This window comes from Lissotriton vulgaris, chromosome 1_1 (assembly GCF_964263255.1).
Source record: "Lissotriton vulgaris chromosome 1_1, aLisVul1.2, whole genome shotgun sequence".
Taxonomy (NCBI): Eukaryota; Metazoa; Chordata; class Amphibia; order Caudata; family Salamandridae; genus Lissotriton; species Lissotriton vulgaris.
Window position 1 is genome coordinate 1,249,164,673 of NC_141685.1, and position 72,089 is coordinate 1,249,236,761.

Below are 72,089 nucleotides of genomic sequence, written 5' to 3' on the forward strand. Positions count from 1 at the left end.
ATCAGCTTCCCCCAGGGGCAAGAGGAGGACACAGGAGGAGGAGGAGGGTGCTGTTGACGATGCAGGCCAGGACCGGGCAGGCGAGGGCTCCTTTGCTGGCCCCAGTAAGTTTTAATTTTAATATAGAGTACTTATTTTTTCCTAGCGTTCCTCATTCGATTTTTTCAAAATCGTCTTGGATCTTCTTGTAGACAGGATCTAAATTCTTATCCTGCCTCGACTATGACTCCGTGTGGTATTACTAGTTTATTCTTATTAGTCTGTCTGTGTAGCTAACTAAGATTGCACATTTGGCATTTCCATTGGACTCCCATTCTAGTCAGCAATAGCTCTATGCACTGAGTGCAGTCCTCTGGGATTGTCCATAATGTCTTTTCAAGTATTCTAAATGTTTATGCTTTGACCATTGCCAACAATAAAAAGGTGAATGACCACCAAGAAAGAATAAGATACTACTTTACTTTTGGTTTGGATAGGAGGACAATCCATTCTACTACTGTTGCAGGGACAAATCTGCACAAACAGAACTATGGACACTAAATAATGCATCGCTTCTTAGCTTATCAATTATAATAGGTGCTGTAACTGTTAGACTTTCCACATACCTCAGTGATAACAGACTTTGTAGTTGAACCCCCAATCTCCTTACTGACTAGATAGTGTGGCAGAGTAATTTAGCTCCCAAAGTCACCGATGGCAGAGGCACGGACTCATGCTTGCAAAAATTCGAAAACCTTTAGCTCATCCACTCTAGTCTGGAGGACCAAAAACCACAGAGTCTATTTAAGTTTAAAAGCTTTAATAAAAGTAAACACATTTATTAAATTCAAGTTTGTCATAAAAGTGAACGTGTAACTGAAAATGGAAAAGTGCTTAGTGCTGACGATTAATTGGACACATTTCTTGTGGTCGAGCCGAGCTCTCACCTGGTTTGAACTTGATCCTGCTCGTGTTCTTAGAAGTCAAGCTTCTGTCTGTTAGGAGAAAAAGTGGTGCGTGTTAAAAAGTAAAAAGCAAACATTCATCAGTTGTGCCAAAAAGTGCAGCAAGACAGCAGCCTTCCCTGGAAAAAGGGACATTTTTACTCTAGAGTACACAGTCATAAATTATTAAATTGTATACTGTTTTTTTCAAATTTCTTTCTTCCTCCTAGACCAAATATTATATAGTAGTGAGTGGTGTATTCTAACATTATTAAATGCACTTTGTAGGTGGAACATCTGGAGACGGGGCCAGCGCGGAGGTGGTGGTGGCATTGGACGAGGAGGACAACTCTGGGGAGGAGGCGGTGCAAGTGCCGGACAAGGACATGCCTGTGAGGGTTCACACGGTGGTGGCGGGCAGAGGTAAGCTATACATTCCTTAGTCATTGAGATTGAAGACTGCAGAGTGAAGCTTTCTGCACGGGTGTATTATAAAAAAAGCAGGTAGTAGCCTCCTCTAAATGTACTTCGACTTAGCTGTGAAGTTTTTGGCGAGAAGAATCCCAATCAGATCTGAGGTGAACTTGATGGATGGGATGAACGAAAAGCGAAAGAAGGGTGTAAGTAAGTGTGGAAGCACGAGAAATGTAATGATGACTGGCAAAGAAGAATGATATCTGTTTGCTTGGTCCCCGAGGTGGCTGGGAAGGTAAGAAAATGGTATGGTGCATGGCTGGGTGAATGATGAAGCAAGGATGGGTGGAAGGAGAACAGCCTGGGTAGGTGAGACAGAAACTGTATGTGCGCATATACTTTGAATGGATGGATGCCTGGATCATTCATGGTACTATCTGACTCTTAGATAGCATATGTGTATCTAGAGAGAGTAGACGGTCACTGGATGAACTAAGTGTTACTTTGAAGAGCATGTAACACCGCACCTGCACGTCCGTTCCAGTGTAGGAAAGGCAAGGAAAATAAGTTGTAACGTTGTCCAAATACTACCATGAATAGTAGCAGTAGTTTGTATTGCAACTGCAAGCACAGCATATATCCGGTTATTACGGTGGACACTCCCTACCTCTCTTAATAACTTTAGTTTAGTAGTAGTACGTCATTCATGTGTGGGGGTATCACTGTTCACTCAATAATAAGCAAAGCACCTAAAGTCATCCCATATGTCATCAAATACATCCCATGTGAAGTGATAGATAATCAGATAATTTAGCTTCTTCATTTTCCTTTTCTAATACTCATTTGCACTGTAGGGTGAAAGCTAAATTAATTAAGCAGTAGCCCTTTTAACAGAGTATTCTCAGTGCCACCCGTAATAGAAAAGTAAGAGCTTCACCACCTGCATGTACTGGACCGGTACAGTAACGCAAGTCTGTCTCACTCACCATGGTGTGCGTCTGTTTTTCTCGGGTGCAAGTTCACTGCGCTGGCATTATGCCGGTTTGCATAAGATAACGTACCAATTTTCCTAAACAAGAGAGAAGAAGAAGAATAAGAGTGGTGTACTGTCATAGTCGACTGTAATGGAAGTCCATAGTGCTCGTAGAATTTGTTCCTGAAACTCCCACTAATGTTAGAGCAAGGATGAAGAAGTCGGAGGTTACATAGATACTGTCCTCAATAGTTTTGTACTGTGCTTTCAATTTGCTACTTGTACTGTGACAACTTTCTGCTCAATCATTTTGTGTTAATCTTAAGGAGCATTGGTTACAGACTATGTCTTTCTTTTTTCATGTAGTTGCTCCTTCCAAATCCAAGACACCATCAAGGAGGAAGGAGCTGGCTCGAATGGCCCGGCAACGGAGGCTGGATGCCACTGTCGCTGAATATCGGCGGCTGGTGGCCCTGGAGGAGGAGGAGACGCAGTCTGGTACAACAACAACGTCCACTGGGACAGCTGCATCCTCTTCCGTGCGGGCTGCCAGCCAGCGCAGTGCTCCAGCGGTACGGAGCCGGGCTACCAAAGCCAAACGCCACCGCCCAGCAGCAAAGAAAGCAGCTGCCCCTCACAGGATTTGCAAGGCACACCGGCGCCGCTTATCCCTCAGACTGTCCTACCTGGAGCAGGAGGTCCATAACTATAAGAGCATGCTGGAGGGCCTCCGCTTCGAACTTGCCACCCTCCGCAAGGAGCATGATGCCCTGGCTGCTAATTCCAACAGCACCCTGCCATAGTGTCCCTTGCCCCTTTTTTAGAGACTTTTGGGGGGTGGGAATTGGGAGTTGGGATTTTTGGGGACTTTTGAAGGGCAATCGTTGGGGTTAGGGAGGGTCTTGCGGGAGATTCTTTTGTTAGGGCTATAAAAATATACTTTTTGAAACTTTATCTGACCATACCTGTTTTTTACTGCTTTTCAGTCTGGTGGGTGGGGGTTTAACAGTAAATTTGTTTTCCTGAATAGTCCTAGGACTTTAGTAGTACTACCGTCAATCCAATCTCTCATCTCTCCTAATACTCCATCATACTACCTCCAACCAAACGCCTATCTTACCTGTAATTTCTGTTTGCAAGTAGGGCTAGGCCCAGGGCTGGCTCCACGGGAAACAGCGAATAAGGTTGGCAATCCTGGGCGGATAAAATTTCCTCATAGCGGTGGTACTAGTGGTGTGACACAGTGGCAGTTGCATGCCTATGAAAAAAAAGAAAATGAAATCTGGTTTGTCCTCCTGAGCAATACAACGGTACAATAGAGAATATAGCAGGTGACAGAAGTACACTAGAACAGTGCCACATTGTAGCCTAACAAATGTTAAAGTATAACTAATTCGGTTGAAGTTCTTTGACATTAGCCATGGGTCTTTGTCAATCAGAGGAAGAATATATCCTCGGATTTCTTCACCAGCCTGTTGCTATCACCTTATCCTCCCCAGCAAGTGCGTGAATTTATTGCTGTAATTTAGTCACACATCAATGAAAACCACACAGCCCGGGGGAAGAGGGTTAGGGTTTGAAAAATGGATGGGTACGGGGGTTTTTGGGAAAGGTTTTGGGAGACAAGAAAAAATAGCACAGCATGGACAAACAATTGTGAACATAAAGAAATCTTTGGGTACAAACCTATCCATCAATCTTTGAAAGTGCATGCACTACTGGATGCATGTCAGTGAAAAGTAAGTAGTACTTTCGACAACTGTGGAAGAAAGAATGCGACAGTACAGGGCGTGTGTGGAATTATTGATAACTATCTTCAACATAAGGTCTCTGTTGCCAGATACCTGAGAGAGCCTTGCTGGTCACTATAAATCCATTCACAACACTCAATGGGGTTGGTCTAGAAGGTATAGTAGATAGAAAAGGAGAAATTGCTCTTTTTCTAGGTGTCCCCTCACTCACCAGGGTTGCCCCTTGGTGACATGCTTCATCATTGGGGCCATCCCAGTCCTCTACGGGCTGGGGCGTGCTGCGACTTGAGAATTACGTAGGAGCACTTACAAATGACTATGTGTGGTGCAGAAGTGATAGTGGAGTAGACTAAGTGATGTGTTAAGGGATCAGTTTAGAAGCAGAGAGAGATCCAAGAAATGCAGTCACAGTCAGAGAAAAAGACAAAGGATACTGTATCTGTATGTGTTGTTGTAGTTGTCCTGTTGAATTTGGTAAGTAAGTTGCCTGCAGAAAAAAAATCCTCTTATTAGCGGCACTCCTCCATTGCAGCCGACGCTTTGTCCATCGATGTTGGTCACCACCAGAAGAGACCCTGTAAAAAAAGCACAGCATGGACAAACAATTGAACATAAAGAAATCTTTGGGTACAAACCTATCCATCAATCTTTGAAAGTGCATGCACTACTGGATGTATGTCAGTGAAAAGTAAGGAGTACTTTAGACAACTGTGGAAGAAAGAATGCGACAGTACAGGGCGTGTGTGGAATTATTGATAACTATCTTCAACATAAGGTCTCTGTTGCCAGATACCTGAGAGAGCCTTGCTGGTCACTATAAATCCATTCACAACACTCAATGGGGTTGGTCTGGAAGGTATAGTAGATAGAAAAGGAGAAATTGCTCTTTTTCTAGGTGTGCCCTCACTCACCAGGGTTGCCCCTTGGTGACATGCTTCATCATTGGGGCCATCCCAGGCCTCTACGGGCTAGGGCGTGCTGCGACTTGCGAATTACGTAGGAGCACTTACAAATGACTATGTGTGGTGCAGATGTGATAGTGGAGTGGACTAAGTGATGTGTTAAGGGATCAATTTAGAAGCAGAGAGAGATCCAAGAAATGCAGTCACAGTCAGAGAAAAAGACAAAGGATACTGTATCTGTATGTTGTTGTAGTTGTCCTGTTGAATTTGGTAAGTAAGTTGCCTGCAGAAAAAAAATCCTCTTATTAGCGGCACTCCTCCATTGCAGCCGACGCTTCGTCCATCGATGTTGGTCACCACCAGAAGATACCCTGTAAAAAAAGCACAGCATGGACAAACAATTGAACATAAAGAAATCTTTGGGTACAAACCTATCCATCAATCTTTGAAAGTGCATGCACTACTGGATCTATGTCAGTGAAAAGTAAGTAGTACTTTCGACAACTGTGGAAGAAAGAATGCGACAGTACAGGGAGTGTGTGGAATTATTGATAACTATCTTCAACATAAGGTCTCTGTTGCCAGATACCTGAGAGAGCCTTGCTGGTCACTATAAATCCATTCACAACACTCAATGGGGTTGGTCTGGAAGGTATAGTAGATAGAAAAGGAGAAATTGCTCTTTTTCTAGGTGTCCCCTCACTCACCAGGGTTGCCCCTTGGTGACATGCTTCATCATTGGGGCCATCCCAGTCCTCTACGGGCTGGGGCGTGCTGTGACTTGAGAATTACGTAGGAGCACTTACAAATGACTATGTGTGGTGCAGAAGTGATAGTGGAGTGGACTAAGTGATGTGTTAAGGGATCAATTTAGAAGCAGAGAGAGATCCAAGAAATGCAGTCACAGTCAGAGAAAAAGACAAAGGATACTGTATCTGTATGTTGTTGTAGTTGTCCTGTTGAATTTGGTAAGTAAGTTGCCTGCAGAAAAAAAATCCTCTTATTAGCGGCACTCCTCCATTGCAGCTGACGCTTCGTCCATCGATGTTGGTGCCCAGAAGACACCCTGTCCACTGCCTGCCTGATGCTGAATTGTGGCTCGCTAATGTGAAGCCTGACTCCATCCTTTTTTCCCAATTGCACAGACTGAAACCCGGCCTGTAATTATTCAACGAAAAACAGGAAGTGATATAATATTACAACACCACTGATAAATAAATATAAGGTATGTAGGCTGTGGAGTGCAAAAAGTCACACTTTGATTTTCCATAGTAGACAGTACAATATTTTTGAAAGTGCGTACTCTGTCAGAGTCACCTTTTGAAGGATAAATAAGTATGGGCAAATTAATGTAGCGGATCTTTCCCCTCAAGCTAGGTGTCCTGCAAACTGTGTTTTAGAACAAAATTAGATCTTCCCAGCAGTGCTCCCACCCAGACCCTTACTAAAGCCAGTCGCAAAAATGTAAAAGACCCCCAATCAAATCTCAAAAAACTAGGCCTAGCAGAAAACTGGTGACAAAACGTACTTTGAAAGTAAAAGTAGGCCCAAGTACCCCCTTACCCACCGTGGATTGCATTCAAACCACTTGCAAGCAACCAAGCAAAAGTATCCATAGCCAGCATCGCTCCAAGACTCGAAAACCCCCCCACCCAAACACATGCAATAGAAATACTGCTAACCCTAACGAACCCTAAGTTAAGAATAGTGGCAAAGGCTTTCTTTAACTATGCCAAATCCCCCCTTTCCCACCATGGATTTTCTTCAAATGACTTGCAACCAAAATGACACATTCTCACGAGTGCTCTAAGACCCCAGAACTCAGTTGCAAAAATCTAGAACACCCCGAAACACATGCAATCCTGCTGCTAGGGCTAACCCTAACGAACCCTAAGTTACAAAAAGGGCCAAAAGGCTTTTCCGCAAGGATTTTGTCCCAACCACTTCTACCCGGTATTAGACCTTCCCAGGAATGCCCCAAGACCCGCCAACCCACCCGCCAAGAAGCATAACACCCCCAAACAGGCCAAAAGCAAAATCTCATACTTGCAATATTTCTCGGCCTTCGGTCCAAACGCGCTGCGTAGCTAGGCCATAAGTCGGGGTTGCCACCACGGATTTCCTGAAAAGCAAATGCAATCAAGATTAGAGTGTCCCAGCAGTGCTCCCAGACCCCGAAACTCACCCACAAACACCAGGAAGCGCCCCAAACAGGCCCCTGAAAATGCTACATTGAGCAAAATGTCAGAAATAGCAAAACAAAAATCGGCCTGGATTTTGTCCCAACCACTTCTACCCGGTATTAGACCTTCCCAGGAATGCCCCAAGACCCGCCAACCCACCCGCCAAGAAGCATAACACCCCCAAACAGGCCAAAAGCAAAATCTCATACTTGCAATATTTCTCGGCCTTCGGTCCAAACGCGCTGCGTAGCTAGGCCATAAGTCGGGGTTGCCACCACAGATTTCCTGAAAAGCAAATGCAATCAAGATTAGAGTGTCCCAGCAGTGCTCCCAGACCCCGAAACTCACCCACAAACACCAGGAAGCCCCCAAACAGGCCCCCGAAAATGCTACATTGAGCAAAATGTCAGAAATATCAAAAAAAAAATCGGCCTGGATTTTGTCCCAACCACTTCTACCCGGTATTAGACCTTCCCAGGAATGCCCCAAGACCCGCCAACCCACCCACCAAGAAGCATAACACCCCCAAACAGGCCAAAAGCAAAATCTCATACTTGCAATATTTCTCGGCCTTCGGTCCAAACGCGCTGCGTAGCTAGGCCATAAGTCGGGGTTGCCACCACGGATTTCCTGAAAAGCAAATGCAATCAAGATTAGAGTGTCCCAGCAGTGCTCCCAGACCCCGAAACTCACCCACAAACACCAGGAAGCCCCACAAACAGGCCCCCGAAAACGCTACATTGAGCAAAATGTCAGAAATAGCAAAAAAAAAATCGGCCTGGATTTTGTCCCAACCACTTTTATCCGGTATCAGAGCTTCCCAGCAATGGCCCCAGAGCTGTCAACCCAGGAGAAAACGAGTAGAAGACCCCCAAACAGCCAAAGAGCAAAAGTACAAAAATGGGGACTGTCATTTTTTTCCAAATTTCCCAAATCACTCCGCGCGCGCTCTGCAGCTAGGCCCTAACTCCCCTCTGCCACCTTGGATTTGCTTCAAATCTCTTGCAAAGTAAAGTATATATAGCCAGCAGTGCGCCCAGACCCCGAAACCCACCCACAAACACCAGGAAGCCCCCCAAACAGGCCCCCGAAAACGCTACATTGAGCAAAATGTCAGAAATAGCAACAAAAATAAATCGGCCTGGATTTTGTCCCAACCACTTCTACCCGGTATTAGACCTTCCCAGGAATGCCCCAAGACCCGCCAACCCACCCGCCAAGAAGCATAACACCCCCAAACAGGCCAAAAGCAAAATCTCATACTTGCAATATTTCTCAGCCTTCGGTCCAAACGCGCTGCATAGCTAGGCCATAAGTCGGGGTTGCCACCACGGATTTCCTGAAAAGCAAATGCAATCAAGATTAGAGTGTCCCAGCAGTGCTCCCAGACCCCGAAACTCACCCACAAACACCAGGAAGCACCCCAAACAGGCCCCCGAAAACGCTACATTGAGCAAAATGTCAGAAATAGCAAAAAAAAAATCGGCCTGGATTTTGTCCCAACCACTTCTACCCGGTATTAGACCTTCCCAGGAATTCACAAGACCCGCCAACCCACCCGCCAAGAAGCATAACACCCCCAAACAGGCCAAAAGCAAAATCTCATACTTGCAATATTTCTCGGCCTTCGGTCCAAACGCGCTGCGTAGCTAGGCCATAAGTCGGGGTTGCCACCACGGATTTCCTGAAAAGCAAATGCAATCAAGATTAGAGTGTCCCAGCAGTGCTCCCAGACCCCGAAACTCACCCACAAACAGACATAACCCCCCCTAAGAGCACCTCAAAGGCAAGCAAGTCAGCAAAACCACTAAAAAATGTGCGCCTCGGATTTGGTCCAAACCACTTTTATCTGGTATTAGAGCTTCCCAACAATGGTCCCAGAGCCGTCAACTCACCTGCAAAGAGGTAGAACAACACCCCCACAAGTGCTGAGTCTTTCTTCATTGGGCGTAAACCAGCCCTCTGGTTTGATGGAAATAGGAGTCTGAAGGAGGAGGATAGAGGAGCATGTTCTTCTGAACTTGTGAACCTGAGGAATGCAGACTGCGGCAACTTCAAATCAATTAGCAAACCAGTGAAGACAGTTCTGCTGATGGGCTTGTTTTTGTGATTATCTGATTAAAGTTTGAAATATATTAACTGTGCACAACAAAGAAAGACAGACACACAGGAATAAAAGTGAATAAGGACGAAAAAGAAAGTTATTGATTCGTTGTCTCATTTTCAGGGCTCGGTATCACGGTCCAGGAATGAGAATAAGGCTTCGTCATCATACTCTGCGAATTCAGGCAGGGTGAGCTCAGTGTCACCTGACAGAGTAGAAATTCCCTCATCTATGTTGCTGCCCACCTCGTCTTCATCCGGCGCACTTTCTCGTACTCTGAAATCTGGTGGTATGAGGTGCTGATTCATCTTGATCATTGTTAACCTCTCCACATTTTTGGGCGAGAGGCGGCTCCGTTTGGGAGTTACAATGCCACCAGCAGCACTGAAAACACGTTCAGAAGACACGCTTGCGAGTGGGCAAGACAAGTAGTTTAAAGTCAGGTTGGTGAGCTGTGGCCACAATTCTTTTTTCCCATGCCAATACGCCAATGGGTCAGAATTAACATAGACCTCTGTTGAGTCATTCAGATAGTCCTTCACCATCGACTCAAGGTCCTCATCCAAGGTTCCTCCACTTTGCTTAGCTCTTGCTGTGCCTCTGACCTTTTGAGAACCAAACCCACGCAGAGCTAGCCAATCCTCTTCAGCCTCCGATGTTTCTGTTGTGTCTGGTGCAGATGATCCGGTTGCCGGTGTCTTTAACGGCTGAGAGGTCACTTGTGCCACAGCCACAGGTGCAGAAGTGGACTGTTTTGACTGGGGATGGCCTGCTGATGTACTGCCATTTCCTTCAATTTTCAGCCGTTCTCTTCCAAACCTCTTGGCTGACAAGGCTAGCCAATGTTTGTACTTTGGAACATGTTCATCATCAAAAGGAAAGAATGCTTGGCCTGCCAGCGCCTTTTTGTAGCGTGGATCCAGAATAGTAGCACAAATGTAATGCTCTTCTGAGTGGATCGCTTTAAGACGTTCATCACCTTGTAGGAGCTCTAATAATTTCTGAGCCAGAACAAAAGAGTCTTGGTTTTTTACATCTTTTTCAAACACAGAACACACCTCCTTCAGTTGGTCCTCCAGCATGTACAACAATGGGATAGCTTTTCCCAAATTACAGTCCTCCTTGCTGACTGCACGCGTGAAGAACTCGAAAGGACGAAGCATGCGTGTCAGGCTTTGAACTATGTTCCATTGCGCCGCACCCATCCTCAGGTCCTCTGTACCCTCAAGAAATATTGATCGAGTACCGTATACTGCTCATACAGACGCTCAAGCATGTAGAAGGTTGAGTTCCAACGTGTTACCACCTCCTGGATGAGTGCTTTCACTCGCATTTGACGTTGATATAGCAGGCTCCTCAGCTGCTTCCGGGCCTTAAAAGAATGGCTGAAATGGTTGCACATTTTTCGGCAGGTGTCCAATACTCTGTACGCTGCACTGCCTTTATTACCCAAGAATTTTTGGACAACCAGGTTTATACAGTGCGCCAAACACGGCACTCTGAAATAGTCACCCTTCCTCATGGCCTTAACTATATTGGCCCCATTGTCCGTGGAAACATAACCAACCTGGCGTTTTAGTGGGAACAGCCAGTTAAGGACCTTTGTGTTAAAGACATCCAAAATGTTTTCTGCTGTGTGACGTTTCTCCAAACCAAACATGGCTAGTGTTGCATGTTTCCGAGCAGCTTTAAAAACAATGTCCGTGTCAACACCTGTGTTTAGCTTTGCTTTAGCCCCTGAAAAAGAGACCCAGTGTGCAGTGATGCACATGTAATCAGCGCCTGCGCCACTGGTCCACATGTCTGTTGTCAGATGTATAGTGTGAACAGCACTCTTCTGCAAAGCTGCCCCAATCACCTTCAGAACATCTTCATGTAGTGCTGGAACCGCAACTCGGGCAAAATAGAACCGGCTAGGAACCTTCCATTTAGGGCGGAGCTCTGCCACTAATTCTAGAAAACCAACCCCTTCTACAGAAGAAAAAGGGAGAAGGTCCAGAGCTAGCATTTTAGCCAGCTTAGTGTTATACAGACGCGTCAGTGGGTGGTTGCGTTCATATGGCGCTTCTGTAAACAACATCTTTTTAATGTTGCCCTGGACCAAGGATTTACGGGATGATGATGATATCTTCGACCCAGTTACGCTCGCTGATGAACTTTTCCGCATTGATGTCTCACTCTCTCCCACACTCTTAGTGTGCCTCACATGGGGTGTGCTGCTGACAGGGGTACTGGGTGTAAGTGAAGTGTTTGAATCGTCTTCTTCCTCCTCGTCATCATCAGATGAAAAATCAACGTTTTCATTATGTGCAATTCCGGCTTCCTTGACCGCCTCTAGGTGCGGAAACCATTGGACAGGGTGCGCTCTCCTAAGATGACCTCTCTGGCCTCCGGTACCATAGTTGGTACCAAACTTACCACGACTAACTCGAAGCTTACAAATGTTACAAATGGCTACGTTTTCCATTTTTGGGCAAACGCTAAAGAAGTCCCAAACTGGAGACTTGAAATGTCTTTGGGGGCCGGAGGAGGCGGCAATACTGGTGGTGGTGGTCCTGCTGCTAATGCCAGATGAAGTGGAGGATGTGGATTGCCGAACTTCAGTACGTTTTGCACTTTCACCACCACGAATTGAGGTCGAGGTAGATGGAGGTCCCTTCTTGCGAGGAAGAAATATGGAAGCGGTAGGTGTTGGCGTACTAGTTAACGCCAATGATTGTGGTGTTTCCTCCATTGCCTCCTCGTCGACATCATCATCACGCTCAGCAGCTTCTTGGATAGGGTCAAAATGTCTCTTTGCTGCATGCCCGCTGGGCCTGCAGTGACCTTTATGATGACTGGATCGTCGTCGTGAAGGGCTTCATCAGCAGCAGTATGCGTCACTTCTTGTTGAGCCTCATCACACTCCATAGCTATGAGTTTTTCGACGACCTTCCTTTTACGCTTAGGTATCTTTGTCAGATCATGGTGTGCCTCACTCTCAGACAGCCTTGGTGGTTCCCAATCTTCATCCCGATCATCAGAAGGAGGTGTGCTTGAAGAAGATGTAGACCTCACCCTTGATCTCTTCCTTGCTAGGGGTGTGGAAGACAATGAATGATCATCAGGAGGAGTGGCTTCCTCAAATGATACCTCGCCTTGATTCTCGATTTCCTGATGTGCCCCTACGTCGGGAGGAGCAACTATTGTAGGCACTTGTGACCCTCCATGCACCTCTGCTTGCGCATCTCCTTGCGCTGCCTCTCCTTCCACATGTACTTGGGCTTGTACTTGCACATGGTGTTGTTGTTGCGGCTGTGGTTGTTCAACACTTGTCAGATGACTTACAACAACCTGTGTTGATTCAGGGACATTGCTGCTACTTTCTTGCGATGAGCCAACATCACTGGTCGATGGTGATTGGAGAAGTACACTGACTGCCTCTGAAGCATTTCAAGACAACCCACAGAAAGACTAGGCCCATGCTAGACTCAAATACCCCTGGTGAAAAGGCCACAAGTACAGCCCCAAAAAACGAAAATCACTGAAAAATCAGCACAATCCCATTCCATCCATGCCCTCCATGATGTTTAAGTTCAAGACAGCCCACAGAAAGACTAGGCCCATGCTAGACTCAAATACCCCTGGTGAAAAGGCCACAAGTACAGCCCCAAAAAATGAAAATCACTGAAAAATCAGCACAATCCCATTCCATCCATGCCCTCCATGATGTTTAAGTTCAAGACAGCCCACAGAAAGACTAGGCCCATGCTAGACTCAAATACCCCTGGTGAAAAGGCCACAAGTACAGCCCCAAAAAACGAAAATCACTGAAAAATCAGCACAATCCCATTCCATCCATGCCCTCCATGATGTTTAAGTTCAAGACACCCCACAGAAAGACTAGGCCCATGCTAGACTCAAATACCCCTGGTGAAAAGGCCACAAGTACAGCCCCAAAAAACGAAAATCACTGAAAAATCAGCACAATCCCATTCCATCCATGCCCTCCATGATGTTTAAATTCAAGACAACCCACAGAAAGACTAGGCCCATGCAAGACTCACTACCCCTGGGCATAAAGGTTGAAAAGTAGGCAAAATGGTTGCAGGCCTAACAACAATGCCTGCATTCAAAATGGCCACTTGCCTCCCAGCACATGGCCAGGGCCTGTAGCAGCACTCAAAATGGCCCCCAGCCACATAGCCTGTCCCTCCCCATGAACACCCCCAAAAATCAAAAAACACTGCAAAATCAGCACAATCCCATTCCATCCATGCCCTCCATGATGTTTAAGTTCAAGACAACCCACAGAAAGACTAGGCCCATGCTAGACTCAAATACCCCTGGTGAAAAAGCCACAAGTACAGCCCCAAAAAACGAAAATCACTGAAAAATCAGCACAATCCCATTCCATCCATGCCCTCCATGATGTTTAAGTTCAAGACACCCCACAGAAAGACTAGGCCCATGCTAGACTCACTACCCCTGGGCATAAAGGTTGAAAAGTAGGCAAAATGGTTGCAGGCCTAACAACAATGCCTGCATTCAAAATGGCCACTTGCCTCCCAGCACATGGCCAGGGCCTGTAGCAGCACTCAAAATGGCCCCCAGCCACATAGCCTGTCCCTCCCCATGAACACCCCCAAAATCAAAAAACACTGCAAAATCAGCACAATCCCATTCCATCCATGCCCTCCATGATGTTTAAGTTCAAGACAACCCACAGAAAGACTAGGCCCATGCTAGACTCAAATACCCCTGGTAAAAGGCCACAAGTACAGCCCCAAAAAACGAAAATCACTGAAAAATCAGCACAATCCCATTCCATCCATGCCCTCCATGATGTTTAAGTTCAAGACAGCCCACAGAAAGACTAGGCCCATGCTAGACTCAAATACCCCTGGTGAAAAGGCCACAAGTACAGCCCCAAAAAACGAAAATCAATGAAAAATCAGCACAATCCCATTCCATCCATGCCCTCCATGATGTTTAAGTTCAAGACACCCCACAGAAAGACTAGGCCCATGCTAGACTCAAATACCCCTGGTGAAAAGGCCACAAGTACAGCCCCAAAAAACAAAAATCACTGAAAAATCAGCACAATCCCAATCCATCCATGCCCTCCATGATGTTTAAATTCAAGACACCCCACAGAAAGACTAGGCCCATGCAAGACTCACTACCCCTGGGCATAAAGGTTGAAAAGTAGGCAAAATGGTTGCAGGCCTAACAACAATGCCTGCATTCAAAATGGCCACTTGCCTCCCAGCACATGGCCAGGGCCTGTAGCAGCACTCAAAATGGCCCCCAGCCACATGGCCTGTCCCTCCCCATGAACACCCCCAAAAATCGAAAAACACTGCGAAATCAGCACAATCCCATTCCATCCATGCCCTCCATGATGTTTAAGTTCAAGACAGCCCACAGAAAGACTAGGCCCATGCTAGACTCAAATACCCCTGGTGAAAAGGCCACAAGTACAGCCCCAAAAAACGAAAATCACTGAAAAATCAGCACAATCCCATTCCATCCATGCCCTCCATGATGTTTAAGTTCAAGACAACCCACAGAAAGACTAGGCCCATGCTAGACTCAAATACCCCTGGTGAAAAGGCCACAAGTACAGCCCCAAAAAACGAAAATCACTGAAAAATCAGCACAATCCCAATCCATCCATGCCCTCCATGATGTTTAAATTCAAGACACCCCACAGAAAGACTAGGCCCATGCAAGACTCACTACCCCTGGGCATAAAGGTTGAAAAGTAGGCAAAATGGTTGCAGGCCTAACAACAATGCCTGCATTCAAAATGGCCACTTGCCTCCCAGCACATGGCCAGGGCCTGTAGCAGCACTCAAAATGGCCCCCAGCCACATGGCCTGTCCCTCCCCATGAACACCCCCAAAAATCGAAAAACACTGCAAAATCAGCACAATCCCATTCCATCCATGCCCTCCATGATGTTTATGTTCAAGACAGCCCACAGAAAGACTAGGCCCATGCTAGACTCAAATACCCCTGGTGAAAAGGCCACAAGTACAGCCCCAAAAAACGAAAATCACTGAAAAATCAGCACAATCCCATTCCATCCATGCCCTCCATGATGTTTAAGTTCAAGACACCCCACAGAAAGACTAGGCCCATGCTAGACTCAAATACCCCTGGTGAAAAGGCCACAAGTACAGCCCCAAAAAACGAAAATCACTGAAAAATCAGCACAATCCCAATCCATCCATGCCCTCCATGATGTTTAAGTTCAAGACAACCCACAGAAAGACTCAGTCCACCCACCACTGAGTACCCCTGGGCAAAAGGCCCCAAAACAGCCCAAAAATCGAAAATTCCAAAATTTTAGTTGCAGCAACTGTAATGCCCCAAACAAACTTACTTGTAAAATTTCTAATCCAACAGTGATCCAAAGAAAGTCAAAAAAGGCCTCAAATCCAAATATCCAGCAGCATCCACAAAAAGTAATCCTTCCAGCTCCAGATCCAAATGAAAAGTGACCAGGAGATGGACAAAGCACTGGGAGGAGCCTGCTGGACAGGAACAGGAAGTTGAAGACTGTGGGGCACTTCCTTCCACTCACCCCCCTCCCCCCCTCCCCAAAATGGACTCCTCGCTAAAAAAGTGCAGGCAAATGTTAACCTAAGGAGTTATTCAGATAAAAATCATCATTTCAAGAAGGTTTATGCTGCTTGCTGGTGGATTTCTTGTGCAGAATTGCAAATTTTATATTTTCGCTTGTGCGAGATTGTTGCTGCTCGCCGCATCTCAAATCTCGCAATTGCGAAGTACCGCGAGACGTGATCTCGTCGTACTCGTGTTGACAAACTCTTGCTGTGCAAGTTGGCAAGCCGCGATGACGTAATCGCGCTCGCCAAATTCCCGCGGGATCACACAGCAAGATCCAAAATGGCGCAGCACTCGCAAAATATCGAGAAAAACAACTCGGCAAACGATGATAAACGCCGCGCGCCGCAAAAATTGTATCACCAACGCCGCGCGCCGCAAAAAAAATCCGCTGCGTGCGAATTTGCGGATTTTGCGGGAAATTCGCAAATCTCGCGGATTGCGAATTTCCCGAAAATCCGCAAAATCCGCGAGCGTAACGGATTTTCCGCCCATGCTTAATGGCAGCGCCCAGGTACGTGCACCGGGGAGCGCACCGGGCGCGCCACGCGACTTGCGCACGGAAAGCTGATTGGCTCCCGGGTGTCTGTAAACATTCGAAACAGTCCGGAGCGGCCACCATCTTGTGTCTCGGTAGGATCGAGACACAAGAGGTGGCCAAAACAAAGGGGGAAATGACCATAAGGGGGCAGGGTAGACCCCCCCTGACCCCCTAGGTTTGATGTGGGGGCTATAAAAGGGTCCCGCTGGGCAAAAAAAAAAAACATTGTTGATTTTCGCGGGGGGGGGCGCCCGGTACGCGCACCGGGGAGCGCACCGGGGAGGGTACCATGAGGAAAAAAGAATGACAGACTTTTCAAAAAAATTTGCCTTTTTTTATAAATTGGATGTAGTAGGAAGTAGAAATATAAAAAAGTGTATGTGAAGAAGCCTAATATAATTATAATATAACAGAGAAGCCTAATTTAATCTATAACTATAACAGAGAAGCCTATCTGAATCTGTAATTATAACAGAGGGACATTAAATAACTGTCAGAAAACGTTTTTACAAATGAACTTAAAGTGCCCCTTCACAAATTTATAACTTACCTTATAGAAAGGTGATGAAGATAAATGAGGACATGTTTTAAAAGATGTATCTCAGGTAGTTGTAGTCAAAATGGCCGTGTTTTCCCTCTCATTTTTAATTTATATTCATGAGCATAACAAATCAAATGTCATGAAAAAAAAGTAAGATATGAAAGTAACATTTTAATTGGTTGAAAATTCTAACACTTTTATATGTGTTTTTGTCATGTAATTTACCTCAGGATATTTAGACAGGGCTACAGCCCAAATGGCTCAATGGAATACCATCAAATGTGGGATAATGGTAGGGACTGGTATGTAGTAGGGTCTATTCTATATTTGGTGAAAGTCTGTCCAGTGGTTTTTATGTAAATTTTTTTCCCACATTTTTTTGGGGAGCGCTTACCGGTGAAAAAAAAAACGAAAAAATCACGAGCTGCACGCACGGTACGAGTACAGGTCCGCGTACGTACCGTACATGCACCCAGCAAATTCATTAAAAAATTAAAAAAAATCTTGGGAGTCCTTCTGGGACAACCTGAGAAGGGCTAGGGGGTAAGGGGGTCTCTACCCTGCCCCCTTTTTGCATTTTCCACTCTTGTTTTGTGCTCTCTTGTGCCTCAGTTCTACTGAGAAATGAGATGGCTGCTCAGGTGGTACCAGAAGGATATTAACATATAAAAACGTTATTCGCTAATAGAATTTGCATTTACAAAACCTAGATAGAGACTTGTATGAAACATACGCGTACCGGGGAGCGCACCGAAGAGAAAAGAGAATGGCAGAGTTTAAAAATTTAAGTCATTTTATATAAATGGGAGGTAGTTCTGAAAAGAACTTTTTTTAAATTGTTTTTGTTGTTTTATATATATATATTTTTTTGTGAACATTTTTTAATTTTTTTATGGTTTTTCAAAACAATGTTATATTTTTTTGTTTTTTTAGTACTTCGAAAAAAACAGAAGGATTTGAAATGGCTCAACTGGAGCAAGAAAAAAACAATAAAGACTCATTGCTTTCGTTTGTGAGAGCACTTGTGGTTTTCTTCTGCTCTGTTAATTAAGGTGATACTTTTTTCACCATAAGCAATAGTAGCCCCACAATAAATACAAACTATTTTGAAGTCTGAGAATTTGCTTTGGATGTTGGGCACCATTTGACGCCCTTCAGGTGCTGCAAAAATGATTCCGCACTTAACAGTGCTAGGCTGAGGGGTCTGTGGGTTTTCAGCCATAGCTCTCACCTGTGCTTGGGCCAAATTATTTGGGTGCCACCTCTCCATGTGGCAAATCATGGTGTGGTTGCCAAAACTATATTTTTTAGCAGGATTGCCACGTGAAAGGATGTTGCTGCAAATTAGACATGTTACTTTAGGGGCATTAACTTTCTTCAGTCCTGCAGGAAACTTAAAGAATTGCCAAATGTAGTGCTCCTTTACACAAGATGGGTGGGGTTCCTCTGGTAGGAACTGTCTCTCCTGCTCCTCCTGCTCCTCTTCCTCCTCCTCGTCCTGCTCACCACCAAAAAGCAGAGGTGGTGGTGGTCCTTTTGGTGGTGGTGGTGGTGTTGGAGCACCAGCAGCAGCAAGTAGAGTAGCCATTATTGGTCTCTCACAAAGAAATAGCTCTTGCTCCCTCAAAGAAGAAAGTAAAAATGAGGAAAAAAGGTGGGGGCTTTCCTCATTTGGAAAATGTAGTGCTCCTTTACACGAGATGGGTGGGGTTCCTCTGGTAGGAACTGTCTCTCCTGCTCCTCCTGCTCCTCTTCCTCCTCCTCGTCCTGCTCACCACCAAAAAGCAGAGGTGGTGGTGGTCCTTTTGGTGGTGGTGTTGGAGCACCAGCAGCAGCAAGTAGAGTAGCCATTATTGGTCTCTCACAAAGAAATAGCTCTTGCTCTCTCAAAGAAGAAAGTAAGAATGAGGAAAAAAGGTGGGGGCTTTCCTCATTTGGAAAATAAAATATTAGGAACCAATGAAAAGTGTTATTTTCAGGTCACATGATCCGACGCGCTTACGCTACGCGCTCCGGGTTGCGCTCCGGAGCGCGCTCCGGAGCGTGCTTCGGGTTGCGCTCTGGGGCGCTTACATGTGTCACGCTGCTACGCTATTCGTCGCGCTTACCGTCACGTCGCGGCAATGGCGCGTACCAGTGCGCTTCCCGGAGCGCTCCCCGGGGCGCTTTCCGGTGCGCTTATCGGGAGCGTACCAAGGTAAAAACTAAAAAAATATATATTATAAATAGAATACATAAAAAATAGCATAACACACATATAAAATATAGTATTCTTTATAAAGAGGAATATATTTTAGAGCTAAAGATGCTTGCTATTAAAAAACCATTGAAATTCACTGAAAAAACCATAGGTTTCAGCCCATATATAGTTAGGAATTAGCATTTAAAAAACCTTGCAAATTCACTGAAAAAACCATAGGTTATAGACCATATATAGTTAGGAATTAGCATTTACAAAACCATGAAAATTGATATTTAACACATACAAAACCAATGAAATTCGCATATATAGTTAGTTGTACTAACTATATATATCGCGCACCCGCAATGCACTGCTGAAGACGTCACATATTATATCATTCATTAGATGGTCAGTGACATCACTGATGACATCTCAAATGACATCACTGATGACATCACTGATGACATCATCCACGTGACAATCACATACACCTTTTCAATTTTAAACTTCATTGATACAGCAATACAAGTATCTAAAAAGCTACTTAGAAATTCCCAGATGTATACACACATCTAATCACTTACCTGTAGATTCACTTATACATGCTGACAATGAACAATAGAACACTATCAAAAATAGTTAAACACCTATATCGATATTACACACCAACATACAACCTATTCACATTTGAAGTTATTCTACTCACTTATGCTAACAATTATTCACTCTTACATACTTACTTAAATACATACTTACATATACACTACTTCATATATTTTTTTAGATAGTAAGTTAGACTACTGTATTATTCAATCATTATTTCAACTTACTTAGATGCACACTTAGAAAAACACCATTTCATAAATAGACGTACTGTATTATAAAATCATTAATGCAAGTATACACTTATGCATATAGTGACTTACATAATCATTCACTCATAAAAATATTCAGTCAAGGAAACAACTGTTAAAAAATGTAATTTTAAATTCATATTTCTACTGAATCAACTACTCAAACATCTTTGGGCACTCACACACCCCCACTGAACCACATACACATTCACTCAACCATACAAATACTCAGTTAACTAATCAATAATTAAAATACACTTTTACATACCTAGTAACCAACTAGAGAACTAATTTACACAACAACTATAAAAGTGATACAGATATTCACACAGTTTTGTCACTATCCACTATATATAGTGAGACACTAAACATTTTTAAAGTAAACAGTCAATTACACTGCTACGAAATCCTCCATGAAAATATTTACTTTTATATTTCCACTCATTCTACAATGCAAATTGCTATATAAAAAAAGCATATTTAAAAAAAGAACCAAACCACATTCACTGGATGATGTCATCAGTGATGTCATCAGTGATGTCATTTGAGATGTCATCAGTGATGTCACTGACAATCTAATGAATGATGAATATCAGAATGTCACAACAACAACAACTAGAACAACTAGAGCGCTAACAGTCTTACTTATAAACTGAGATTTATAGTTAGGAATTAACATTTAAAAAACCTTTGAAATTCACTGAAAAAAACATAGGTTTCACACCAGTTATAGTTAGGAATTAGCATTTAAAAAACCTATGAAATTCACTGAAAAAAACATAGGTTTCACACCAGTCATAGTTAGGAATTAGCATTTAAAAAACCTATTAAATTCACTGAAAAAACCATAGGTTTCACACAAGTTATAGTTACCTAGAAATTTTACTGACATAAAACCATTGAAATTCCCACGTTATAGTTAGTTGGACTCACTATAACTTGCGCGTGTAATGCACTGCTGATGACATTACATATTACATCACTCATGACATGGTCAGTGACATCACTCACAAACAGTTATCAGCAAAACATGCAAAACATGAAATGTTTCTTCTCTATGCACTTTAGGCAAGATGTTTTCTATGTCCATTAAGGACATCTCCCTCCCATGATACTAGCCAATCAAAATGTACTGTTTTGTATGCACTAGCACTTTAAATTTTGCTCAACTCTCTTGGTGCGTCATGTGACCAAGGCCTCTGTGAAGGCCGAAACGTTATGCTGGCGTGGTGTGCTGAAAATTAAAAACTCACCTGCACTCTGGGTCTTCCGTTTTCTTCCTTTCGATGAGCTCTGGATGGTGGGCGCGTCACCGTGAGGAAACGAGTGGAAAGATATATATATATATATATATATATATATTCACAGAAAAAACCATAGGTTATAGTGGATATATAGTTAGGAATTTGCATTTACAAAACCTTGAAAATTCAATGAAAAAACCATTGGTTTTAGGCCATATATAGTTAGGGATTTGCATTTACAAAACCTTATTTTACTCGCATGAAACCATTGAAATTCCATATATAGTTATAAGCGCTAACTATATATCGCGCACCCGCAATCCACTGCTGATGATGTCACATATTACATCATTCATGACATGGTTAGTGACATCACTGATGACATCACTGATGACATCTCAAATGACATCACTGATGACATCACTGATGACAACATCCAGTGACTGTATGTTTCAGTAAAGTTAAAATATGTCTTACATATTGAAGAATGAGTGGATGTATAAGTGTCTGGATGAAGGATTTAGTAGGTGCATGACTGACTGTATGAGTGAGTGATTAAATGTGTCTCACTGAGTGCATGGGTTAGTGACTAAACTGTCTTAATTTGTGCATCATTATGTCTGTTGTTCTGTAAACTGTTGCATGTGTTGATAAGTAGCTATATGAGTAACTATATGGGTTATTGATTGGTTGCATAAGTATTTGTATGGGAGACTGAGTGTGTGTGTGGGTGGCTGGGAGGTGTATGACTCTGTGCATAGATGTGTGAGCAGTTGATTCACTAGATGTATGGTTTCAAAAGTGCATGTGGAAACAGCTGTATGGGCGGTTGACTGTGTGCATGAGTGTATTGGTGAGTGAATGGATATCTCAGTGCTACATGTCAAAGTAAGTACATATGTAAAACACAGTACATGTGAGAGTTGACATATATAAATAACTGTGCATAAGAGCCAGTGAATGTGTGAGTGGCTGTATGGATCATTGTGAACTTGTATCAGGGATTGTATAAGAGAGTAAATATGTGTTAGTATATGTTTGAATAAGTAAAGTTTGTATAACTGTATAGTTGAGGAAATGGAGGTGTGATTGATTCTTTGCATGACTGACTAGGTGTGTGAGTAACTCCATGGATGAGTGACAGTCTGTGACTGTCTGTTTACACTGATTGTATCTAAGGTTATATTAGAGTCTGAAGAGGTTCATCGTATTATCACATGAATGATATCATCAGTGATGTTATCAGTCATGTCAAATGAGATGTTTTCAGTGATGTCATCAGTGATGTCATTTGAGATGTCATCAGTGATGTCATCAGTGATGTCACTAACCATGTCATGAATGATGTAATATGTGACATCATCAGCAGTGGATTGCGGGTGCGCGATATATAGTTAGCGCTTATAACTATATATGGAATTTCAATGGTTTTATGCGAGTAAAATAAGGTTTTGTAAATGCAAATCCCTAACTATATATGGCCTAAAACCAATGGTTTTTTCATTGAATTTTCAAGGTTTTGTAAATGCAAATTCCTAACTATATATCCACTATAACCTATGTTTTTTTCTGTGAATTTCATTGTTTTTTTAATAGCAAATATGAAAAGCTTTAAAATGTCAAGTACGTGATAGATAAAAACATTTTCGTATTTATGCACGCTGATGTGCTTTGAACGCTGCACCCTCCCCCCTCCCCTCTTTTGTCTTAGTAGTACTCTCTCTTTGCAGATACTGAAGGGTAGTTAACGCAGGCCTTTACCCCCGTTGTAATCCGTCATGCCTGCTTGTCTCTCCATTTGATTGATTGTTGTCCAAGCATTTACTGTTTTAGAATTGGTTCTCTTTGGATCATTCTCTATTTACAAACAAGCACGAAGTCGCAATACTCTGTTTAGTCTTTGCAGATAGTGAAAAATCGTGTAAAAAAATAAAAGTAATCGAGCAAAATCAGTAGGCCACTAATTGGATCTCTTTTTGACCTCGCTAAAATAGAAATATTAGGAACAACCCTTCATGAGAAATACGAAAATAGTGAGATGAACTGAGCTCCACACCATGAGGGCTGCAAGACAGCTCGGCTCCATCACCCATCCCGCACAAAATAACGACAAACCCTATGCAAATATTAAAAATATAGAGAACACACCAACAAAGAAACAGGGTAAAACATTTTATTAAAAAACTATTTACATAACGTTGGTTTATAAGATGATGTCAGTAGTGGACCGATGTGTGAATAGGTCGAAAGCAGCACAAGGCTCCAAGATCCGGATGGCAAGCTCCTGGATGTTGGGTGCCATAGTTCAAAGTTCTGACTTTGAGCCTTTTTCAATGCCTGTGCTTTGTTGAATCAAAATGGCGGCTTGACACAAAGCTGACTCAAGCGTTGCTACTGATGCTATGCAGACCAAAACTGGTTTTCAGTTTGTACATTTTTCTAGATTTTTCAATCCAAGTTTGGTTGACTTTGTAGAACGATGGCTTCAAATTTTCAACATACGGTGTGGTGGCGCTGACTGGGAGGGGGCGCTTCGCTCCTGCCCCCTCCCCAAGTAAGATTTTCATACGTGAAAGTACGTTAATGGTTTTGGTCCCTGAGTTGCTTCGATGTCACTGCCATTCTCAAATGGCATAAGTTCTGGATGTTGGGTGCCATAGTTAAGAGTTCTGAGCAGCGCTTGTAACACTGTCTGAAGCTTATTTCCACCTACTGCAGCTTCACTATTCTCAAAGTAAGTGAGTGTCGTTTGTGGACCTGACTGCATTAGAAAACAATGTGATATGTTACCTTCCTAAACAGCTTGACGGAGGCCCCTGAGGGGCGGTGTGATGGCCATGGACTCGGAGAAGACGCTTGGCTCCGACACCCTCCCCAAGTCTTATAGCACTGGTGTAGCCTGAGATCGCCCCCGACATAGGCGGCCGGATCCCGGGGTCCGGCGGAACTTTTTGCCTTTTGATGACTCTTCAATTCTGAACCTTGTCCCATCCAGCTGAGTTGCGCCCACTCTTGCGGCTACAGCGTCTTGCCCACCATCCAGCTGAATTGCGCCCACTCTTGCGGTGCAGCGATAGGCGGCTGCCACAGGACTCTCAAAATGGCGGCCGGCTCTTCGGTTTTGGGCCTGGTCCACTAAAATGGCCCTGGGACACCTTTGAACTCGGACGCTTCCCTGATAGGGCTTGGGTCCCATTCTCGAAAACCGTCCCCTCAGCCGTGAAGATTCTACAAAAGTCTTGGGGGCCTCCGACTCCCGCAGGCTTCTGGTGGGGAGCGGCTGCCATGATTGCTCGTGGAATGGCCACGACGGAGCTACGAGATGGTAGTGGTCTCATGCTGACGCCAGCTTTAGTCTGAAACATCCAGAAACACTGTAGACTACCAATTCGATCAGTTCCGGTAGCGCCCCAACATGACCCGGAAGAGAAGAACTTGCCCTCCCCTCTTTGACTGATGGTTCTTGTTGCCTGTCCCCTCTGTTGTCATTTAACAGAACTTTTTGGACTGCTGAAAGGGGTTGTGTTCCGAACGCTGGTTGGTGGAGACATTTTGACTATATTCTTGACCTACGTTGTCGCGTAATGCGTTATATGACACGCCGCGTTACCGCACCCGGAAGTGATCCGAGGCGCGGCGCGCAGCGCGTAACGTAAGCATAACAAGTCATGTGACTTGTTAATAAAACTTTTCATTGGTTCATTTTACTTTTGTTAATTTAATGATGAAAAGCTTGGTCATATGACCTAAAAATTACGCTTTTTATTGTTTTCGAACAATATTTTTTTTTCAAACATATGTTATAATATTCCAGGCTAATGTACTTTCCCGGAAAATTTACAACTGTCTTGTAAGTAAAATATATTCCTTTTTCGAGAAAAAGGGCGTTTCTTCCTTCCATGACGGAGCCGTTGAGTAAAAGAGATTCGGCCTGCTGTCTTAGTCGCCGATACGCCTGATTATCAGATTCTTATCGATCACTTTATATTGCAGACATGAAAAACACAACTGCCCTTAAGCATTTATCTTTACTGCGTTCCTACATATTATACCTTTTATCCGTCATGTAATTGGACTGCTTTATTTCACTTGCCTTTACTGATTCGAAAACAGTGACTAAAAGTAAAAACTTTACCAATGTAAATACTACTACCGTGTTTTGTTTTAAAAACCTTTATTGTGAAAATGTCAGTATACAAATACGGGCCTATAACCACGTGGGCCGGCCACGGAGCAAACTGAAATCGTATATGATGAGGAGACATTTACACTGTAGAAGAACGTAACGAGCGGGCCATTAGGTTGCAAGAACAAAGGTGTCTAACAGTTGCGGAATCGGTGGACGTACATTTTGTAATTAAAATACGACAGGGCCACTTACAATAACATTTTCTAGATATACATTTGCGGGCAAGGAGTTACGAGTCCCATTTATACCGGCGCCATTTTGGGCGAGGCCGGGCAGGTCCAAGATATAGTCAAAATGTCTCCACCAACCATCGGCCAGACCAGAACCCCTTTCGGCCCTTTATGCTACAAGATGGTGTCTTCCATTCAGAAAATATTGTTGGCAGCATTTTGAAAGGAAACAGAAACAGCCGTTCTCCTAGTGAGTTTCACATTGTTACATTTAGGAAGAATGTTGAAGAGTAGTATGTGGAAAATCTGAAGCCATTTTTCTACAAACTCTCAATCAGACTTGCATGGAAAAAAAAAACCTGAAGAATGTACAAACTGAAAACCAATTTTTGTCTGTATAGCATCAACAGTAACGCTTGAGTCAGCTTTGTGTCAAGCCGCCATTTTCATTCAATCAATAGCGTCCCCCTGCACACATTCAGGGACCTGGTCGTGTCTTCAGATGAAACGGATTGTAGGAAAAGAAGCAGAAAGGAAAAGGAAAAAAGTTCCGCCGGACCTCGGGAGCCGGCCGCCTATGTCATGTGCCACCTTTGGCCACACCAGGGCAATAGTGAAGCTGCAGCAGGTGCAAATAAGCTTCAGACAGTCTTACAAGCACTGCTCAGAACTCTCAACTGAGGCACTCAACATCCAGGACTTGCCATTCGGATCTTGGCGCCTTGTGCTGGTTCCGACCTATTCACACATCGGTCCACTACTGACATCACCTCATAAGCCAACGGGGCACCCCACGCCGACTTTCGGCGCAGCATTGTAGGATGGCCACACCAGTGCGGCAACTTGCTGGACACAACATCGGGGCCATCCAGATCTCGGCGCGTTCGACTCACTGTACCGCAAGAGTGACCGCAACTCAGCTGGACACGCCATCTTTCGGCGCAGCATTGTAGGATGGCCACACCAGTGCGGAAATTTGCTGGACACCACCTCGGTGCCATCCGGATCTCGGCGCGTTCGAGTCACTGTACCGCAACAGTGACCGCAACTCAGCTGGACACGCCGTCTTTCGGCGCAGCATTGTAGGATGGCCACACCAGTGCGGCAATTTGCTGGACACCACCTCGGTGCCATCCGGATCTCGGCGCGTTCGAGTCACTGTACCGCAACAGTGACCGCAACTCAGCTGGACACGCCGTCTTTCGGCGCAGCATTGTAGGATGGCCACACCAGTGCGGCAATTTGCTGGACACCACCTCGGTGCCATCCGGATCTCGGCGCGTTGTGCTGCCTTCGGCCTATTCGCACATCGGTCCGCTACTGACGCCGCCTCACGTGCCAACGGATTTTCTACGCTTTTTGTAGCCCTATGCCGCATAACAGGTCATGTGACTTGTTTATAAAACTTTTCATTGGTTCATTTTACTTTTGGTTTCCTAAAGATGGAAGGCTTGGTCATATGACCTAAAAATAACACTTTTCATTGGTTTAGAACATTTTTTTTTCCCAAACGATGAAAGCCCCACCTTGTTTCTGGATCATTCAGACTGAAGCTGGCGTCAGCATGAGAGCACCACCATCTCGTGGCTCCGTCGTGCTCATTCCGCGAGCAATCATGGCAGCCGCTCCCCACCGGAAGCCTGCGGGAGTCGGGGGCCCCCAAGACTTTTGTAGAATCTTCACGGCTGAGGGGACGCTTTTCGAGAATGGAGCCCAAGCCCTAGCAGGCAAGCGTCCGAGTTCCAAGGTGTCCCAGGGCCATTTCAGTGGACCAGGCCCAAAACCGAGGAGCCGTCCGCCATTTTAAGAGCCATGTGGCAGCCGCCTATCGCTGCACTGCAAGAGTGGGAGTAACTGAACACCATGGTGAGCGAGACGCTGTAGCCGCAAGAGCGGGCGCAACTCAGCTAGATGGCCGCCACCTGGGGAGGCCCGTTCACGCCGCCTCCCCAACGCCCACCCCCCCCACCCGGGCCGCCGCACGCCAATTTTCGGAGCAGCATTGTAGGATACCAAAACCAGTGCAGCAGTTTACTGGACATCACCTGGGTGCCTGTCGTACATGTTGTGTCAGCCATGGGACACTGGACACAGTCCCATCAACATCTCAACGCGTTCTGCTGCCTTGGGACTATTCGCACAACAGACCGCTACTGACGAGGCCTCCCCCCGCACCACCCGGGACGCCCCACGCTGTTTTTCTGTGCTGCATTGTAGGATCCCAAAACCAGTGCGGCACCCAGGCGACATCACCTGGGTGCCGTCCAGAACTCTGCACGTTGTGCTGCCTTGGGACTATTCGCACAAAAGACAGCTTCTAACCATTGTTGCTTTTTGAGTTGAAAAATGTTTAAATGTTTTTAGTTTTTGTTCCGTTCATTATAGTTAAAAGTTAATAAAGTTTTATAATCTTACTTTGTTGGAGTGTTATCTATTTTTAAAAAAACGGGTGAATAGGGCCTTGAATCGGGTTATTGTCATGTGTGGGCTTTGGAAGTGTGCTGCTGCAGGATCGGACATTTCAAACTCAAATGCACGTTCTTTTTCTTACCTTTCCAAAGCATGGAGCGCAATAGCAGGCAGAGAAAGGGTGATGCACGTGTTGAACACTACCTGACCTGGCAAGTTGCTGGCAGTGCCCCCCCGCCCGCTCCTGAAAGAGGGCACACACACACCGCCGCCCCGAGTACTTCACAAATCTTTAAAAGACCATGCGCTTGTTCATGAGGCTTAAATGGTTTATCACCTCTTCTAGAACTCCTGCATCGACCCTCTGACGTTTCCTGGAAAAATTATCATGTAACACAATACCAAGCCCTGTCAGCTGAAACCCCCAAGGAATCGTGGGGCATATTATCAAGGGGGTTTATCTCCGCTTTTTTGGCTTTAAAAGCCATGAAAGCGGAGATAAAATTATCTCCCTATTACCAAGCTGTCGCTAACACCAGTTAGTGACAGCTAAAAGGAGATAGCGACCATCTTGGGCCCCGCTTTGCATGTCAGTGATACTTATCACTAATGACATGCAAAGTGGCGTGCCAAGATGTTAGCGACTGGAAACAGTCCCTAACATCGCTATCTCCTATTACCAACTTTTGGAGATATTCGCGCTAAGCGCGAATATCTCCAAAATCTAACACCTGCCCTGAGCAGTTCTTAGCCATGTTATCCAATGGGAGGTGGATAACATGGCTAAGAGCATTTGCTCGATAATACATGAATATCGCTGACTTTTCTGCGATAATAGCAAGGTTTATCTGCGATAAAAATCGCCGATGTGCGGCGATAATTTTTGTCTCTAAACAAGTTAGAGACAAAAGTTATCGCTAGTTGTTCGTAATATGCCCCCGGGTTTTTGCTTGCAGAAATCAGGAGGCGGGAGACTAGCACTGAAATCAGTAGTCACACGCCTGAATCGGGAGGGTTGGCATGTCTGAATTCTCTACAGCTGGGGCCATAAACTACATCCGCAGGGGTAGGTGATAGCCTGGGACCAGCCTGGCATCTAAAATGGCTGCCGTGTACGACAAAATTGTGGCATTGGAAAAAAGGCAAGATGGCGCAGCCGCTGGAAGAGATGTATCAACATATATCAGCCTCCTCAGCCACCCTCAGGAAACATAGGGGATTAGGATACGTCTCCCGCACCCCCTTATACCTAGTAATTTAATTAACGAAGCACAAAATGGCGAATTCCCATTTCGCTACCAGTTTGCGGCCCAGTTCGCGGCCCGTGAAGCGCTTCTACCGTGAAAAATCATTTTTTTTTTATTTTCCCCACGGGACCCTTTAATAACCCCAACAACATTCCTAGGGGGTCAAGAGGGTGATACCTTGCCCCCTTTCATTAAATTCCCCCTTCGTTTTTCACCTCTTCTTCTCTCTCGATCCTACCGAGAGACAAGATGGCGGCCGCTCCGGACTGTCACGCAGCAAAAAAAAAAAAAGCTCACGCACAGCCGCTGGAAGAGATGTATCAACATATATCAGCCTCCTCAGCCACCCTCAGGAAACATAGGGGATTAGGATACGTCTCCCGCACCCCCTTATACCTAGTAATTTAATTAACGAAGCACAAAATGGCGAATTCCCGTTTCGCTACCAGTTTGCGGCCCAGTTCGCGGCCCGTGAAGCGCTTCTACCGTGAAAAATAATTTTTTTTTTCTTTTCCCCACGGGACCCTTTAATAACCCCAACAACATTCCTAGGGGGTCAAGAGGGGGATACCTTGCCCCCTTTCATTAAATTCCCCCTTCGTTTTTCACCTCTTCTTCTCTCTCGATCCTACCGAGAGACAAGATGGCGGCCGCTCCGGACTGTTTAGAATGTTGACAGACACCGGAGAGCCAATCAGCTTTCTGCGCGCAAAGTTCCGAAACGCGAAAAGTAAGCGGACCGGATCGCTGCCCGGAGCGCTGTTACAGATATATATCTTGATTTAAACGTTAATTTCTCAAAATCCACTGAAGCACATATATTGAGACCTAGCAAAGGCACATCGGGATAACAGTCCCTACAATTTTGCCAAGTTTCGTGCAAATCCATTCAGCCGTTCGAGCTAAAAGTGAGTCCAACCGCCCTATGGAAATTAACATGGGAAAAACGTGTTTTGGGACCCCCCTTTTTTCTCGGCCCCCCCTTGACGAAACCCCACCAAATTTTCAGGGGCTGCTCAGAAACAAAATGTGCCATTTTCCTGAAAATTTCAGCCGATTCCGTCCACAAACGCCAAAGTTATTAGACATAGACTTTTCAGAAATGCCATAGGGAATTAATCCTAACTATATATACCTACTGGCGATAGCCAGTAGGTAATATGTGTATATATATATATATATATATATATATATATATATATATATATATATATATATATATATATATATATATATATATATATACATATATATATTAATTGAAAAAACCACAGGTTTCAGGGATGTTATAGTTAATTGGACGTTGGACACGGAGAAGTGTGGCTCAATGGTTAGAGCGGCAGACCCTGATGCAGAGGTCTGGCCCGGGACCAGGGTTCAATTCCTGCCTCTCTGCAACTCTGGGCAATAGCTTGCTTAATCTCCACAACGGCCCCAACAGAGCTAGGATGCCTGGCTGCACCTTGGAGGTGCCCAGGAGTTGGCGCCTCACAGGTGAAAGCCATGCGGTATGCGTACAAGCACCGGAGAGACCCCATGTGGGGTGATTCGGGCGCTATACAAGTACTACAACATTTACATTTACATTTACAAAGCCAGAGAAATTCGGCCATTATAGTTAGTTGAGCTAACTATAACTCGTGACCCCGCAATGTATTGCTGATGACATCACATATTACATCACTCATGACATGGTCAGTGACATCACTCATGACATCTCAAATGATGTCACTTATGACATCACTGATGACATCATCCAGTGACTGAGTGTTTCTAAAAAGATTAAATATGCTTATATATATATATATATATATATATATATATATATATATATATATATATATATATATATATATATATATATATATATATATTACCTACTGGCTATCGCCAGTAGGTATATATAGTTAGGATTAATTCCCTATGGCATTTCTGAAAATTCTATGTCTAATAACTTTGGCGTTTGTGGACGGAATCGGCTGAAATTTTCAGGAAAATGGCACATTCTGTTTCTGAGCAGCCCCTGAAAATTTGGTGGGGTTTCGTCAAGGGGGGGCCGAGAAAAAATCCCATAGGGCGGTTGGACTCACTTTTAGCTCGAACGGCTGAATGGATTTGCACGAAACTTGGCAAAATTGTAGGGACTGTTAGCCCGATGTGCCTTTGCTAGGTCTCAATATATGTGCTTCAGTGGATTTTGAGAAATTAACGTTTAAATCAAGATATATATCTGTAACAGCGCTCCGGGCAGCGATCCGGTCCGCTTACTTTTCGCGTTTCGGAACTTTGCGCGCAGAAAGCTGATTGGCTCTCCGGTGTCTGTCAACATTCTAAACAGTCCGGAGCGGCCGCCATCTTGTCTCTCGGTAGGATCGAGAGAGAAGAAGAGGTGAAAAACGAAGGGGGAATTTAATGAAAGGGGGCAAGGTATCCCCCTCTTGACCCCCTAGGAATGTTGTTGGGGTTATTAAAGGGTCCCGTGGGGAAAAGAAAAAAAAAATGATTTTTCACGGTAGAAGCGCTTCACGGGCCGCGAACTGGGCCGCAAACTGGTAGCGAAACGGGAATTCGCCATTTTGTGCTTCGTTAATTAAATTACTAGGTATAAGGGGGTGCGGGAGACGTATCCTAATCCCCTATGTTTCCTGAGGGTGGCTGAGGAGGCTGATATATGTTGATACATCTCTTCCAGCGGCTGTGCGTGAGCTTTTTTTTTTTTTTGCTGTGTGACAGTCCGGAGCGGCCGCCATCTTGTCTCTCGGTAGGATCGAGAGAGAAGAAGAGGTCAAAAACGAAGGGGGAATTTAATGAAAGGGGGCAAGGTATCACCCTCTTGACCCCCTAGGAATGTTGTTGGGGTTATTAAAGGGTCCCGTGGGGAAAATAAAAAAAAATGATTTTTCACGGTAGAAGCGCTTCACGGGCCGCGAACTGGGCCGCAAACTGGTAGCGAAACGGGAATTCGCCATTTTGTGCTTCGTTAATTAAATTACTAGGTATAAGGGGGTGCGGGAGACGTATCCTAATCCCCTATGTTTCCTGAGGGTGGCTGAGGAGGCTGATATATGTTGATACATCTCTTCCAGCGGCTGCGCCATCTTGCCTTTTTTCCAATGCCACAATTTTGTCGTGCACGGCAGCCATTTTAGATGCCAGGCTGGTCCCAGGCTATCACCTACCCCTGCGGATGTAGTTTATGGCCCCAGCTGTAGAGAATTCAGACATGCCAACCCTCCCGATTCAGGCGTGTGACTACTGATTTCAGTGCTAGTCTCCCGCCTCCCGATTTCTGCAAGCAAAAACCCGGGGGCATATTACGAACAACTAGCGATAACTTTTGTCTCTAACTTGTTTAGAGACAAAAATTATCGCCGCACATCGGCGATTTTTATCGCAGATAAACCTTGCTATTATCGCAGAAAAGTCAGCGATATTCATGTATTATCGAGCAAATGCTCTTAGCCATGTTATCCACCTCCCATTGGATAACATGGCTAAGAACTGCTCAGGGCAGGTGTTAGATTTTGGAGATATTCGCGCTTAGCGCGAATATCTCCAAAAGTTGGTAATAGGAGATAGCGATGTTAGGGACTGTTTCCAGTCGCTAACATCTTGGCACGCCACTTTGCATGTCATTAGTGATAAGTATCACTGACATGCAAAGCGGGGCCCAAGATGGTCGCTATCTCCTTTTAGCTGTCACTAACTGGTGTTAGCGACAGCTTGGTAATAGGGAGATAATTTTATCTCCGCTTTCATGGCTTTTAAAGCCAAAAAAGCGGAGATAAACCCCCTTGATAATATGCCCCACGATTCCTTGGGGGTTTCAGCTGACAGGGCTTGGTATTGTGTTACATGGTAATTTTTCCAGGAAACGTCAGAGGGTCGATGCAGGAGTTCTAGAAGAGGTGATAAACCATTTAAGCCTCATGAACAAGCGCATGGTCTTTTAAAGATTTGTGAAGTACTCGGGGCGGCGGTGTGTGTGTGCCCTCTTTCAGGAGCGGGCGGGGGGGCACTGCCAGCAACTTGCCAGGTCAGGTAGTGTTCAACACGTGCATCACCCTTTCTCTGCCTGCTATTGCGCTCCATGCTTTGGAAAGGTAAGAAAAAGAACGTGCATTTGAGTTTGAAATGTCCGATCCTGCAGCAGCACACTTCCAAAGCCCACACATGACAATAACCCGATTCAAGGCCCTATTCACCCGTTTTTTTAAAAATAGATAACACTCCAACAAAGTAAGATTATAAAACTTTATTAACTTTTAACTATAATGAACGGAACAAAAACTAAAAACATTTAAACATTTTTCAACTCAAAAAGCAACAATGGTTAGAAGCTGTCTTTTGTGCGAATAGTCCCAAGGCAGCACAACGTGCAGAGTTCTGGACGGCACCCAGGTGATGTCGCCTGGGTGCCGCACTGGTTTTGGGATCCTACAATGCAGCACAGAAAAACAGCGTGGGGCGTCCCGGGTGGTGCGGGGGGAGGCCTCGTCAGTAGCGGTCTGTTGTGCGAATAGTCCCAAGGCAGCAGAACGCGTTGAGATGTTGATGGGACTGTGTCCAGTGTCCCATGGCTGACACAACATGTACGACAGGCACCCAGGTGATGTCCAGTAAACTGCTGCACTGGTTTTGGTATCCTACAATGCTGCTCCGAAAATTGGCGTGCGGCGGCCCGGGTGGGGGGGGTGGGCGTTGGGGAGGCGGCGTGAACGGGCCTCCCCAGGTGGCGGCCATCTAGCTGAGTTGCGCCCGCTCTTGCGGCTACAGCGTCTCGCTCACCATGGTGTTCAGTTACTCCCACTCTTGCAGTGCAGCGATAGGCGGCTGCCACATGGCTCTTAAAATGGCGGACGGCTCCTCGGTTTTGGGCCTGGTCCACTGAAATGGCCCTGGGACACCTTGGAACTCGGACGCTTGCCTGCTAGGGCTTGGGCTCCATTCTCGAAAAGCGTCCCCTCAGCCGTGAAGATTCTACAAAAGTCTTGGGGGCCCCCGACTCCCGCAGGCTTCCGGTGGGGAGCGGCTGCCATGATTGCTCGCGGAATGAGCACGACGGAGCCACGAGATGGTGGTGCTCTCATGCTGACGCCAGCTTCAGTCTGAATGATCCAGAAACAAGGTGGGGCTTTCATCGTTTGGGAAAAAAAAATGTTCTAAACCAATGAAAAGTGTTATTTTTAGGTCATATGACCAAGCCTTCCATCTTTAGGAAACCAAAAGTAAAATGAACCAATGAAAAGTTTTATAAACAAGTCACATGACCTGTTATGCGGCATAGGGCTACAAAAAGCGTAGAAAATCCGTTGGCACGTGAGGCGGCGTCAGTAGCGGACCGATGTGCGAATAGGCCGAAGGCAGCACAACGCGCCGAGATCCGGATGGCACCGAGGTGGTGTCCAGCAAATTGCCGCACTGGTGTGGCCATCCTACAATGCTGCGCCGAAAGACGGCGTGTCCAGCTGAGTTGCGGTCACTGTTGCGGTACAGTGACTCGAACGCGCCGAGATCCGGATGGCACCGAGGTGGTGTCCAGCAAATTTCCGCACTGGTGTGGCCATCCTACAATGCTGCGCCGAAAGATGGCGTGTCCAGCTGAGTTGCGGTCACTCTTGCGGTACAGTGAGTCGAACGCGCCGAGATCTGGATGGCCCCGATGTTGTGTCCAGCAAGTTGCCGCACTGGTGTGGCCATCCTACAATGCTGCGCCGAAAGTCGGCGTGGGGTGCCCCGTTGGCTTATGAGGTGATGTCAGTAGTGGACCGATGTGTGAATAGGTCGGAACCAGCACAAGGCGCCAAGATCCGAATGGCAAGTCCTGGATGTTGAGTGCCTCAGTTGAGAGTTCTGAGCAGTGCTTGTAAGACTGTCTGAAGCTTATTTGCACCTGCTGCAGCTTCACTATTGCCCTGGTGTGGCCAAAGGTGGCACATGACATAGGCGGCCGGCTCCCGAGGTCCGGCGGAACTTTTTTCCTTTTCCTTTCTGCTTCTTTTCCTACAATCCGTTTCATCTGAAGACACGACCAGGTCCCTGAATGTGTGCAGGGGGACGCTATTGATTGAATGAAAATGGCGGCTTGACACAAAGCTGACTCAAGCGTTACTGTTGATGCTATACAGACAAAAATTGGTTTTCAGTTTGTACATTCTTCAGGTTTTTTTTTTCCATGCAAGTCTGATTGAGAGTTTGTAGAAAAATGGCTTCAGATTTTCCACATACTACTCTTCAACATTCTTCCTAAATGTAACAATGTGAAACTCACTAGGAGAACGGCTGTTTCTGTTTCCTTTCAAAATGCTGCCAACAATATTTTCTGAATGGAAGACACCATCTTGTAGCATAAAGGGCCGAAAGGGGTTCTGGTCTGGCCGATGGTTGGTGGAGACATTTTGACTATATCTTGGACCTGCCCGGCCTCGCCCAAAATGGCGCCGGTATAAATGGGACTCGTAACTCCTTGCCCGCAAATGTATATCTAGAAAATGTTATTGTAAGTGGCCCTGTCGTATTTTAATTACAAAATGTACGTCCAACGATTCCGCAACTGTTAGACACCTTTGTTCTTGCAACCTAATGGCCCGCTCGTTACGTTCTTCTACAGTGTAAATGTCTCCTCATCATATACGATTTCAGTTTGCTCCGTGGCCGGCCCACGTGGTTATAGGCCCGTATTTGTATACTGACATTTTCACAATAAAGGTTTTTAAAACAAAACACGGTAGTAGTATTTACATTGGTAAAGTTTTTACTTTTAGTCACTGTTTTCGAATCAGTAAAGGCAAGTGAAATAAAGCAGTCCAATTACATGACGGATAAAAGGTATAATATGTAGGAACGCAGTAAAGATAAATGCTTAAGGGCAGTTGTGTTTTTCATGTCTGCAATATAAAGTGATCGATAAGAATCTGATAATCAGGCGTATCGGCGACTAAGACAGCAGGCCGAATCTCTTTTACTCAACGGCTCCGTCATGGAAGGAAGAAACGCCCTTTTTCTCGAAAAAGGAATATATTTTACTTACAAGACAGTTGTAAATTTTCCGGGAAAGTACATTAGCCTGGAATATTATAACATATGTTTGAAAAAAAAATATTGTTCGAAAACAATAAAAAGCGTAATTTTTAGGTCATATGACCAAGCTTTTCATCATTAAATTAACAAAAGTAAAATGAACCAATGAAAAGTTTTATTAACAAGTCACATGACTTGTTATGCTTACGTTACGCGCTGCGCGCCGCGCCTCGGATCACTTCCGGGTGCGGTAACGCGGCGTGTCATATAACGCATTACGCGACAACGTAGGTCAAGAATATAGTCAAAATGTCTCCACCAACCAGCGTTCGGAACACAACCCCTTTCAGCAGTCCAAAAAGTTCTGTTAAATGACAACAGAGGGGACAGGCAACAAGAACCATCAGTCAAAGAGGGGAGGGCAAGTTCTTCTCTTCCGGGTCATGTTGGGGCGCTACCGGAACTGATCGAATTGGTAGTCTACAGTGTTTCTGGATGTTTCAGACTAAAGCTGGCGTCAGCATGAGACCACTACCATCTCGTAGCTCCGTCGTGGCCATTCCACGAGCAATCATGGCAGCCGCTCCCCACCAGAAGCCTGCGGGAGTCGGAGGCCCCCAAGACTTTTGTAGAATCTTCACGGCTGAGGGGACGGTTTTCGAGAATGGGACCCAAGCCCTATCAGGGAAGCGTCCGAGTTCAAAGGTGTCCCAGGGCCATTTTAGTGGACCAGGCCCAAAACCGAAGAGCCGGCCGCCATTTTGAGAGTCCTGTGGCAGCCGCCTATCGCTGCACCGCAAGAGTGGGCGCAATTCAGCTGGATGGTGGGCAAGACGCTGTAGCCGCAAGAGTGGGCGCAACTCAGCTGGATGGGACAAGGTTCAGAATTGAAGAGTCATCAAAAGGCAAAAAGTTCCGCCGGACCCCGGGATCCGGCCGCCTATGTCGGGGGCGATCTCAGGCTACACCAGTGCTATAAGACTTGGGGAGGGTGTCGGAGCCAAGCGTCTTCTCCGAGTCCATGGCCATCACACCGCCCCTCAGGGGCCTCCGTCAAGCTGTTTAGGAAGGTAACATATCACATTGTTTTCTAATGCAGTCAGGTCCACAAACGACACTCACTTACTTTGAGAATAGTGAAGCTGCAGTAGGTGGAAATAAGCTTCAGACAGTGTTACAAGCGCTGCTCAGAACTCTTAACTATGGCACCCAACATCCAGAACTTATGCCATTTGAGAATGGCAGTGACATCGAAGCAACTCAGGGACCAAAACCATTAACGTACTTTCACGTATGAAAATCTTACTTGGGGAGGGGGCAGGAGCGAAGCGCCCCCTCCCAGTCAGCGCCACCACACCGTATGTTGAAAATTTGAAGCCATCGTTCTACAAAGTCAACCAAACTTGGATTGAAAAATCTAGAAAAATGTACAAACTGAAAACCAGTTTTGGTCTGCATAGCATCAGTAGCAACGCTTGAGTCAGCTTTGTGTCAAGCCGCCATTTTGATTCAACAAAGCACAGGCATTGAAAAAGGCTCAAAGTCAGAACTTTGAACTATGGCACCCAACATCCAGGAGCTTGCCATCCGGATCTTGGAGGCTTGTGCTGCTTTCGACCTATTCACACATCGGTCCACTACTGACATCATCTTATAAACCAACGTTATGTAAATAGTTTTTTAATAAAATGTTTTACCCTGTTTCTTTGCTGGTGTGTTCTCTATATTTTTAATATTTGCATAGGGTTTGTCGTTATTTTGTGTGGGATGGGTGATGGAGCCGAGCTGTCTTGCAGCCCTCATGGTGTGGAGCTCAGTTCATCTCACTATTTTCGTATTTCTCATGAAGGGTTGTTCCTAATATTTCTATTTTAGCGAGGTCAAAAAGAGATCCAATTAGTGGCCTACTGATTTTGCTCGATTACTTTTATTTTTTTACACGATTTTTCACTATCTGCAAAGACTAAACAGAGTATTGCGACTTCGTGCTTGTTTGTAAATAGAGAATGATCCAAAGAGAACCAATTCTAAAACAGTAAATGCTTGGACAACAATCAATCAAATGGAGAGACAAGCAGGCACGACGGATTACAACGGGGGTAAAGGCCTGCGTTAACTACCCTTCAGTATCTGCAAAGAGAGAGTACTACTAAGACAAAAGAGGGGAGGGGGGGGGGGTGCAGCGTTCAAAGCACATCAACGTGCATAAATACGAAAATGTTTTTATCTATCACGTACTTGACATTTTAAAGCTTTTCATATTTGCTATTAAAAAACCAATGAAATTCACAGAAAAAACCATAGGTTACAGTGGATATATAGTTAGGAATTTGCATTTACACAACCTTGAAAATTCAATGAAAAAACCATTGGTTTTAGGCCATATATAGTTAGGGATTTGCATTTACAAAACCTTATTTTACTCGCATAAAACCATTGAAATTCCATATATAGTTATAAGCGCTAACTATATATCGCGCACCCGCAATCCACTGCTGATGATGTCACATATTACATCATTCATGACATGGTTAGTGACATCACTGATGACATCACTGATGACATCTCAAATGATATCACTGATGACATCACTGAAAACATCTCATTTGACATGACTGATAACATCACTGATGATATCATTCATGTGATAATACGATGAACCTCTTCAGACTCTAATATAACCTTAGATACAATCAGTGTAAACAGACACTCACAGACTGTCACACATCCATGGAGTTACTCACACACCTAGTCAGTCCTGCAAAGAATCAATCACACCTCCATTTCCTCAACTATACAGTTATACAAACTTTACTTATTCAAACATATACTAACACATATTTACTCTTATACAATCCCTGATACAAGTTCACAATGATCCATACAGCCACTCACACATTCACTGGCTCTTATGCACAGTTATTTATATATGTCAACTCTCACATGTACTGTGTTTTACATATGTACTTACTTTGACATGTAGCACTGAGATATCCATTCACTCACCAATACACTCATGCACACAGTCAACCGCCCATACAGCTGTTTCCACATGCACTTTTGAAACCATACATCTAGTGAATCAACTGCTCACACATCTATGCACAGAGTCATACACCTCCCAGCCACCCACACACACACTCAGTCTCCCATACAAATACTTAGGCAACCAATCAATAACCCATATAGTTACTCATATAGCTACTTATCAACACATGCAACAGTTTACAGAACAACAGACATAATGATGCACAAATTAAGACAGTTTAGTCACTAACCCATGCACTCAGTGAGACACATTTAATCACTCACTCATACAGTCAGTCATGCACCTACTAAATCCTTCATCCAGACACTTATACATCCACTCATTCTTCAATATGTAAGACATATTTTAACTTTACTGAAACATACAGTCACTGGATGTTGTCATCAGTGATGTCATCAGTGATGTCATTTGAGATGTCATCAGTGATGTCATCAGTGATGTCACTAACCATGTCATGAATGATGTAATATGTGACATCATCAGCAGTGGATTGCGGGTGCGCGATATATAGTTAGCGCTTATAACTATATATGGAATTTCAATGGTTTTATGCGAGTAAAATAAGGTTTTGTAAATGCAAATCCCTAACTATATATGGCCTAAAACCAATGGTTTTTTCATTGAATTTTCAAGGTTTTGTAAATGCAAATTCCTAACTATATATCCACTATAACCTATGGTTTTTTCTGTGAATATATATATATATATATATATTACCTACTGGCGGTCGCCAGAAGGTAGTTATAGTTAGGATTATTTTCTATAGGAAAACCGCAACATTCTATTGGGAATAACTTTGGCGTAGATTGAGGGATCTGCCTGTAATTTTCCTGAAATTTGCCGCTCCTTCCCTGAAAGTTTGGGGGGGGATTCATCAAGCGGGGGCCGAGATAAAAGGGGGGTCCCAAAACGTGTTTTCCCCATGTTAATTTCCATAGGGCGGTTGGACTCACTTTTAGCCCAAACGGCTGAATGGATTTCCACCAAACTTGGCAAAATTGTAGGGACTGGTAGCCCGATGTGCCTTTGCTATGTCTCAAGATATGTGCTTCAGTGGATTTTGAGTGATTTAGGTTCAAAAAAATATATATATCTATAAGCGCGCCCCGGTACGCGCACCAGGGCGCGCACCAGGGCGCGCTCCAGCGCGCTACGCGAGTTCGCGAGCGGAAAGCTGATTGGCTCTCAGGTGTGTGTCAACATTCCAAACAGTACGGAACGGCCGCCATCTTGTGTCTAAGTAGGATCGAGACACAAGAGGTGGCAAAAACAAAGGGGGAAATGACCAAAAGGGAGCAGGGTAGACCCCCCTGACCCCCTAGGTCTGATGTGGGGGCCTTAAAAGGGCCCCGCGGGGCAAAAATAAATTACTTTTTTTTTATTTTTGCGGGGGGAGCGCCCGGTACGTGCACCGGGGAGTGTACCGGGGAGCGTACCATGGGGAAAACCCAGTGAAACAGTAAAATAATAATTTAAAGTGCTTAGAGGTAGGGTAGCTCTGAATAGAGTTGTTGTGTTGTGTGGGTGATTTAAGTACCAACATGTAGGTGCCAATGCAGAGTCTTAAATTCAATGTACACCGTCTCCTCTGTAGATATCTTGCATGTTGTTACAGAAGTTATTGTGGTGTATGGAATCCATTCCATAGTCTGTCAGGAAAGAAGAAACAGATCCTTTAAGCACTCCCTGAGAAGGCCTAGGGGGTCATGGGTAGTCTACCCTGCTCCCTTATGATGTTTTCAAGTATTACATTTTACTCTCTTCTGAATCTACACAAAATTGGCAGTGATATGGTACATTAGAGACAGACAAGGAGAGAAAGGAGGCATGAGATGAAAAAGAGATGTCAAATACACATTGGAGATAATATATTGGGAGAAAGGAAGTAACTATGAGCAAACTTACTATGTAACACAAAAAAGTTGCACAGTATACTATAAGTCTCACTTTATATTATAATCATTTTGGTACTACTTCATGAATTACATATAAAAATGAATAATGTCTCAAACAATTTTTAATTATTAATTATAAAATTATTCTTCAGAATTTTCAAAATTGAATAGAACTTCCAACATCAGGTTATCTGGAATCTCCTCAAAATTTTGATTGCATGATTCTATGGTTTCCATACAGTCAATAAATTCTTGGTCCAGAGACTCATCCATGAAATCCAAGTCAACTATATCTTCTTCAGGATTGTTCTCAACCATAATTTCAAAAGAAATATTAATGGACTCTTCTTTAGATTCCATTTTCTTGCTGTAAATTGCATAAAAAATAACTATATCAGTAGAGTTAGGGTACTGTTGGGTTGAAGTTCAGACAGGTACTTTTGAGTTTTTAACAGTGAAGTTATCTTTGGGCAGTGTATGGTATCAGGCAGGAAGTAGAAATATAAAAAGTGCATGTGATAAAGCCTAAGTAAATTCATAATTATACCAGAAAAGCCTAACTTAATCCATAACTATAACAGAGAAGCCTATCTCAATCTATAACTATAACAGAGGGACAGTAAATAACTATCAGGAAACGTTTTTCCAAATTAATTTAAAGTGCACAACATAGTTCCCCTTACAAATTAACAACTTACCTTTCAGAAAGCAGTTGAAGTTTTGAGAGAAAATCCTTTATAAATGTACCTCAGGTAGTACTAGTCAAAATGGCCGTGTTTCCCTCTCATTTTTATATATATTCATGTACATAAGTAATCAAATGTCAGCACATAAAAGTACAAAATGAAAGTAACATTTTAATTGGTTGTAAATTCTAACACTTTCATATGTGTTTTTGTCATGTAATTTACCTCAGGATATTTAGACAGGGCTACAGCCCAAATGGCTCAATGGAATTCCACCAAATTTGGGAAAATGGTAGGGACTGGTATGTAGTAGAGCCTATTCTATATTTGGTGAAAGTCTACCCAGTGGTTTTTATGTAAATAACCTTCCATCATTCTTGGGGAACTCTTACCGGTGCGCGCACCAGTAGCGCTACGGGAGTTCGCCATTTTGTGTTTCGGTAGAATTGAGACACAAGATGGAGGACAAACAACGTTGGGAATGGGTAAAAGTGGGCACGGTAGACACTCCCTGACCCCCTAGGTTTTCTGAGGGGGGTTTAGGAGGCCCATATAAGCCCCCAAATTTTTATTTTTTTTTGCGGATGGGAGCGCCCGGTACGCGCACCAGGGAGCGTACCGGGGAGCGTACTTTGGTGAAAAATAGTGAAAAAAGTTAGAGTAAGATAATCATTTTCAGTGATCAGAGGTAGGGTAGCCCTGAAAAGAGCTTTTGGGTTCTGTGGCTGATTTAGGTACCTACAAGTAGGTTCCAATGCACAGTTTTAACTTCTGGAGGAATATTCTATTCCCCTCATCTGAGAAGTGCACACCATCTCCTCTGTAGATATCTTGCATGTTGTAACGCAAGTTATTGTTGTATATTGAACCCATTCCATAGTCTCTCATGTAAGCAGAAACAGATTTGTTCACATGTTTCCGTGCTTTCTCAAATTGTGGACAAAATTGGTTGGACCACTTCCATTTCTGTCCTTGGCATATATTGGAATATACCAAGGCAGTTTGTGGAAAAAGTGCCATCAATTGTCCAAAGGTGTCATTTAAAAGGATTTCCAGACCTACTCCAGTCAAAGTGCCCAAGTCATTTCCACCACAGTGCACAATTATGAGGTCAGGGTGTGGCAGATGCAAAAAGGTTTTCACCAATGGTATCAATTGGTGACATCTCAATCCTCTCTGGCCAATCCACATTTGGTAAATCAAGGTTGTGAAAATTTCTGATAGCTGTGTACCTTTGAGCCCAGCGGATGTAGCGATGTCCAATAATCCAGACAGAATACATGGTGAGAGGAGGTTCTGGTGCAGTCAGATGAAGTGTGGGAATGAAAAGGCAGTTTGAACAGTAGGAGTTTACAAAAAAAAAACTGTGGAGTTTCAGTGCTCTTGAATCACAAGCAATGATTGGTGGATTCAGATAGTTGAAAACTGAAAGTTAGGGTGCATGGTTCTGTTCTGTGAAAGAAGTAATTTGAATGGTTAAGAAAAAGTCATTTAAAGAAACATTGCACCGGATAAGCTGGTGTATTGAGGTGAGTATTGTCCAATAGTGCAATGGACATGACTCACCTCCTCTGACCCCTAGACAAGCCTCACCTCCTCCGTGCCCCCTGGACAAGCCTCAATGTATTGGATATAATAGATGGTAGCAGGATGCAGATGAGGTGAGGCCTGTACAGGAGTGCAGATGAAGTGAGGCCTGTTCTGGGTTGCAGATGAGGTGAGACTTGTACAGGGGTGCAGAGGAGGTGAGGCCTGTGTTCAAGAGTGTAGTGGGAGAGAGGCCTGTCCAGGGGTGCAACGGAGGTGAGGCCTGTGTCTAAGAGTGCAGTGGGGGAGAGGCTTTATGAAGTCCAGTCCACTGCACTCTTAGACACAGGCCTCACCACCTCTGCTCCCCAGGACAGGCCTCACCTCATCTGCACCTCTGGTCAGGTCTCACCTCATCTGCATCCTGTTACCATCTATTATATCCAATACATTGAGGCTTGTCCAGGGGGCACGGAGGAGGTGAGGCTTGTCTAGGGGTCAGAGGAGGTGAGTCCTGTCCATTGCACTATTGGACACAGGCCTCACCTCCTCTGCACCCCTGGACAGGCCTCACCTCATCTGCACAATCTGCTTACTAATCTGAGAAAACACAGGTGACATGATTGTGAATTGTGCTAATATATTTTTTAATCATGCAGATACTATCTAATCCTCTTACACCATCTCTCTCAAACTTACTCTCTCTCTCTCTCCCTTTTACAGCCTCTCTCTGTTTTAGTCTCTTTTACATCCTCTCCCCTTCTAACACCCCCTCTCTGTCTTACATCCTCTTACACCCTCTCTCTGTCTTACACCCTGTTACACCCTTTTTCTGACTTACTCCCTTTCTCCCTTTCTTTGACTTATTCCCTCTCCCTATTACATCCTTTCTCTGTCTTACAACATATTATACACTCTCTCTGTCTTACTCCTTCTCTATATAACGCCACACTGACTTTTGCCCTGTGGAGGAAGGAAGGAGTTTGACATCGTCGAGGGAAGGACTGACCAGCAGCTTGCGGAACCCGCTGCGCGGGTCCCGCTGCGTCGAGGCTGCACATCCGTTTGTTGGCCCCTGCTGGGTGAGAGAGTGAGAGACAGGGCTGCGAGCGCTGGGTCCGGGACTCGCTTTCCCAGGAGTCCCGGCTTCCCAGAGGCCAAGTCACCTGGCCCGCTCTCCCTGACCGCCCCGCCCAGCAGAACAGCTGAAAAGGATTCTGCCTGTTTAGGATCCCGGGAACGCCACACTGACTTTTGCCCTGTGGAGGAAGGAAGGAGTTTGACATCGTCGAGGGAAGGACTGACCAGCAGCTTGCGGAACCCGCTGTGCGGGTCCCGCTGCGTCGAGGCTGCACATCCGTTTGTTGGACCCTGCTGGGTGAGAGAGTGAGAGACAGGGCTGCGAGCGCTGGGTCCGGGACTCGCTTTCCCAGGAGTCCCGGCTTCCCAGAGGCCAAGTCACCTGGCCCGCTCTCCCTGACCGCCCCGCCCAGCAGAACAGCTGAAAAGGATTCTGCCTGTTTAGGATCCCGGGAACGCCACACTGACTTTTGCCCTGTGGAAGAAGGAAGGAGTTTGACATCGTCGAGGGAAGGACTGACCAGCAGCTTGCGGAACCCGCTGCGCGGGTCCCGCTGCGTCGAGGCTGCACATCCGTTTGTTGGCCCCTGCTGGGTGAGAGAGTGAGAGACAGGGCTGCGAGCGCTGGGTCCGGGACTCGCTTTCCCAGGAGTCCCGGCTTCCCAGAGGCCAAGTCACCTGGCCCGCTCTCCCTGACCGCCCCGCCCAGCAGAACAGCTGAAAAGGATTCTGCCTGTTTAGGATCCCGGGAACGCCACACTGACTTTTGCCCTGTGGAGGAAGGAAGGAGTTTGACATCGTCGAAGGAAGGACTGACCAGCAGCTTGCGGAACCCGCTGCGCGGGTCCCGCTGCGTCGAGGCTGCACATCCGTTTGTTGGCCCCTGCTGGGTGAGAGAGTGAGAGACAGGGCTGCGAGCGCTGGGTCCGGGACTCGCTTTCCCAGGAGTCCCGGCTTCCCAGAGGCCAAGTCACCTGGCCCGCTCTCCCTGACCGCCCCGCCCTGCAATCCCCCCTCCCCTATCCACGCCCATAAGTAGTGACGAACCCCGCTGCGCGGGAGCGCGCGGGAGCGCCCGGGGCTAAGCCCGGGCAAAGGGCGGGCCCTCTGTGGCCCTCAGAGGCCAGAGGAGGCCGGGCTGGGCCACTGACCCTGGTCGTTTGTAACTATCTTGCTCGCACTTTGTACCCCTAGGGCATACGGGTTATGTCCACACGGAAAACTAGAAGTATGGCAGTTGCTAGTGCTAAAAAACTTACTGGGACACTGGATGACTTTATTACCCGCACACACGCATTAATTGACGAAGGAATCGTATTAATGGACAGGAGAGTATCACAAGACCTGGCCATGGCCAAACGTTCATCATTGGGCCTGATTGCGATGGCCCAAACCCCTATCACTGTTTGCCGTCCAGAAACCCAGGCTCTAATACATAGCCACAGAGATATTGGGGCTATGGATGGCTCTAATAGTAACACTGATACCGTTCAGGACTTGGAGGCTTCACCTAACCTTAATATTCTAACTCTGAGCGGAACACAACCGCAAGAGTCACACACCTGTGATACCACCGATGTTAACACTAGAAGTGAGAGGGGTAGGATTGAAGGGGCTATTCCTAAACAGAAACAGAAGGGTAATAAACAAACTACTTCTAAACGAAAGAAGGGCCAGACACACCCCAACCCCAATCCCCCTAACTGCGAGAAGCTGTCTGAGGTTCAAACTAGCTCAACAGGGGGGACACTCCCAAACAAGGTCGGTTTACCCCTAAATCTATCAGACGACACCTTAATTGATCAAAGTCTGGAGGAAATTTTACAGTTTAGTGTAGACACTGGTAATCCTCCTCCTATAGTGCCATCACAGGAGGAGGATGGTTTAACTATCAACAACTCTGTGATTTTCAATATGTTGAAATCATTGCTAGAACCCATAGAGGTAAGACTACGTTGTCTTGAAACTGTCCTTAAAAACATACACAAGGACATAAGTGCTCCTAGTTTCTCCTTAAATAATAAAACTGTCCAGATTTCTAATCAGCCTAAACCACTAAAACCCCAGGTGATTACTAAAAAAACATTGGAGTCCGCCAAAGGGGTGCCTAAGAATCATAGTAATACTCCAATTCAGACTATTTCTAACAATAAGCCCCCTTCAGCAGAGGGAACTAAGAAAACTGACTCCGGCCATACACCCTCCATAAACAACTCAAATTTAACTCCTCAGGCATCTTCTAGGGATGGTCTATCCAAACCGACAATCCCTGAAGTACTTGACAATGTTAAATGTAAGGTCCGGAAAAATATCTATCTGCCTCCAGATGCCTGTCCCTATGTTGTTATACTTACTGGGGTCACTGAAATACCCGCAACTGAACAAGAGTCATATCAGACCCTAAAAAATAAAGTATGCCACTGGTTAGCCAATAATTATCCTCTCCCTCCAAATATTCCCTGTAATATCTTGATGATAGAGAGAGCTCCATGGGTAGGACATAATAGGAAAAATCTTCCAGGGGATTGTGTAGTGATTACTTTCGAGAATACTGAGGTCGTAGAATTTATTTGTAGCAGAAGGGCCCCGAGATACCAGGCGAGCATAGTAACCGCTAGACCTCTCTCCTATTTTTATCTCCCACACAATCAAGCCGACAATCGATGGAGTTGGCTTAAGGGTCCTCACGATCGTAAACCCAGACAGAGATCCAATCTTCCCTGGATGCCACAAACCCCTGGATGGGAGGAGGAATGGGGTGGGGGTTGGAACCTGGTTGGGAACAGAGGAGGCAGACCACCTCAAGGTGGCCCTTTCTTTGGTCCGCATTCTTCTCAACTACATCATTTCCCCCAACAGCGAAATGGACCTCCCAATGCTCTGTAATTCCCAATGGCGAATCGTTTTGAATGCCTCTCAAATACAGACTGGGTGGACTGACATATGCGGGGCTCTCCAAAGGGAAGGGGACCTCAGACCAATTTAATTCCTCCTCATAAGGAAGTGGCAACATCGGTCTTGATTACGGACAAACCCTCTTTTACTCCCTCTGATAGTTTGTTGGAGGCGCAGGAACGGGGCACACCATCTTTTCTCCCAGCCACACCCCCCCCACTTTGTAAATTCCTTACTTGGAATGTGGCGGGTCTAAATGCAAAGGCGCTGGACCCCATATGGCAAGAGTTTGTAAAACAATTCGACATAGTGGGTTTGCAAGAAACCTGGGACACCACAACTAATTTTGCACTAGATGGCTTTCGTAGCTTTTTTACCCCTGCAGCCTCTAGTGCAAGAGGTAGGGCAAAAGGTGGCTTACTTACACTGTGTTCCCTGGAGCTGGTAGGGGCATTCAAACAATTGGAATCTGCACCTGCAAACACGCTAGTCGTGGAGTGGACCTTACCTGGCTTCCAACCTTTTCTAGTGGTTAATTTTTATAATTCCAGGGAGTCTTTATTTGTGAATGAACATTTGACTTCCTTACTACAATTTTTGTCAGCCTATAGAAGCGACTGCACCTCTTCCCTAGAGATGATCATCTTGGGTGATTTTAATATTCATCCCTGTGAGGGTGATTGCCTTAATGATAGTTATGGGGGTTTACCGACGGAGGCCATCCCCCATTTTGTGCATACAATTGAGGGTGAGTGTCTTGAGTCTTTCCTGGCGACTTTAAATCTATTTGAATTTGCCCAAAGTAGGAACGATCCCAGAGCCCCAACCTTCGTGGGGAAAGACGCTAATACTATTATAGACTTCATTTTTGTTTCATCTGGGGTACTAGCTAAGGCACGCGAGTACATGGTGGTCACTGCTAGTTTCAGCGATCACAATCCTGTCCTCCTGATGCTGGACCTAGACTGTTTCCGGACACATAATCCAACAGATGTGGCAGCCCCAAGGGACTTGATAACTAAAGACCAGGGAAGGCGCCTAAAATGGGAACAAATAGTACCTGAACACTTCTTCCATTCACTTGCCCAAGAGTCAGAGGCAGTTATGGCAGTATGTCTGGACCCAACTGCTCGAGGCCCGGATGTAGTAGTCGCATACGAGGAGATATGCGGAAGGATTGCTAAGAATCTGGAGCTAAGGTCTACCGGGCAAAGGATTAAGAAACCCCAGAAATGGTTCAATAAAGAATGTTCCCAGAAACATAGTGCTCTGATGAAAGCTCTAAAACAAAAACCTAGGGACAGGACGTTGGTGGCCAATTTAAGGAAGGATTACAAAACTGCAGTTCTTAAACGCAAATCTGGAATCAAGGAAGAAGCTTGGGAGAGCCTTTTATCTACTGATGTATTGAGAGACAGCAAAAAGTTTTGGGCCATTGTGAACCAGCCCTTCTTCTCCAATGAAGGGAAGACCGACATGGACTGTGTGATAGAAGATGATAGATGGGTAGCCCACTTCGAAAAGATCTACGAATCCACAGCACCTGGTCTAACCGATAATGTCCATAAATCCCCTAACATGGTTATGGAATTTAGTAGTTCGGAGGTTGAAAGGGCGATTAGAGACACAAGTAAACACAAAGCCCCGGGACCTGACGGGGTTCCTGCAGACCTCCACATCCAATACCCCCAATTTTGGTCGAAGATATTAATGAACGTTTTTAACGCAATACCCTCAGCTGGTTTTCCTTCCTCTTGGTCCACCTCTATCATTGTGCCCATATTCAAGAAAGGGAACAGGGGGGACCCGGCTTGCTACAGGCCAATCTCCTTGCTGGACTCTGCCGTTAAGATCTTGGGCAGGGTCATTTTGCAGAGGCTTGAGGACTGGCTTGGAGAGAGCAGGATCCTCTCGGAGTTACAGTATGGCTTCAGAGCACACAGAGGGACCATGGACCAATGTCTCAACCTCCACCTAATTATCAGCAAGTACACAGTGGCGAAGGGGGGACTCCTTTATTTGGGTTTTATGGACTTATCATCCGCTTTTGATTTGGTCAATCGTTCTAAACTGTGGACTATTTTGGGCAATATGGGTTTGGACACAACTTTGGTTAATTTTCTGCACGATCTTCATTTAAATTTATTTGCATCTGTTAGGGTGAACAGGGATGGAAGGTGCACAGCAAAGTTCAAGTCTGAAAGAGGTGTCAGACAAGTCTGCATTCTGGCACCTCTCCTTTTCACACTGTACATCAACTCCCTGGGTAATTCACTGAACTCAGTCACCCCAGACATTCCGCGTATGGGGGGGGTACCTATTCCGGTCCTCCTATACGCGTACGACGCCGTCCTCTTAGCTCGGACTGGCACAGGCCTCCAAAAACTCTTAGATCACTTTGGCCTCTTTATGGAAGCTCTCGATCTTAAAATTAACTCGACCAAATCCCATGTTATGGTTACAGGTTCACGGAAAAAACACACGAAGATCAGATCTTTTAGCTGTAATAGTTCACCAATTTCCAGGGTCCCTTTCTTTTGCTATCTGGGCGTCACCTTCGATGAGAAAGGAACATGGGGCGCACAAATGAGATTAAAACAGAATGGAGTTACTAGATCCACTACAGCCCTTCTGCATTTCTCTAAAAAACTGGGATCAAAACCTATGGAAGCCATGACCCGTATCTATAAAGCTAAATGTTTGGCAATTGCCTCTTATGGGGCTGCCATATGGGGCTATGTCTCATGCCCAGGCATTCAGATTGCAGAAAATAATTTTTTACGAGCCTTACTATCACTACCTATATCTTCCCCAATACACACAATTCATAATGAATTAGGCTTGGGTCACGTTACTGACCTCTTAAAAATGGCCCCAGTGATATATTGGGTTAAAACGTGGACAAACGAGGAAATCAGTTTAAATCATTGTATCCTCAAAGATTGTTTGTCTCTGGATAAAGCCAATAACATCCCGTGGCTGGCGTATGTTAGAGCGGCATGCGCGAGACTAGGGCGTCCAGAAATGTACTCTTTACCACACAAATTAAAAAAAGAGGATGTAAAGTGGGTCAAGCTGCATTTCCAAAACTTGTTGGAGTCTGAAAGGGAAACGGTTGAATTAGGTAAACCAATGGTACGATCACTTTTTCAACTCTCCTCAACTTTAGCCATGGAACCTTATTTGAAATATGTTACCAAGCCTTACCATCGCTTTCTACTCATAAGGTTCAGGTTTAATTTAATACACCTAGTGCTTGGCTCACAATCAAAGTGGGGCTTACCAGAGAACTTACCCCCCTGTACCTGCGACTGTTTTTCCATACAGGACACCCTCCACTTAGTTATGCTTTGTGAACATTATTTGGTGGCTCGCAAAACATTTCTGGTACCTATTCTGAAAAATTTGAATTTTGTCCAGGTACGGCCAGCATTATTACATCTACAGATGCTGAACTCAGTACAGACAACATATGGGGTAGCCTGTTTTCTGGCAGCAGCTGCCAGACAAAATAAACTAAGAATGGCTGCTACTTCTAACAACCAAAATTTGACACTTGTATAACTTTTGTTGGACACCATGTAAACTTGCTCTTACAGTCACTTATTTTTAACAAAATTCGGTTCTTTGTACTTTTTATGAAGGTGTAGTAATGTCTTTTCATATATGTTTAATTGAATTTAAACTTGTTTTGTATACCATGTCTTGCTTTTATGGTTTTAAATAACCGAATAAAGTTTCTTTGACTGACTGACTGACTGACTATATTTTACTCCCTCTACCTGTTTCTTTGTCTGACTCTCTCTCTTCGTGTTACTCCCAATAGCTCTTTTTCTCTGTCTTACTCCTAGTTACATAGTTGCTGTGGTATAAACTTAGATATGTTGTAAACTAGTGTTTACATCGTTTGCTTATTGTCATTGCTTTGTTGTTTGGTAAGAGTGGTCTTTAATGATTTATTTTTTTCTATACCACAGATTGAAATCAAGATTTCAATAGTAAGGAAATATGCCCTCAAGGCAGAGGAGAAGGAAAGATGCCAAGTGGAAAAAACAAAAAGAGCAACGGAATAAAGCACTCCCCTACAACAAATACTTCAAAAAACACAAAAAAGCTCCTGGTTGCACAACTAAGTCTTTTTTTTGGAACATATATAGATCACAAAAAAAGGTAAATGGGAATGTGAATATACAGAAGGAGAGAGCAAATTTGAAAAGGAAGGAGAGGCCCCCCAAAAATGTTACTACTGGAGCAGGAGAGAACAGTATGTATAGGAATAGAGGGCAAAACCAATTTAGGGACATTCGTAGACGAATGTTTCGCAATAGGGTAGTTTTACATTTATTAAAAAATGTTAAGAAAGGTAAACAGAGAGGTGCTTTTTACAAGAAAAAGAAAAGTGTAGAGAAGATTGTTGATCAGGCTTTTGAAGTTAAGAAAAAATTATAAATTTTAGTTATCAATAGAATTAGGATACTTAATAAGGCAATTGATGTTTTCAAATCGAACAGTAGATGGAAAAGAATAATTAATCGGACTAATTTTTGTGAAGTTTTTTCTGGAAAATGGATGCATAGTTCAAGTTGTAAGCCATTTTTTAATGAGGAGAGTTACTTCCAGGAGAATGTTTTGGTGCATGCAATTGACACCAGTGGTCGAGCATATGAGGTGAAAGACGGTTGTCCGATTGAAAAAGAGAAACTTTTGTCTAGAAATGCAGAAGAGGTGTTAGCTGATGAGGTTTTAGGGAGACGTACTAAGGGTCCAGTGTACAATTAGAAGTGTAGTAGTATTTGTTGTGTGCGACAGGATTCAATCGATTTACTTCGTAATTTCTTACATACATATAGTAAGAAAAGTCTAAAACATAAAATGAAGATGTTGCAAGACTTAGATCCTTGCAGAGTGAGAGAAAACACAGGTTTGCATGGGCATTCACTGGCTTGTCTTTCTAGAAAAGTATGTCAGAGTGTTTTTCATCATTTTAGGATGTTAGCAGTGCATCATAATAAAATGAGGAAATTAGTGAGAAGGTTGTTTTATGCAAAAAGTCCTGCACTTAAGCTTAAACAGTTAAACAGTGCTCTTTTGCATGGATCTGAATTAGATGTGAAGAACATTTGTGAAGAAAGTGAGTTTTGGTATTTTGGTGAAAAAGAGGACAGTGTAGAAATTGACACAGTAATAGAAGGTAATGTGGAAGACAATGTACAGATTTCAAGTACAGTTTGACCAGGAAATTACCAAGTTTAAGGTGAAATCAAGTTAAATGCCTAATTTTACTTGTGTGTGTTGTCGACGGACTCATTATAAGATTCAGACTAGGTTAGTTGATTTATATGCAAAAAGTGAAATGGAAAAAACTAGTGAATGGAAGGATTTTGCAACTTATTTGTTGGTGGAGAATTCTTTTGATTTGAGTTCGGATCAGCGTATTTGTAATTATTGTTTTAAAAAATTAAATGAAAACAGAATGCCTGCTAGAGCTGTTCATAATAATCTTGAGTTGGTAGACATTCCTTCTGAATTGATGGATTTAAATACCTATGAATCTATTTTGATTCAATGTGTCCATCCTTTTCAGGCTATTGTTCGCATGGAGCCTTAGATAGGGAAATTGCCTCCTTCAGATTTACAGAGAGGATTAAAGGGAAGAGTTGTTTATTTGCCTCTAGATTTCAAGAAAAATACTTATACAATTGGTGTAGAAAAAGTGGAAGAGGAACCTCTGGTTATTCTAGTTAATGGGGTTCCGACAAAGAGTAAGACAATCTGGCAAGATTTAGTGGATGTTAGGAAAGTCAAAAAGGCAACATTGTATTTGGTCAAAAACAATGAGTACTACAAACATGTATGTGTTGGAGCAGAGGAAACAGCTGCAGAAGAAGACAGTGATTGTTCAGTCAGCCAAATTGAAAAAGTTGATGTGTCTAGAAGTGAAGAAATATATGAACATTATACTGTTCATCCTTTGCATTCCAAAGAAGTAATGGGGAATGCAATTGACTTGTTTCAAATGAAAGCAGCAAAAGGAAGTCCCATTAGGACTGCACGATCATCCGCAGGAACCCCGACTCATCCATGTGTCCGGTACAGTGCTTAGAAGATTACCTAGCACGAAGGGTGGCATCATGGGGAGGGACATTGTTGAGGCATGCAGACGCCACCCCGCTGACGAGGTTTCAGTTTCAACGGGTGCTTGCAATGGCCATTGCCGCAGCGGGCTTGGACCCGGGCGAATTTGGGACCCACTCCTTTCGTATAGGGGCTGCCACTGAAGCTACAGCCAGAGGTCTTAATGTAGAACAAGTGAAACGTGTGGGGCGCTGGTCCTCCAATTGTTATAAGAGGTACGTGCGATTGCACATGTTGTGAAACTGTAATCATGTACTCACGCCTCTTGTTTTTGTTTGTTTTCAGTTGCGCAAGCCTACGCGGCAGGGCAGACTGAGCAGTCGACCCAACACCAGGTCAGCGGTCGCACGTCACCGGCTGTGAGGAAGGAGGTTTGGGTCGTGGGCCACTCATACGTGAGACGGGCTGCAGACGTATTCAAAGCAGGTGACATGGTTCACGTACCTGAGGAATACGGGTACAGAGTGTCCTTCTACGGAAGGGGCGGTCTCTGTATTGACCAGTTTCAGGAATTTTTTGAGGGCTTGTTAGAGCGGATGAGGTCACCGCCGTCCATAGTCATAGTGCATTTGGGGGGCAATGATTTGGTCACCACCGGTAGACGACTTCTCCTGGAGGCTATGCTTTCCACGGTAAGTTGGTTAGCGAGGAGAGTTCCGGGGTGCCTAATCGCATGGTCTCATATGATCCCACGAAAAGTGTGGCGGGGGGCTATCTCGATCCCTGCTTTGAATCATTCGGTTAGAAAATTGAATAACAAAGTGAGTAGGTTGTTCCGTTCCAAGGCATTGCATTCGATCTCGCATAATTGTATTAATGATGACAGTATGTATCTGGGGGATGGTGTGCATTTGTCGAGGGCGGGGAATGAGTTACTCATAGGAGACTTCCTAGCCTGGTTAAAATCTTTGGAACATGACCTTTAGGTAGGAGTTTTGTGGGGGGTCCGGATAGCCGGTCAACTATCCGGACCTGTGGCGGTAAGGTCATGATCGGTGAGCACTAATTGGTAGATCCCTATGAGTGGGCGTCACCCAACACGGATGGGAGCGCTCGGGAGAGGTGGCCATTGGCCCCTCAGTGGGGAGGCGGTCCCGTCTAAGGGCGGGTCGCCGGAAGTAAAGGAAAGGCGGTCAAGGCCCCTTCCTTTGTAGGAGGGGTTACAGCCCCCTCCTGGGGAATTTCCCGGGGCCAGGGTCATCTGCGACGGCAGATGCGGTAAGTTGTGTGGGGTGGGGAGAGGTCAACGATACCTTCTAGATACCACACACAAGTGTTCGAACGACCTTTAAATGGCGTCGAGTCTTAAGGGCCCCCGTCAAGTCAAGGGAAATTGTTAGTAGTTGCACTTGAGGTAAGCCTCTGTGCTGTCGCCCCTCCCAAGTGGGAGGGGTAAGTCTGGTTAGGGATCTTGACACCGGTTATGACCTTGCCGTTGGCCCTTAAACGTTAGGATGTACAATTTCAGTGTTCTTAGAGAATGTTTTGTAGGATGCTAGTTCGGCTAGGAGAACCTCTGTATTAGAGATTATGTTAAGGTTAGCCAAACATCGTAATGTGATAATGAAATTGTACATAACATGAAAACGTTTAATGTTTTAATTTTGTTTTAATAAATACGGCCGGGATGGTCACTCCATCCCACATCCAAAAACTTTAAGAACTGTTTCCGGTTTCCCTCCTTTTGGGGATTGTGTTGAGAGGGGGTGGCGGGTATCTCAGCCATATGGAAAGGGGCGACCACTCGGTCCCCCCGAACGTATGGCTGAGTGCCTCGATCCCCCCGGGAAGCCATTTTTGGGCGGGAGGCGCGTCTCGGCTGGTATGCCCGAAGCGGCGTAGCCGGGGCACGCTTTTTCCCGCCCTAGAGTGGGCTGGCCTAGACACCGACGCAGCCGGCCACGCCCTCGGGGCGGGCAGGGGCGGGTTTTCGCCCACCCTGAAGACGGATAAAAGAAGGCGCAAGACCAGAAGACGTCCTCTTGTTCTTGTGCTCCGAAGCTGCACTCCCTCGCTACACGTGAGCTCGGGACGGAACGAAGAGCCAATTTTGACCCACCCACCAGCCCCTGAGGACAGCAAGTTGTTGTGCAATAAAGTGAAGTTATAAGTTGGTTTTTCCATTTCGTTTACAGGCTGTGACAGTATCAGTTTGTGGTTAATCATAATAAAGTATGGTGAATACAGTCTAGGTTGTTACGATTAAAATGAGTTGATGTAGTGTTGCATTTCTAGCAGGCTCTTTCGGTCGTAGTGACCAATGTTTTCATAGGTTTCAGAATTGTCGTATTTATTTTTGGTAGGCGGTAAGGTCATGATCGGTGAGCACTAATTGGTAGATCCCTATGAGTGGGCGTCACCCAACACGGATGGGAGCGCTCGGGAGAGGTGGCCATTGGCCCCTCAGTGGGGAGGCGGTCCCGTCTAAGGGCGGGTCGCCGGAAGTAAAGGAAAGGCGGTCAAGGCCCCTTCCTTTGTAGGAGGGGTTACAGCCCCCTCCTGGGGAATTTCCCGGGGCCAGGGTCATCTGCGACGGCAGATGCGGTAAGTTGTGTGGGGTGGGGAGAGGTCAACGATACCTTCTAGATACCACACACAAGTGTTCGAACGACCTTTAAATGGCGTCGAGTCTTAAGGGCCCCCGTCAAGTCAAGGGAAATTGTTAGTAGTTGCACTTGAGGTAAGCCTCTGTGCTGTCGCCCCTCCCAAGTGGGAGGGGTAAGTCTGGTTAGGGATCTTGACACCGGTTATGACCTTGCCGTTGGCCCTTAAACGTTAGGATGTACAATTTCAGTGTTCTTAGAGAATGTTTTGTAGGATGCTAGTTCGGCTAGGAGAACCTCTGTATTAGAGATTATGTTAAGGTTAGCCAAACATCGTAATGTGATAATGAAATTGTACATAACATGAAAACGTTTAATGTTTTAATTTTGTTTTAATAAATACGGCCGGGATGGTCACTCCATCCCACATCCAAAAACTTTAAGAACTGTTTCCGGTTTCCCTCCTTTTGGGGATTGTGTTGAGAGGGGGTGGCGGGTATCTCAGCCATATGAATACCGGACTTTAAGATTATATGCTGAAGATCCAAGGTTTCGTCAAAGCATTCCGTATTTGTTTCATCTACTGTATGAAAGTGACTTGTCTGGGCTTTCTTATGCAGTGAACCATATACTGAAAAGTGGAGCACATCTGCAAAATGTTTTGGCGAGGGACTTTATGGAGAAAGTCAATCTGCAAGACAGTATTTTGGAATCTCAGCTAATCAATCTCATGGCATGTCAGCGTGGTACAAATGAGTATTGGTTCCGTCGTCATGGGGAATTGAAATGTATGCTAAGAAACTTAGGAACTCCTACATGGTTCCTCACTCTTAGCTGTGCTGAGTATGCATGGGATGACTTACTTCAATTTCTACGAGAGGCAAATACAAATATACAAAATATAGAATTTAAAACACCTGGAGAACTGTGTTCTTTGGATCCAGTGAATGTATGCAGATATTTCAATCATAGATTTGAAGCTATGATGTCTTTTATTACCAACAAAAAAAATCCTCCGCTTGGAGAGGTTTTGGATTTTTTGGGAGAAAGGAGTATCAAGCGAGAGGTGCTCCTCACATACATATGTTGTTATGGATTAAAGATGCACCCAAATTTGGAACAGATTCGGATGACACAGTGATGAGTTTCATTGAAGAGTATTCAACATGTGCTGTTCCGAAAACTACCGAAGAAAACAGTTTAAGGCAACAAGTTTTACGCTTCCAATCCCATCGTTGTGGAAAGTACTGTCGTTGAAAATTCAGAAACAAGGACAAGTTCTACACAAAATGTCGTTTCGGGTTTCCACGACCAGTGATTTCTAAAGGAAGAGTAAATAATTTGATGTCTTCTCTGCGACATACTGTGACGAGGAAATCACCAAAAAATACATACAATTTAAAAAGAAACGAAGAGTCCAAGTACATCAACGACTACAACCCAGTGATATTGTCCATGTGGAATGCTAACATGGATATTCAGTTCTTTGCTGACAACTCTATTGCTGTGGCTTGATATGTGACGTCTTACATCACAAAAAAAGAAAAGACAGAACTGAAGGAAATGTGGGAGGACATTTCACATGAAGGAGTATAAGTAAAAAATTATACAGTTTCAGTCTGAAGATGTTGTCGCATCGAGAAATTGGAGCATATAAATGTTCTGATCGGTTATCATCAGCAAGCCTCTATACCAAATCTAGAACAATCATTTGGGTGAGTCTAGGTCTAGCTGCAACACGAAACCGAGTTTTGAAATCTGTACAAGAAATCGAGTATTTGGCAGAGAAAGAACTAAACAGTACAGATATTTTGAAGACAAACATGTTGGATACATACTATCCAAATTGAAGTAGTCACCTTGAGAACACTTGTTTGTATGAAGTTCTGCAAAACTATAGTTATAAGAGGAACATCACAGAAGATATCAATCATGGAATTTATGCTGTCATTGGGTGTGAAGGATGTCTAGTGAAGCAGACAAAAGGCCATTTGATTAATCATCGAAAATTGAGTTGCGAATCTCCAGACAAAAGGGAATTTTACTATTTAGCTCTTTTGCAACTCTTTAAGCCATGGCGTACAGAAGAGGAACTACTTGGAGATTTTCTCTGTTACGTAGATTCTTTTAATACAACCAAGGATACCATAGAATGTCCTGTTTTTCCAAATTATCTGCAAATGTTGAACGAAGAAATAGAGCAAGAAGCCACAATTGCTGCAGAGATTGCTAGAGGCAGTTCTCAAGACAGTCAGAGTTCTACTTCATTGAGTCAGGATCCACTAGGAGGACCAATTATCCAAAATGAAGCTGCCACTGCCATGGATGAGGTGGAAAGAGCTATGGAACAAGGCAAGAGGATGTAGTTAACTTAGAAGATTTGGTGAAACAACTAAACGTTGAGCAGAAACAGATATATGACGAAGTCACAGAACAGATTGAACATGGATTCAGTCATGAGAAAAAAGAGTCTTCATGTACATCATTTAAGCCTGTCCGACTGTACGTGAGTGGAGAAGCGGGAACTGGAAAAAGTTTTCTGATTAAAGCAATTGCAACTTATCTGCAGAAAAGGACTGAATCACCGCTGTCTAGTGTTGTAACCGCTCCAACTGGGCTGGCAGCACATAACATTAAAGGGATTACTCTACATCGTTTACTGATGCTACCAGTTGAGCATGATGATAAATTGCAATACCACAAGCTATCTGGAGATGTGTGTTCTGAAGTTTCCAGAGTCCTGAAGAAAATGAAACTTCTTATCATTGATGAAGTAAGCATGGTCTCAAATCTAATGCTTGCTTTTTGTACATTTGAGAATGCAAGAAATTCTTAGAACAGAGTATGATGTGGTATTTGGAGGAAAACACATTATTGTTTTTGGAGATCTGCTGCAGTTGACTCCAGTGAAAGGACAACCAGTGTTTAAAATGCTCACGCATGAAGATACCAGGAAGTCCCTAGGAAGCATTGGAAACGTTAATATATGTTTAAATTTCAAATATGCAGAACTGCTTCAAAATATGCGACAGGCAAAGGATGAAGATTATAAAAATATTCTACAAGATGTAAGAATCGGAAAAGTAAGTGAGCATGGGAAAGAAGCTTTACATGCACGATTAATTTCAAATTTGTATCCAAATGAAAACATTCTTTCAGAGAATATTTTTAAGAAAATTACTCAGAACAAATCTGCGATATGTTTGATGCCAACTCTGCAAGAATGTTCCATCTTCAACAACAAAATGTTAAAGTTAGAAAATGAAGAGATTGTGAAACTGGAAGCTATAGATAAAATAGAGCATATGGGAGCAACAATTGTTTTGTCAGAAAATTTGAAATCAAAATTTGATTCATTAGAGAAGAGTATATCTAAAACTGCTGGTTTTGAAAAGACTCTGAATGTGTGTTTAAATTGTCGTATCATTTGAGAAGAAATTTAAATGTTGAAAGAGGTCTGGTAAATGGAGCAATGGGTCATGTTGTTGATATTGTGAATTACAGAAATAGAGATGGAATTGAATTTGCAAGTACAACAAATCAGTTGTTGTTCTGCTAGATTTTTGCTTGTAAAAGACTTATATGTTCGCCGAAAACAGTTTCCTGTTTGTTTGGCATATGCAGTGACAATTCATAAATCTCAAGGTTTAAGTGTAGATAGTGCTTTGGTGAACATTGGAAGTTCTGTGTTTAAAGAGGGTATGGCATATGTGGCATTATCACGAGTCAGAACTTTATCAGGATTGTACTTGATTGAGTGTGATGAGACAAAGATTTGTGCAGATCAAGATTGTGTTAAAGAATACAATAGGTTAAGAAGAGAGTATGCTCCACATTTGCCTCAATATTCTCTGTTTTAAAAACGTGTGGTAGGCCGAAAAATAAGAAATGACAATAATTGCAGTGAGGTAGTAGCAAAAAGACAAAAAGTAGATGAAACTGTAATTGTAAGCAGAAAGAAAAAGTATTCTGTTGAAGATGTTGTTGGATTTCAGTTTGAAAACAGTTCTGGTGTCAACTGCTATGCTAATGTAGTGGTTAATGTGTTTTTTTCTTCAAACTTTACAAGAACAGATTGTTGAAAATCGGGATCAAAGATTCTGCTGTTTATTGAATTCTGTGTTTGAGAAATGTAGCAGTGATAGAGCAAAAGTAGAAAGTGTTTCAGAAGTTCAAAATCTTTTAGTATATGTTCTGGTCAAAAATAAAATTTCACAGGATATTCAGCAGGATTGTCAGGAATTTTTAATGTATATGTTTGGTGTATTGGAAGATGAAGGTGTAGATGTAGAAAATCTTTTTAGCCTTTCTTATCAATGGCAGCATGACTGCGACAATTGTAGTTTATCAAGTAGTACTAGAATAGACACTGAAAGATTTATATATTTGACTTTACCAGAGTGCAAATCAGTGCATTTTAATAATCTAGCAGCTGATCATAATATGGTGTGTACCCAATGTAAGTTTGCAATGCTGTCCACATTATTTATACAAACTTATGGTCAGTATGTCATTTTAATGTTCCAACGATGTAGACCTGATGAAACTAAATTGACAACTTCTATTAAAAATTTCGTGGCTTCTCAGTTATCAATTTCAAGAAGAACCTTTGCAACTGTAGCTATTATTTATAATGACGGTCCTTCGACAACATCAGGGCATTATACAGCTTATTTAAGATGTCGAAAAGGCTGGACTTACTGTAATGATACTCATTTGACTTTCAAACAACGTTTGCCTTTTGACTTAAAAAATTCTTACCTAGTGTTTTTAGAACCGAAATTTAAGTAAAGGTAATTGGCCTATGAAGACGGGACCAGTTAATAAAAGTTAGTCTGCTGTTTAAAATTATATTGTGAGTAAAAGTGATCAAGATAATATAAAAATTCTAGTTCTCATATAGGTACTGTAAGTGGATCTCATAGTAAGTGATATCAGTATTATAGGAAATGTTGAATATGAGTGAGCCAGAGATGGAAATATGAATATTTAAACATTGTGAAAATGCTGTATGAGCTTTTCTTTCAGAACATCGGGAAAACGGTAATTTCAGAGTTTGCTTTGAGTAATTTGAAAACATACTGACACATCTGACACTATTTGGCCTTAAGGAAAGGTGAATGAATGAGCAAAGAGTCATGACTGAACACAAGGAGGAAATGAAAACATTGAAACATATTTCAGATGTTCTTGGAGCTTTTCTTATAGAAAGTCGATGAAATGGAAGTTTTATAGAACAGCAGAGTATTTTTCAACGAAAAGGACCTTCATGATGCACTATTTGGCTTAAAAGAAAAGTAAGTGAATCAAAGATTATTGTACATATGTGATTTTTAAGTTTATATATTTTTTTTAAACACAATCTTTTAGATTGTGGTGTTTTTTTCCCGCTGTCATATGATGAATAATTTGAACTCACTGTTTTTAGTAAAATTCAATATATTCTAATATGTTGTACAAGTTATTCTATAGTTTGTATTGTGTAATTTATATTGTATTCCCATTGTCTCACACTCACTTTCCTTTTTCCACCCTCGTTCAACTCTCTTTACTCACTCACACTGCCTTTCTCTCACTCTGTTTCACCCCGTTCCTTTACTCCACTTCTTTCACAACCCCTCATTCCCATTTCAACTGTCTGCATCCCCTCTCTCCCTTGCACCACTTTTCAGCTTTTAGTCTCTCTGCTTTACTTTCCTTTTCCGTCTTTTCCTCCTTTGCTCTTTTATTAATTCCTCTTTGCTCACTCACCTCTTTTGTCGCACTCTGTCACTATAACTCACCCACTCTCCCTCACTTATCTTTCTTTGCTCCTTTCTTTTGTCCTCTTCTCTTTCTTTTTCGTTCACTACCTCTATGTCCTCAGTCCCTCACTCTCCTTGTGTTATGCTCACTTGTGTTTATCTACCTTCTATCATTTCTCTTACAACAACTTCACTGCTCCTCTCTCATCGTTCTTCACCCCAGTTCTTTTACTCCGGTTCCATTACTACCCCTAATTTCCTATCCTCCAGTGTCCTTCTCTTTACTTTCATCACTGAATCACATTCTCTCAGTACCACTGCTTTAGTCCTCTTCCCCTCTCTTTCCTTCTTTTGCTCCCTTACTCAATTTCTTTTCCTCACTCATTGTACTCCACTTCACTTAGTCCTTCCCTTAGTCCCTCTGTCTGCTAACTTCCTCATTCCTTTTCCCTCAATTCTTCTATATTATCCTCACTCCCTTCATCCCTTCACTCTGTGACTCCCCTTCACTCACTCTCAGTCATCTTCCATTCCTCATTCTTGTAAATGCATCTTCAATCAGACTCCTTTCTCTCTCACTCATTCCCCTTTTATTTACTCCTCTTTCCTGATTTAGTTTTGCTAACTCACATTCTTTTAGTATCTTACTTACCTTCAGTTCATTTCTCTCTTCTTCTCTTCCTCTCTGTCACTGAATGTATCTGCCTTACTCTTAGTAATTTGCTCTCCTTCTATTTCTTTTTCCCTCTTTTTGTCCTTCTACATTACTTTATTTCCCTTTCTGTGTCCTTCACTCTTACTTTATTTCTTAGTACACTTTTATGATTTTTAACCTCTTGACCTGTCTCTTCTATTTTAAAATATATATTTCACTAATTATAACCTATTTTTTCTTCTCTCTTTCACAGATACAAAGTGTAGTAAAAACATGTAATTAAGTTTGCATTAATTATATGGTAAGTGTGACTAAAAAAATGTAGTTTGTCATCACCCTTTGCTTTAACCTCACTACTATTCTCTCACCCTACCTCACCCCCGTTTCCTTACTCTGCTTCCCTCACTTATTCTTATCCTCCATGTTTACTCCTCTGTCCCTCTTTCCTGCAGTAGCAGTACCCCCCCCCCCCAAGCGCCTTGAGACCCTCCGGGTAAGTAGTGCGCTCTACAAATGTCTTGATTGATTGATTGATTGACTCTCCTACCACATTTAACTTCTTTCAGTCCCCCTGCTTTACTTCCCTTACACTCTGTTCCCTTCCTTCGCTCCCTCACTCATTCCCTTTCCCTTACTCACTTACTCCACTCCTCTCACTCCTTATCTCAGTCCCTCTGTCCTCACAGTTCCTCACTCCCGTTCCCTCACTCCGTCTCTCTTACCCTCACTGTCTCTGTCCCCTCACTCTGTCACTACTCTTTCGTCATGCTCACTCCCTATAACTCACCCACACTCCCTCACTTACCTTTCTTTGCTGCTTCACCTAGTCCCTTTCTGTCACTCCTCCCTTTACTCTCTCTGTCCTTTCTCTCTGTCACTCCCCATGTCTTACCCTTATTCACTTTTATCCACCCTCTTTCACCCCTCTTTACTTACACTCAAAGCTCTTTTCTCACCCTCCTTCACCGCTGTTCCATTACTCCGGTTCCGTCACTACCCCTCATTCCCCATCCTTTACTCTCCTTCCCTTTACTTTCAACACCCACTCATATTCTCCCAGTATCTCTGCTTTAGTCTTCTTCCTGTCTCTTCCCTTCTTTCGCTCCCTTATTCATTTTCCTTTTCTCACTTACACCCTCTTACACCTCTCTGTCTTACTATCTATTACACAGTCCCTCTGTGTTGCTCCCTCTAGCTCTCTTTCTCTTAACATCACTCTCTCTGTCCCCTTCCCTCATGCTCACTCCTTCATAATTTTTTTTTCTTTTTTTTGGTTGCGCGCCCCGGTGCGCGTACCGGTATGCGTACCCTGGAGGAATGCGCTTACCGGTGCGCTCACCGGTACGCGCACCGGGAGCGCTCCAGGGCAATTTTTTTTAAAAAAAACATGAACAATGTACATAAAAGAAATAGTATTACATAAATATACAATATAGGATTCATTATAAAAATATTATATTTCATAGCTATGGAAATTTGCTATTAAAAAAACTTTGAAACTCAATAAAAAAAACATATATAGTTGGACTCACTATAACTTGCGCGCCTGCAATGCACTGCTGATGACGTCACATATTACATCACTCATGACATGGTCAGTGACATCACTCATGACATCACTGATGACACCATCCTTGTGACAGAGTGACAGACCTCCTTTCAGTGTAATGTAACCCTTAAAACACATATTCAAAAATGGAAACTAACATTTTCAAAAAAATGGAGATACCATACCAGTTAAAACAACCAATTCAGTAATTCCACCATCTATATACACATCCACTCATTCATCAACAGTTCTATATAGTCACTCATACATATACTCACTCATCATATGTAGTGATACACCTATACATCCTGTTACACACCGACAGTCATCCAAAAGTTACTCACACACATACTCACACATGCAAATAAACTATTAAACATCTATTTATTTGCATATACAGCTATACACACACTACCACCTTACTTCTAAGGAAACTTACACATACTTACTCTCTTAAACAATCACTTCTAGAAACACATACTTATTTAAACAGCAACTCTTACAATCACTCACTCTCACATATACTCACTTATATACATCAATACTCACACATACTAGATTAAAACATATGTAGTTACTGATAAAGACACTAGTGAGACAGTCATTCACTCACTAACCCACACATATACACACTCATCCACCCATACAGTCCTGCACATATGCTGTCTTCAAAACACATACAAACAGTGAGTCAGTCATTGATGCATCTATGTGCTAAGTAATACCCCCACCAAACCATACAGACACTCATACTGATACTAAAAAAAACATCTAATAACCCATATACACACACATGTAGCTACTCACCAACCCATGCAGCAACTTATACACAAAGTGAAACACTGATAAAAACATTTAAATATTTAAACAATACTCGCTAATATATGTATTCACTAAGATACACTTAATAGGCCAGCTAACCAAACAATAAAAAAAAATAATCCATTTAGACATTTATTTAAACATTTATTCTTCCATCAACCTTTACATATATATATATAAAACATATTTATTTTTCAGAAAGAAACACATTCACTGGATGGTGTCATCAGGGATGTCATGAGTGATGTCACTGACCATGTCATGAGTGATGTAATATGTGACGTCATCAGCAGTGCATTGCAGGCGCACACGTTATAGTGAGTCCAACTAACTATAACGTGGGAATTTCAATGGTTTTATGTCAGTAAAATTTCCAGCTAACTATAACTGGTGTCAAACCTATGGTTTTTACAGTGAATGTAATAGGTTTTCTAAATGCTAATTCCTAACTATAACTGGTGTGAAACCTATGGTTTTTTCAGTGAATATATATATATATATATATATTACCTACTGGCGGTCGCCAGTAGGTATATATAGTTAGGAATTTTTTTAATAGGGATTTCTGAAAATTCTATGTTGAATAACTTTGGCGTTGATGGACGGAATTGGCTGAAATTTTCAGGAAAATGGCACATTTTGTTTCTGAGCGTCCCCTGAAAGTTTGGGGGGGGTTTCGTCAAGTAGGGGGCCGAGAAAAAAGGGGGGTCCCAAAACGTGTTTTTAACATTGAGTTTTCCATAGGGCGGTTGGACTCACATTTAGCCCGAACGGCTGAATGGATTTCCACCAAACTTGGCAAAATTGTAGGGACTGGTACCCCGATGTGCCTTTGCTATGTCTCAAGATATATGCTCCAGTGGTCTTTCCGAAAATTAACTTCGAAAAATATATATTGGGCTACATTGGGCTATATATATGTTAGAGCCCAAATGTAGCCCAATGTAGCCCAATGTAGCCCAAAGATGGCCACCAGAGACAACAAAAAACAAATGTAGCCCAAATATCAGCCAGATGTAGCCCAACTATAGCCCAATGACAGAATGTCCCAGAGTGTCCTAAAGAACAACTAGAGCGCTAACAGTCTTACTTATGACAAAAGTATGGCACACCTGAAGTCATCTTGATTGGAATAAAGTGTTAACACTTAAAACATTTATTTTGCAAAGGAACAAAATGAGGGGGTTCATTTTGCCATAGAAATTATGATTATTGCTGAAGAAAGAAAAATTAGGGCACATTTTGAGTGACTTCTCAAATCCTCTTATATTTCATTAAAACAATTCTGATATGCAGTCTCCCAAGATGGCCACCAGAGGCAAAAGAGCCCAAATGTAGCCCAAATATCAGCCAGATGTAGCCCAGCTATAGCCCAGAGTGTTCTAAAGAACAACTAGAACGCTAACAGTCTTACTTATGACAAAAGTATGGCACACCTGAAGTCATCTTGATTGGAATAAAGTGGTAACACTTAATACATTTAATTTGAAAAGGAACAAAATGAGGGGTTTCATTTTGCCATAGAAATTATATATATATATATATATATATATATATATATATATATATATATATATATATATATATATATATATATATATATATATATTGAAGAAAGATTGAAAGCGGAGGGTCGGCCCCGCTGTACTGGCATGCCTCTTGGTTTGGTGCTCCGCATTTGCTGATGAACTTTTGGATTACGTGCATAGACTGCACAAATGCGGCGCCCCCCCAGCCTGGACTCTGTGTGAGCAATGGGGAAAGAGTAACAGCTGGTCTGTTTTGGAGTTGGTTCGAGGGATGTAATTCGCCATGCTCCACACAACTAACGAAGGAGCGGGACAAGCTGAGAACTGACTTTGTCGGAGCACAACTGTGTGCTTGTGGGGGGTCACTGTACCTGCCTCACTAAACCTCGGATGTCTGCGGTTCCTTTTAAGTATGGGCGGAAAATCCGTTTCGCTCGCGGATTTTGCGGATTTTCGGTAAATTCGCAATCCGCGAGATTCGCGAATCTCCCGCAAAATCCGCAAATCCGCGAGCAGCGGATTTTATGGCTTGCTCGCACTGTTCGCGTGAGTTCGCGGCTTCCCAGTACAACTTCGCGCCCCGCGAATAAGCGCTAAATTGCAGAAATACGATCTTAGCAAAACTGAAACTACTTACCAGGTTCAAAAGTTCAGGCTCATCATTAGTAGCCATTTCCTGTAGTGCTTCCTGAGGGGCCCCTCCAGAGTTCAGTTGCCTACTTGCAACCATTATGTGACCCTGCTCTGAACCTCAGAATAGTTACACATATGCCACAAAGGTCCTGAATTACAGCTAAGGGAGACAAGCAGGAGCCAGGCTGGAAGTTCAAATCCATTAATCAGCCCCTAATTCATTATTGTCAGTTGGGACAGGGCAGGTGTTGTAACTAATTTTGCAACAATGAAAGCACTTAGCAAGTGCAAAAGATCACTAATCAGGAAGCACTAAGGAAGCAGGTGCCAGCTAAAAAAATATTCTGTGACACATTAATCAGCCCCAAATTAATTCAGGTCACTTGAGGCAGGGAAGGTGTGCTTTGCTTTGCCACAATAATGTACACTGACTGGACAACCAGAGGGTGCTGTGATGAAACAGAGGGTGGCATGGGTGGGCCAGAGGGTGGCATGAGTAGTCAGAGAGTGGCAGTGGTGACAGAGAGTGGCAGTGATGAAGAAGAGTGTCCCAAACAGGCTGGACACGTAGAAACAACAAGTTCGCAAAACTTGCGACCCGACAGGTAAGTTCGCGTTTGCGAAATTGTACAAAACCCTCGCGAACTGGCAGAAACCCGCGCGAACACAAAAAAAAATCCGCAAATTCGCGAGAATTCGCGGATTTTGCGAATTGCGAGTTCGCAAATCCGCAAAATTCGCGAACGCGAGATTCGCATAATTCGCCCATGCTTAGTTCCTTTAAGTGTGTGGGAGGCACACTGCGAGTCATCTTGGGCCAGGGGAGGGGGAAACACCACAAGCCCTCCCCCAGAGATGTCATCCGTTTTGGCCCAATGATAGGACTCACCTGGCGATTTAACCTGCCCGTGAACGTCCGTCTGAACTCCACCTTCTCAGCACAAACGGCATTGAAGAAGGCACTACGCCGAAACCGGTCTGCCATAGCTGAAGGGAAAAGACAGCGCGAACATTCTGCAGTGATGTAATTGGCGGCATTAAATCTTCTTGAAAACAATTCCAGCATGTGTCAGCCCGTTTTTCATGAAAAGCGGGATTGGAGGAGAGATTGAAAGCGGAGGGTCAGCCCCGCTGTACTGGCACGCCTCTTGGTTTGGTTCTCCGCATTTGCCGATGAACTTTTGGATTACGTGCATGGACTGCACAAATGCGGCACCCCCCCAGCCTGGACTCTGTGTGAGCAATGGAGAAAGAGTAACAGCTGGTCTGTTTTGGAGTTGGTTCGAGGGATGTGATTCACCATGCTCCACACAACTAACGAAGGAGCGGGACAAGCTGAAAACTGACTTTGTCGGAGCACAACTGTGTGCTTGTGGGGGGTCACTGTACCTGGCTCACTAAACCTCGGATGTCTGCAGTTCCTTTAAGTGTGTGGGAGGCACACTGCGAGTCATCTTGGGCCAGGGGAGGGGGAAACACCACAAGCCCTCCCCCAGAGATGTCATCCGTTTTGGCCCAATGATAGGACTCACCTGGCGTTTTAACCTGCCCGTGAACGTCCGTCTGAACTCCACCTTCTCAGCACAAACGGCATTGAAGAAGGCACTACGCCGAAACCGGTCTGCCATAGCTGAAGGGAAAAGACAGCACGAACATTCTGCAGTGATGTAATTGGCGGCATTAAATCTTCTTGAAAACAATTCCAGCATGTGTCAGCCCGTTTTTCATGAAAAGCGGGATTGGAGGAGATATATATATATATATATATATATATATATATATATATATTACCTACTGGCGGTCGCCAGTAGGTATATATAGTTAGGATTTTTTTTAATAGGGATTTCTGAAAATTCTATGTTGAATAACTTTGGCGTTGATGGACGGAATTGGCTGAAATTTTCAGGAAAATGGCACATTTTGTTTTTGAGCGTCCCCTGAAAGTCTGGGGGGGTTTCGTCAAGCGGGGGCCGAGAAAAAAGGGTGGGTCCCAAAACATGTTTTTAACATTGAGTTTTCCATAGGGCGGTTGGACTCACTTTTATCTCGAACGGCTGAATGGATTTCTATGAAACTTGGAAAAATTGTAGAGACTGTTTGCCCGATGTGCCTTTGCTAGGTCTCAATATATGTGCTCCAGTGGATTTTGAGAAATTAACGTTAAAAAAAAGATATATATCTGTGACAGCGTCCCGGTTAGCGCCCCGGTTCGCGTACCAGACGCGTAACGGAACTTAGCGAGGAGAAGCGGATTGGCTCTCCGGTGACTGTCAACATTCTAAACAGTCCGGAGCGGTCGCCATCTTGTCTCTCGGTAGGATCGAGAGACAAGAGGTGGAAATAAACGAAGGGGGAAATAAATGAAAGGGGGCAAGGTAGACCCCTCCTGACCCCCTAGGATTGATGTGGGGGCTATTAAAGGGCCCCGCGGACAAAAAAATAAAAAAAAATTTTTTAATGATTTTTCATGGTGGAAGTGCTACCCGGTACATGAACCGGGTTGCTCACCGTTAGCGTAACGGGAGCCCGCCATCTTGTGTTTCGGACGAATTTAGTCACAAGACGGAGGATAAACAATGTTGGGAATGGGTATAAGGGGGCACGGGAGACATATCCTTACCCCCTAGGTTTTCTGAGAAGGGCTGAGGAGGCCCATATATGTAAAAAAAAACAGCCTTTTTTTTCAAATTTTTGCACGGTTAGCGCCCGGTCCGCGCACCGGGTAGCGTTCCGGAAAGCGTAACAAAGGGAAAACCAAGGGAAACAGTAAAACAATATTGATGGGTTATCCTGGAGGTGATGCACCTCAGCAACGCTATAATTGATTGGATGCCACCTCTGCATGTGGCGGTGCATAGTATAGTTTCCAAAACTATACTTTTTGTCTGTGCCTCGGGACAGAACTGCATCGCAATGAGGCATGTCACCTGCCGGGCATTGACCTTTTTTTGCCCTCGAGGGTAAGAAAAAAATTGCCATATAAAATGGTATAAGCGGTGGGATTGCCGGGGATCTTCACGCAAGAACTGCCTCGGCTCTACCTCCTCTTCCTCTTCTTCTTCCTCTTCCTCTGGGTTTTGAAGGAACTTTGCAGGTGGTCCTTCCTTCCTAGGTGAATGTGGTGGTGGTGGGGGTCCAACAGCTGCAGCTACTACAGATGCCATGACTGAACAAGCAGAAACAGGTCTTCCTCTCACATAGATGAAAGTCAGAGTGAGGAAAAAAGGTGGGGGCTTTTATCATTTGGGAAAAAAAATGTTCTAAACCAATGAAAAGTGTTATTTTCAGGTCACATGACCTGTTAAGCTTACGTTACGTGTCCCACTCCGCGCCCGGAGCGCTTCCGCGGTGCTGCGCTTCGCGCCTTGGGTCACGCTCTGGAGCACTTCCGAGTGCGCTAACGTGGCGCGTCATAAGATGCATTACGAGGCAACGCGATACGTCACGCTTACGTGACGCGTCACGATGTTGTTTTTGAATGCGGCAGTTGCGCTAACGGAACGTTTCCTGGTGCGCGGATCGGGTAGCGGCACCAAATTGAGCTAACGGGAAGCTACCGGTGCGCGGACCGGTAGCGAAAAAAAAAAAAAAATTATATACATAAAAAAATATATATTAAATACATAAAAAATATATTTTTACTTTATAAGAAGAATACATTTTACAGCTTTTGATATTTGCAATTAAAAAACCATTGAAATTCACTGAAAAAAGTAGGTTATAGACCATATATAGTTAGGAATTAGCATTTACAAAACCTTGAAAATTCACTGAAAAAACCATAGGTTATAGACCATATATAGTTAGGAATTAGCATTTACAAAACCTTATTTTACTCACACAAAACCATTGAAATTCGCATATATAGTTAGTTGCACTAACTATATATCGCGCACCCGCAATCCACTGCTGATGATGTCATATATTACATCATTCATGACATGGTCAGTGACATCACTGATGACATCACTGATGACATCTCAAATGACATCACTGATGGTCTATAACCTATGGTTTTTTCAGTGAATTTTCAAGGTTTTGTAAATGCTAATTCCTAACTATATATGGTCTATAACCTATGGTTTTTTCAGTGAATATATATATATATATATATATATATATATATATATATATATATATATATATATAAATATATATATATATATATTCACTGAAAAAACCATAGGTTTCACACCAGTTATAGTTAGGAATTAGCATTTAAAAAACCTATTAAATTCACTGAAAAAACCATAGGTTTCACACCAGTTATAGTTAGCTGGAAATTTTACTGATATAAAACCATTGAAATTCCCACGTTATAGTTAGTCGGACTCACTATAACTTGCGCGTGCAATGCACTGCTGATGACATCACATATTACATCACTCATGACACATGGTCAGTGACATCACTCATGACATCACTGATGACACCATCCAGTGAATGTGTGTCTTTCTGAAAAATAAATATGTTTTATATATGTATATGTAAAGGTCGATGGGAGAATAAATGTTTAAATAAAAGTCTAAATGGATGGTTTTTAAAAAAAAAAAATATTGAATAACTGGCTTATTAAGTGTATCTTAGTGAATACATATATTAGTAAGTAATGTTTAAATATTTAAATATATGTATCAGTGTTTCACTTTGTGTATAAGTGGCTGCATGGGTTGGTGAGTAGCTACATATGTGTGTATATGAGTTATTAGATGTTTTTTTTAGTATCAGTATAAGTGTCTGTATGATTTGGTGGGAGTGTTACTTAGCACATAGATGCATAAATGACTGACTCACTGTTTGTATGTGTTTTAAAGACAGCATATGTGCCGGACTGTATGGGTGAATGAGTGTGTATATGTATGTGTTAGTAAGTGAATGACTGTCTTACTAGTGTCTTTATCAGTAACTACATATGTTTTAATCTAGTATATGTGAGTATTGATGTATATAAGTGAGTATATATGAGAGTGAGAGATTGAAAGAATTCTTGTTTTAATAAGTATGTGTTTCTATAAGTGATTTTTTAAGAGAGTAAGTATGTGTAAGTTTCTTTAGAAGTAAGGTGGTAGAGTGTGTATAGCTGTA